The sequence below is a fragment of the Furipterus horrens genome, unplaced genomic scaffold, assembly GCF_987537825.1.
Source record: "Furipterus horrens unplaced genomic scaffold, mFurHor1.1.pri manual_scaffold_2, whole genome shotgun sequence".
NCBI lineage: Eukaryota > Metazoa > Chordata > Mammalia > Chiroptera > Furipteridae > Furipterus > Furipterus horrens.
Genome location: NW_028327172.1, coordinates 115,842,624 through 115,914,712, shown reverse-complemented (window position 1 = coordinate 115,914,712; position 72,089 = coordinate 115,842,624). Strand labels below are relative to the sequence as shown.

General features: G+C 36.4%; 1 protein-coding gene and 1 pseudogene across 1 annotated transcript; one reads left to right on the top strand and one right to left on the bottom strand.

Moving 5' to 3' along the window:
• The first annotated feature begins 16,080 nt into the window (after window positions 1-16,080).
• On the top strand, window positions 16,081-58,260 carry EIF4E (eukaryotic translation initiation factor 4E). Its single transcript, XM_090267956.1, has 7 exons — window positions 16,081-16,127; window positions 39,517-39,626; window positions 46,167-46,262; window positions 51,208-51,271; window positions 52,378-52,491; window positions 54,033-54,172; window positions 57,993-58,260. Exons 1-7 carry the CDS (start codon window positions 16,110-16,112, stop codon window positions 58,105-58,107), a joined length of 657 nt encoding a protein of 218 aa, XP_090124082.1. The 5' UTR covers window positions 16,081-16,109; the 3' UTR covers window positions 58,108-58,260.
• Window positions 28,118-28,918, bottom strand: LOC150019328 (RRP15-like protein pseudogene; annotated as a pseudogene).
• Window positions 58,261-72,089: the final 13,829 nt, after the last annotated feature.

The window sequence follows — 72,089 nt, the reverse complement described above, 5'->3', positions numbered from 1 at the left end:
CTCCATTAACAATTGAGAAAAAAATGTGGAAATCACAACTTAAGTTGACAGGTGTGTCACACTGCAACTTAATATTTTTCACTCTTTGATTTACATATTCAGCTTAATACATGTACTCAGGGTTTTATGAAAAATTATGCCATTTTCCAATTTATTCACAATTATAATTTAATCATAACTTCTCCAGGTCAATTCAAATGCTGGTATTTTTTTTCCAAATTGATTTGAGGGAGGGAGAGAGACAAAGACAGAGACAGAGAGAAGCATTGATGTGAGAGAGAAACATCAATTGATTGTTTCCTGTACATGCCCCAACCAGGGATCAAATCTGCAACCTAGGTATGTGCCCTGGCTGAGAATTGAACCTGCAAACTTTTGGCATATAGGATGATGCTCCAACCAACTGAGCCACCCAGCTATGGCAAATGCTGGTACACCTTTTTAAGATATTTCTTTAAAATGTACTAAAGGTAGAAATAGAGTTGTTCTTCCACACCTATATCTCAAATTACAACTATTCAAAATTTTAAACTGTTATCTATGTTTACTGATTTTTGTTGGTTGTGTTTCCTGGGAAGTAGACTCTGACTCACAGCTTGGGGCAATGAGCTGTTCATAAAGGGGAATCTCAGTGGCTTACCAGTGTTGACACTATACTTCTTATGCTGCTCAGATCCATCTCACATACGTTCTGGAGCATACTACAACAGCTGATGCTTCTTCATCTCCCTCATCCACTACCCACTCTAGCCCCCACCTCCCCAACCCCTGCTTCAGAGAGCACATTTGCTGGTCTTGGTAGTTTGCGCATGGTGTGATCCAGGTCTTTATCCTAGGGGACTGATTCTCAGGATGCTGTGTTCTTCTTTGACCAGCATTTCTGTATTTGTTCATTTGCCATCAGAATTGGGCAATGAAGTACCAGAGGCACCCGACTGGATCTCCTGGGCACCAAGCTTATCCTCCTCGCACCTACAAATCAACAGCATCTATCTCTTCCTGCTCGTCAAGGTCACTTACCTCCGACAGGATATGACTACTCTTTTTGTTTGCTAATTTGGAGTTTGCCAATGGCAGTAGCTGGATCAATCTTGGTAAGTAAAGTTCATCTTTTTGATCCATGTACAGCCTCCCACTCCCTGGCACTGTGGATATTCAGTTCATGTACCCATTGTGCAAGTGCTGAGGTAGCCGATGACAGAAGCTCGCTAATATCAAATGGCCAAGTCATTTCATTTTCTTGGTTATTTAGTGTTTCTTCCATGGTGGATGCCCTCTAGTGGACATTGATATATGACATAAAAATCCTAATACTTTATGTTGACTTTTGTATGTTTGTCCACATTCTCTATCCCAGATGTACTTGACTCTAATTTTCTAATACTTCTTCTTTCAGACCTCTGTCCAGATGACCAAGCCACTCACCACTGCCATTAGTTTATATGTGTTATAACCCTGGGCACTTATGTTTCAACACAAAGTAGGGGACACAGTGCACATGTACCCATTGGGAAGAATTTTGCTCATTAGTGTTTTTTAAGGCCATAGTCCTGTGGAACTGTAATGACACTTCTATTTTCAGCTTGCAACCACATACTGAGTTGACCCAGCTATGATTCAAGCTTGAGCTTTTCCTCCAACAGCTGATCATGAGGAATTTCCCATACAACCATAGGGCAAGTTGAAGAGGTGCTGATGCAACTTGTTTGTGCCCTCTGTTCCTGCTTATGCTGGATCCCAGATGAAGTACTTTCATCTCATCATGAATTATTGCTAGTCTGTGTAATATTGTGGAATAGGTTTGATAGAACCCAACTCATTGGGGATCGTTGCAACCATATGGTCACATGGTATCCCATGGTCAAGTATTTTCCTTATACCAAGGTTTACTAGCAGATCACAAATTGTTTTTCAAAAGGAGTAAAATTCTCTGCTGTAAATGGCATGGCCTTACTCTAGAACCACAGAGGCCGTCATTGTGAATGTGCCACTGGTGCTTACCAAAAATTTCACATGTCATTTCCCACCATTGATACCTCTAACATTATAGGTCTTATGGGTTATCATCCAAGGGAAGGGCTATTTGCACCACAATCTGGTCCTGCTTCAAAGCCCTTTAACCTCTGGGCTCTACTCAAAGCTAGCATCCTTTTTTTAATCACTTGATCCCAGGTGGAAAATATGCTGCCTCCGAAGCCTAAAGAGTATTTGATGTTGTCTCCATTTCCAGTGTGAGAGGTATGAGATGCAATAATTGGTTCTTAGTTTGGGTGGTATATCCTGGCATGCCCTTAACCATTGGACCCTCCCAAATTCTATAGACATGGCAGGCTCCTGAATCTAAGTAGGGCTTATCTTCCACCCTCTGGTGCACGAATGTCCCACCAAAGTCTCCAATGTGCTAGCCCATTTTTGTTCCTCTAGTTTGATTAGAATGATGTCATTGATATAGTGGGTCAATGTGACATTGTGAAGGATATTCAGACATTGAAAACCTCATTGGATTATGATAGAAATATATAATATACTGTATTATAATATGGACCAAGGGCAAAATTACACAGGGGAACAATTTTTAAGATAATTCCTGTTGAGTTCTATTTTTCAGCTGTTTTAGACTTAAATAGGCATGCTGTTTTCAAAACTGCAGTTAGTTTTCTTCTATCATGTCAAGTTTTTTTCTCTACAGCTTATCTTAATGCGACCACTCTGGGCTGGATCAAACCTGGATTGAGGGAAGCACTAGTGCTCTCCTATTGGTTGAGAGCAAACCTCCTTTGAGTGGGGAAGGGTGGAGGTTGACCTTTGAGACCAGCAACAGGTTCATATGTGTCTGGGCTATTCAGTTACACAGGAGACAGTGTGGTGAGAGGTTGTGTGCCGCTCTATATAGTAAATCATACTCTGAAGTGTGGTCTGAGTTCTTGTCTGTATACAAGGAGTTAGCAGAATTTGTTTTTATTTACACACGTACTTATTTCCTTTCCTTCAGATCATGTCTGCCTCTGCTATTTCTCATCATAAGTGCCTAAACAACCCTGATTTGTTTTGTTATATCTGTGGCTGTTTCTCCATTCCCAGTCAAAGGACAAACATCAGCGCTTTTGTCAGGCAAGCCTATTTTGCACATTTTAAAGTAAAACTTGATGATCAAGGTAAGTGTTGGGCCCCTCACAAGGTGTGCAAGCAGTGTACTGAGGGTTTACGGATGTGGACGAAGGGAACACATGATAAATTGCCATTTGGTATACCTAAGGTTTGGCAAGAGCCCAGAGATCATTCAAGTGATTGCTACTTTTGTATAGTGAAAACGTGAGGCTATAACAAGAAAAATAAATGTAAAATTTATCCTAGTCTACCATCAGCTATACACCCAGTGCCTGATTCAGCTGAAATCCCAGTGCCAGTTTTCACTGAACTACCCTCTTTTGAAAAACATGAGTCTGGTGAAGAACTAAGTGACAGCAACGATGAAAATTTTGAAATTGAAGATGACTCAGTTTATAAGGGATTTGATCAGCATGAGTTGAATGATTTGGCACGAGATTTGGGACTATCCAAAAAGGCTTCAGAACTCCTAGCATCAAGACTGTGTGAGAAAAACTTGCTTGAAATAGGAGCGAAGGCATCCTACTTTCAATCAAGAGAAAGTGCATTTCTGCAGTACTTTTGAAGTGATGGTGGCTTTGTGTATTGCCATAACATACATCGTTTAATGGAGGAATCAGGAATTTCAATCTAGAATGCAACTGAATGGTGACTGTTCATTGATAGCTCAAAGGGGAGCTTGAAGTGCATCCTCCTCCACAATGGCAATTTATTTGGTGCAGTCCCAATTAGCCATTCAGTTTGTTTTCGTGAAGCATATGAAGACATAAGGAGAGTCATTGATCTGTTGCAATACCACAAGCACAATTGGATCATCTGTGTTGACCTTAAAATGGTCTGCTTCCTTCCTGGTCAGCAATGCAGATACACCAAGTATCCCTGTTTTCTGTGTATGTGGGATTGCAGAGCTCTTGAGAAGCATTGGGTGGAGTTGAATTGGCCTTCAAGATCTGACCTCAAACCTGGTGATCCAAACATTCTCCACGAGCCACTTGTTGACAGAAAGAACATTATATTCCCACCTCTGCACATAAAACTGTGTCTCATCCTGGCTGGTGTAGCTCAGTGGATTGAGTACTGGCCTGTGAGCCAAAGTGTCACTGGTTCGATCCCAGTCAGGGCACATGTCTGGGTTGCAGGCCAGGTTCCCCATTGGGGTATGCAAGAGGCAACCACACATTCATGTTTCCTATTTCTTTCTCCCTTCCCCTCTTCCTAAAAATAAATAAAAATTTTTTAAAAACCCAAAAATATGTTCCCCAAAATTATTTAAAAACAACAACAACAACAAAAAACGGGTCTTATGAAGCAACTTGTTAAAGCTTTGCCAACTGAAGACTATTTCAAGTATCTCATTTTGGCATTTCCTAGCCTGTCATTTGAAAGATAAAATACCTTCATATGTATATTTGGTAGAACTTTACTACTTGTACACAATTTGACTTACAGTAACAATATATAGCCTTTAGATGAATAAAATAACTCCAAATAAACGGTATATTCAAGTAATTTTTTCTTTATTTTCCTTTGTATGTACATCTTGTATGATTATTTTGACAAAGGAAGGGTATCCTGTACCTTAAAAATTTGATGTGATAGAAAAACTGGGGACATTTTTGGATTCAGATGCCAAAAGTTAGTCAAAAACAAGTGTCATATCTAACTCAACGGAAATTGTTTCCCCAGTGTTATAAATGTATACTACCCTGTCCATGCAAATATATTCTAACCCCCATTTTGGATGGGAATAGAAAAGAAATTTCACTAAATTAAAGAATATATACCATGTACTGAGCCCCGTCAATATGCTATAGCAAAGATACTATGTCTGATACAGCAACAGCAGTTAGGGCTTCCACTTGGTTGGGTTTCAAATGTCTAATGTCATTTTGAGGGATGTAGCCAGTTTTTGCATGGGCCAGCCTTGTAAATTAAATCAAAATATGATGGGGACCACCATTCCTGCACCTTTTGAGTTTTAGAACCAATACTATTATTATCCTTCCCAGAAATATATTGCTTTTGCCTTATTGTCTTAACTGGGGGCGGGGGACAGTTTCAGAGGTTTTCACTTGACCTTTCCCAGTATGGTAGCTCTTCTTCCAAGGGCCAAGGGCCCAACTACTGAGTATGTCTATTCTTGATATACATTTGGTGAACAGTAAAATCACCATGTGGGCTAGTGGGTACACTGAATTCACTGTGAGGCAGGCCCTGACCTGGATTCCATTTATTACCTGAACACCATATCTCCTCATTCTGAGAGGGGAGCCAGGATGATGGCTCAGGGCTCCGTGTATTAATGTAAAGCCATATCTGAGTTCAACAATATTAGAAATGTTTGGGTGTTCCCTTTTCTGAAGCGTACAATTATCCAAATAAGTGACCATTTATCAATTCGGGGAAGGACTGATGAAATAATTTCCCCATTACTGTTTATGGTTCCGTTCTCCTGGGCACCCACCTCCTTCAGTCAACAGATTTTGGGTCTGAAAACTGGTGCAGGTCCAGAAGTTGAGCATAAGATTGTGATGTCTTATTGGTACATCTTTAGCCTCTTTTATTATCCACCATTGAGGTACAAATTGAATAGGAGTGCCCTTGTTGGATGCCTGTTTATTTTGTACCTGAAAACTCCATGTCCCATTAACTATTTCCATAATTCTGGGAGTTCCCACTGGCTGGAATATTCTGAAGCCATCAATGTTATCAATAGTGATATGATGCACTAGGAAGGACACAATATTACTTATGTAGTATTTCTGCCCAAAATGTGCATATCCAAGTGTTTAACAACATAACAAGGTCACAGTAACCTTATCAACACTGAATTTTAAACTGACACAAGAAAGGAATCAGATAAACCAAATTAAAGGATATTCTTCAAAATAACTGTCCTCAGAGTGTCAACATCTCAAAAGACAAGGAAAAACAGAGGAATTGTTCCAAATTAAAAGAAATTGAAGAGACATGACAACTAATGAAATGCATGATCTTGAATTGGAAATTTATATAATTATTGGAACAATTGGAAACATTTGAATATTATGATATTTTGAATCAATATTACATTTCCTGATTCATTAACTGTATTACGACTCTAAATGTCTTTATACTTAAGAGGAACACGCTGAAGTATTTAGAGGTCATTATGTCCGCAACTTGCTCTCAAATGTCTGCATAATGAAAGACTGAGAAAGACAAGGCAACATGTTTCTTGTATTGTAGGAGGATTTGTGGGAGTTACTATAGCAACTATTCTGTAAGTTTGATACATTTTTCAAAACAAAATGTTTAAAAATTGTAACCCAGTCTATAAGTCCAAAAATATTTGCAATAAGATATGTGAAAATATGCAGAATTCAAAATTTAATGTGCCCTATAATTATAAAAGCACAAAATGTCGGCATGTCGATATATTAGGGTAGTAGGAGAGATCTATAAGAAAAAAACACAATTTTCTTTTTTTTAAGTTTTTGAGTTTTTTTTAAACTTTTTATTTTATTGTTTTTCTATTACAGTTGACCCGCTTTTTCCCCCATTGCTCCCCCACCACCCAGCCCACCCCTTCTACCAGAGTCAATCCTCACCTCATTGTACATGTCCATAGGTTATTTATACCCACACATTTTTTTTAAAATAAATTGTTTTTCTATTACAGTTGTCCCATTTTTTCCCCCACTGCTCCCCCTAACCCAGCCCACCCCTTCTCCCAGTCATTCCCCACCCTTATGTCTATGTCCATGGGTTACTTACACTAGTTTCTTTACTAAAACCTTCCCTTACTTACTCCTCTTCTCCCTCCCCCACCAATAACTGTTATTCTGTTCCTTGTTCAATTTTGTACATTTGTTTGTGTTGTTCATTAGTCTCCTGTATCAGGTGATATCATACGCCTGGCTTATTTCGCTAAGCATAATTCTCTCTAGTTCCATCCATGTTGTCGCAAATGGCAGGAGTTTCTTCTTTCTTTCTGCTGCATAGTATTCCACTGCCCACACATTTTCTTTAATGTCTATAATATTGTGTTTAAAATGAAACAATTGTATAAGATTATGTACATTAAATTTTGCCAAAGGGAAGAAAATACATTAATGATAAGAACAGTAATTTTTAAAATTTCAATTGTGATCCAAGTTTCCTTAACCATTTTGAAAAACAAATATTTAGTTGAGATTCAAACCAATTTAAGCTGTTGTCACATTCCCGAAGTAAAATCTTATACTAACATCCAGTTTCAGGTTAAAAAGCAAAATAATTATAAAACAAATCCACTTCTGGGTATAAGCGTTTAAGTTTTTTTTTTTTAAAGAACAGTACCAGGCTTTTAAGTAATTTTGTCTTTTATCAGATATCTGATGTAATCACAGAAAACAACAACATATTTCTAAGTTTCTTTATACCTTTATATGTTAGGCAGGTTCAGAATATGATATGAATTTCCTATATTTAATGTTCCATTTTTTCAGCTTTAAAAAAATAACAGTGGTATAGTTGACATACAATGTAATGTTTCTTTTTAAGATAAACAAACAAAAGTAATTAGCTAAAATATTTAAAAGCTTTCACTCAAATGTTTTCAGTCAAGCACTGTTGATTGCTCTGCTTGTCAAGTATTAATTACATTTAGCTAATGTTTTTGTAATTTACAGAATAATAATTACCATTTGGGTTTTCAATTTTAACCAGTGCTTGTATTTTCCTATGTATCTGAAGAATCTTTTGAAGTGTAAAAATTAAGCTATAGTAAAGAGATAAGATCATGTTTACTTATTTTGCTATCTTATTTATTGTAAAACAAAATATTTATCACATTTAACTCTAATCTGAATAAATTCTCTCAGCCTTGGTGCCATTTCCATAAATTGCCTGACAAACTTGGTTTCACTTGACTTGGGGTGGTGAACACACAATACAACATACAGATGATGCATTATAGAATTGTACACCTGAAACGTATATAATTTTATTAACCAATGTCATGCCAATAGGTTCAATTTAAATAAATAAATAAACTGTTGGTTTCATAAAATCTGCCCAGAATGGTACTCTGTCATTTCTCAGACATCAGTTTTTACCAGCTAAATACTCCAGTCACTAATATACATATGTGGATCAAAACCTTTCCCCTTCTTAAGAGCTGAATATCTCTAATCTAAGGTACAGATATGATGGGTTAGGAACCTTGTTTACTAACTTTCCATTTCATAGCTCTGAATGCTGTTGATTAATTTATACTAAATGCATCCATAGAGCTGGCAAAAGTTCTCCCTAAATGGCAAGTCTTTAATAGAGATTTGTCCTTTTTTTCAAAAGATAAAAATGGCTCTCTTGAAGTATTATTACTATTATTTTATCATTTATAAAACAACAATCATGGTTTTCCACTAGATAATTGAAATATATAATATCATATCTGAGAATTTTTAGTAACATCCCATGTTTTTAAGCAATGTCCTGAATGAAGACTGGTATCTCCCAAACTCTAGAATCAAAACGAGAAGTTAGAGGCAGGTAAACAAAAAATTCCTAATTCACATGTCTCAAAAGATGCAGTTGGAGTAGCAGAAAAGCACATGGCAAGTCCTGGAAAACGCTGATTAGCCACCTAGATATTTCCTCTAGATTGGCATTTCCTCAGGGCATCATAACAATCCCAGAACAGAGAGAAAATCCAGTCCACAGGGGTAGCTTTCCCTTACTCAAGCTTCTAAAACATAATTATAACAAACTAAAAAAAAAAAGATTAGTATCATTAAAAAAATAGATTGTGAGCATGTAACTATTGTAGTCCAGATATTCATGTTTCCATATCAGCCCTACATATAATCCAATACAGGAAGATAATTATCATATGGTTGCTTCGTGAACTGAGAATCAAAACAACGTGTATGTTGTGTGGTTGATGTCAAACCATTCCCAATGAAGGTCAATGGACGAAAGATCTGTATTTTTGCACCAGGGCACCCTGTCCCCTGATCTATACTAGAGATAGGTCCTCAAATACTGTAATTCTAAATTCCTCTTTTTATTGGTGGCAAGCAGGTCAACCCCTACCCATTAACAAATTTCTTTCTTCAGACAAATTCAACGCAAGCACTCATCCACGTGTGTAGCAGTAAAAATCCAGTTGTGTCTCCCTGAAGTTCCATCCAAATCTCTGAATTTTGGGTGTTTCTAATCTTGTGAGTTATTTCTAAAGACTATTTATCAGAAGAAAAGGTTCCAGCCAAGATGATGGAGGTGTAGGTAGACATGCTTCGCCTCCTTGCACAACCATAAGAATTGCAACTACCTCAAAACAAAACAAAAACAACCAGAACTGCCAGAAAACTGAACTATATGTAAGTCCAACGAACTAAGATTTAAAGAAGTAATGCTCATCCAGATGAGTAGCAGGGGGAGAGATGAGGAGTCGGGGCAGAGAAGACGCAATGTGTTGGAGGTGAGGTGTTAACAGTAGTGGCAAGGCAGTGGTTGCAGCCAGCCAGCAGAACAAATGGTCACACATTATAAAAGCCAGAAGGGACACCTGGGGAGCGACCCCAGCCCTAGTCCATACTGTGTAGCTCATGGTTCCAGTGCTGGAAAATAAAGCCTCATTGTTTTTGACTGTGAAAACCAGAGGGGACTGGGACAGTGGAAGAAACTGCCTGTCTCTCAGGAGGGTTCATTTAGAGGGCCCCCACGACCCTAGAATGTACGTAAACCTACCCTCTCTGGGAACCATCGCCAGGGCAACAGCTAGAGGGGCACCAGTTGCATACAGGAAGTAGGGGAAGTGACTGGAAATGGAGGGAGTGCTGAGCAAGTGGCATTGTTTCCTCTCTGACCCATCCCCCACATACAGTGCTGGTGAAACTGGTTGCCCCACACTGACAAATACCTAAGTCTCTGCCCCTTATAATGTAACAGGTGTGGCACCTCTACCTAATACACAGAGGCAAGCACAGGAAGGCTGTCAAGTTGAGGAGACACAAAAGTATGGCCCAAAAGAGGGAGCAGATCAAGGCTCCAGAGGGAGAACTAAGGAGGAGAGAGCCAGCCTAACAGACTCAGAGTTCAAAACACTGGTAATAACAATGCTCAGAAAAATGACTGAGTATGGCAAACACATAAGGGAAGATATAAAGGCTACACTAAGTGAAATGAAGAAAAATCCACACTAAACCAATAATGAAGTGGAGGAAGCCAGGGTTCAAATCAACAATTTGGAACAAAAGGAAGAAATAAACATTCAAGCAGAACAGAAAGAAGAAACAAGAATGCAAAAAAACAAGAAGAGGCTTAGGAACCTCTGAGGCGACTTTAAATGTACCAACATCTGAATTATAAGGGTGCCAGAAGGAGAAAAGGAAGAGCAAGAAATAGAAAACTTATTTGAAAAAATAATGAAAGAAAACTTTCCTAATTTGGTGAAGAATATAGACATATAAGTTCAGCAAGTACAGAGTCCCAAACAAGCTTGACCCAAGGAGGATGACACCAAAACACATCATAATTAAAATGCCAAAGGTTAAAAGATAGAGAGAATCTTAAAAACAGCAACAGAACAGAAGAGACTTACCTACAAAGGAGTTCCCATAAGACTGTTGGCTGATTTCTCCAAAGAAACCTTGCAGGCAAGAAGGGACTGGCAAAAAGCATTCAAAATGATGAAAAGCAAGAACCGACAATCAATATTACTCTATCCAGCAAACTTGTCATTTAGAATGTAAGGGCAGATAAAGTGCTTCCCAGACAAGGTAAAGCTAAAGGAGTTCATCATCACCAAGCTCTTATTATATGAAATGTTAAAGGGACACATTTAAGAAAAAGAAGATCAAAACAATGAACATTAAAATGATAACAAACTCACAACTATCAACAACTGAATCTAAAAAAACAAAAACAAATTAAACAAACAACCAGAACAGGAACAGGATCATAGGTATGGGGACCATTTGGAGAGTTATTAGTGGGGAGGCGGGGAAGGAAGGGGGAGAATGGGGGAAAAGGTGCAGGGATCAAGAAGCATAACTCATAGGTACAAAATAGACAGGGGGACATTAAGGATAGTAAAGGAAATGGAGAAGCCAAAGAAGTTATATGCACGACCAATGGATATGAACCAAGGTGGGGGGTGGGATTGCTGGAGGGAAGGGTGGTACCGGGAGGAAGGGGGCAAATGGGAAAAAAATTGGGACAACTGTAATAGCATAATCAATAAAATATACTTAACAGAGTATTTATCTTGTCCCATGTTTCAATTTTTTCCTAATTTCAATTTTTAAAGGTAAATTAAGTTCATTGTGGAAAGTACTTTATTATTGACCCTGCAGACCACTTACATGAATTTTTCACATACTCTTTGTAGAACACTTTTTTTCTCATTATTTCAGACAACACTCTTTCTGGTTAGGCAGTCCAATACAATCTAGTCAATATTATATAGTGTTAAGAACCCTGAAGACAAATAAAACAAAACAAAAACACCAAGGGAAAAAAAAAAAACCAGAATAAGAGCCCTGAAGACAGAACTGTCTTCTTGAAAGTGTTTTAACCTGTTTCCTTATCTATCTCAGAATGTTGCTTTGAAGATAAAATGAGGTATTATCAATGCATGTGAGCTGATTAACATGGTCCCTTGCACATAGTAATTTCCTATTGCTTACAGTGTTAGTCCTGAGGCTAGACTTTTGTGTAGTTTTTAAAATTATATTTTGATTTTTCCCAAATACTTGTTAGCAATCTACAAATCTTCAAGAAGCTAATATTTTCCTAGTGGAGACAACCAACAATTAATTAAATAATGTTTAGTATAATATTGGGTTTAGAGCTAGGGTTATGAAGTGGTCCCAAGGAAAATAAGCAGGGCAGTGCAATAAAGAGTAATGGGGCATACTAATTTAGATAGGGTGGTCAAGGAAGGTTTCTCTCAAGAGATGGCATTGGAAGACTGGAATGAAAGGACGGAAGGAATTATGTGACTGGCTCATTCTTTGGGTGAATGAGTGCTTGTTAGATGCACCCTTTTCCTTCCTAGTCACATGTCTTTGTGACTAAGACATGTGACTCTGAACTATTTATATGTCTATGACAGGATGTCAAACAGATCTTACAGTCCTAGAAGGAACTCTCTGGGCTTCACATGTCCTTTAAATAGCCTTCAGCAATTACACATTTCCCACTTCTAACTTAGTACTTCTTGAATGGCTTGTCAGTTCTGTAAATGAACTTAGTATTAGAAGTTCTTTGAAGAGAAAGGCATTTCAAAAAATCTATCAGAGGAAAGCAGCTGTGGTACGAATTTTGGAGTCAAGATAATTGGTTTTGAATTCCAGCTCACCACCTACTGTGTGGACTTGCATATATCCCCTCACTTGACTGAGTCTGTTTCTTTATCTATAAAATGGGGATGACAATGTTTAATTCACATAATTGTTATCAAGATCAAATGAAGTAACTGACATGAAAAATACTTGGTATGTTATAGGAAATCAGTAAATGTTAGTTTACTTTGAAAGCTTGGCATATACTTAAGGATATGGCCTGGGGTTAGGTCCTTGCTTAAAAGAATTCTTAAGCATATTACATTATACTACAAAGTAGAAATAAGAAATTTATGTCCTAATGTTATGTCATTGGAATTATACTTAACATTGAGTAATTACTAGGTACAAGAATTATTCTAAGTATGTTACATGGGTTAACTCATGTATTTCACACACTATATAAGTACTGTTATTATGCCCATCTAATTCATGACAAAAGCAGGACATAAAGAGACTGCTTATGGTCACACAGTAAGTGGGAGAGTTGGGATTATAACCAAGATAACTTAACATCAGAGTTCATGTTCTTAAATACGTACTACTAAATTATACAATTGTCATTTTAAATTATCCTGTTAGAAGCCATCATCTTGGGTCTTTCCTATAAATATCACTGTAGCTAGTAACAATAAAAACAGAAATAGAGCATGAAGTGTATGTAAGCAAGTTTGAAAAGAGAGTGAACAAAGTAAAAGAAACAATAGCCATGTTAGTGTGAATTAGAAGTTGCTTTACATTATATCTAAAGTTAATGTCCAACATAGCAATATTAAAGATCATTTATTATGCAATTTTATATCCTCTGTCTCAAAATCTACTCACTTAAAGAAAAATGACTGCTTAGTACTAGTCAGAGACTAAGAAAGGCATCTATCTAATCTAAATAGAATGTCTAAAATTCTGAGGCTTTTTTTTTTAAATTGTAGATAGTGCAGCAGTAATCTATATTTTTAGCAGTAATATTTTCGAGGGATTGATCACAGCAGATATAATCAATATGACATAGTTGAACAATGTCTAGAACACAATGACTTTGCTTATCTAGAAAGTGTAAATAAAATTCCAATAACAAAGAAGTAAATATTGAATATAAGAGCAACTTGTGTTATATCAAATTAAAGTCTTCTACCATGAGTAAAATCTATAAAGACTGATAACATACCAGTTTGAATATATTATGTAGAGTACATAATACATGAGAACGAATTATTCAAGTCTAATAAATAAGTTACTATATTATGCTGAGCTGTAAGTTGCTATGTATTAAACTTAGATCAAATAGAATAGTATTTTAATATCATATACTTCATTTCGTATATCTTCTTATTACTCTCTTTTCCTTAAGTGTAAGCACAAATATGGTAGTAAGGTAACAAATGTAATTTTTTTGCAGAATAATAGAGGAAAAAGTACAAAATTTCTGCTTTGTGGATTTCAGACTGGCAAAACAAAACTACATACACACATAGATAAAAAAATCTAATCTCAAATCTTTGACATGGTAGAATCTAATGGCAATAGACATATGAATGTGCCATAAAACACAGACAACAAAATCTATACAAAAAGGAGAGAAATGAAGTTATAAAGAATAGAAACATATATAAGTATTGTAAGAGTGTGAGGATGATTGACAGAAGCGGGAAGTTTTTAGATCAAGGGAAAAGTTAATAAAATAAAAGTTATCATTAAAAAAAGGTTGTAAGAAACAGAATCCATATAGGTACTGAAATCTCCTTAATACTTTGCTCATTATCTAGCATGAAAATGGTATATCTGTGGTATCTCCTCAAAGTAGATAGCCAGATACTACTTTTAACCAAGAAAGAAACCACTGAGATCAATTGTAATTAGTTTGGATAGTTTAAGTAACTAATAGTTACTAGTTGTTATAGGTAGCTCTGTAAGAAAAAATCCATTTATCAGTTAATTTTTAAGAATTCCATCTACTTTAAACCTACTACAGCCAAGCAGAGTAAATTAAAGCTTTAATAACCTGACCTTCAGATTAAGTCAAAACATATGACCAGGCAATGGTTTTGAGTTCTTATGCAGCCTCAATTATGTGTTAGTCAACTCAAGCAACCATTATTTACTCAATAATAGGTATGACACAGCTCTGGACATTAGTAACACTATAAGCAGGCAGTCAGAGGAGCCTGCTTACACTGACGTTTGGAGCTAACATTCCTAAGAAGCATGGAAAATAGTAATATAATGTCTTTCTTATTAGAATCTTATAGTGGTGCTCTACTAGATCTATTTGTTGTATTAATAACTAGAAAGTAGAGAATAAGTCTTGTGATCTTAAAGGAAAAGGAAATATAGGATACCAGTGTGGATATAAATTACAAATTGACAATGAATGTTGTGAATATAACAATATTTTCCTGAAGATTAAAGCTTCTACTGAGGGTAGCTAGTTATAAAGAAAAAAAAAAATTGTCTTGAAACATTAAAATTGGACCTGTGTAGTTGATCGTGAAACAGAGTAAACTAAAGAAAGCTTGAATGCATTGTTTAAAAAAAAAAAAAACAGCAGAGGAAGTAGCTGATCCTTAGGAAGGCATGCGGTTGCTTATTATGAAGCATTTATAGAGTCTGATGCATTTTCAAAGCCAGTTTACAATTATTACCACAGCACACCCTTGTGAGGTAAATGTATTAGCAGCTGTGGTTCATAAATGAAAAAGCTGAGGCACTGAATGATTCAGTCACTTGCCTCAGGAGAATGACTCAACGTCGAGTCATAGTTGACCCAGCCTAATGCCTCCTGACGACCAGTCCAGGGCTTAGTCAGCGGAGCCCCGCGCGGCTTCCCTGGCTGGCACCTGGACTTAGGCTATTTCTGTTCACATTATAAAGCAGAATAGTGAACAGAGAGAACAGAACTTACAAATAATTTTTACTTCCACTCAAGATTTAGACCAGACGTCTTAGTCTCAGGATTTGGGACAGGAAAAGCTGTTGGGTGCACGCCCCATCTCCCAGCCGGTGGCAAGTGGGGACCGTGGGCGGTTCCACAGCCCGCTCTCGCAGTGATGGCGAGTGACCACTAGCGTTAGCGGAGCCGGGGGACGAGAGAGGGTTGATTGCTTAAACAACGACTCTCCATCGCTGCCGCCTTTTTTTGAAACTAAGAGAAAATGGTGGGAAGTCAAAAGAAAATTAAATAAACACACCGGCAACTAGTCCTAGGTCCTCAACTAAACAAATGAAGCTTTATAGTGTGTGCTGAGCCTACAGTTCCTAACCTTCCCGGCAAGATCGGCGGACACGGCAACGAAGGGCGCAGTAGGCATGCCTGGTAATAAGTGCGACAGCAGCCATCCAGGCGGTAGAACAGAACACTGAAAACCACCCACGAGCACGTGGGTGTCCGCCGGGCAGAGAACCGCGAACCTTACCCACAGACCACGTGACCAATCCTTCTTTAAAAAAATTACTTTGCCCTTAAAAAAAAAAAAAAAAAAAGAAGTGGGAGAGTGCAGGAGAGTTAGCGCGCGAGAGAGACTCCACTTCCCAGAAATCTCTCCTTAACCTCGGCAGCCGCAGTCTTGCGCAGGCGCCGCCAAGGCCAAACGGACACGTCAGTCACGTGGACATTAATTGGCCAACCCGGTTTGAATCCCATTTTTTTCTCCCCCCCCCCCTTCAGGAGCGGTTGTGCGAGCAGATCGATCTAAGATGGCGACTGTGGAACCGGTGAGTATTGCCTTTGGCCCCCACCCCCACCGGTCCCCGCGCTCCGTCTCCCTTCGGACTGCGGGACCCCGCGGGACGGCGTTCCCTGAGTGCACGTTAGCCCTTGCCACCCCCTCCCCCTCTTCTTGGGCCTGATCTCCCGGTGGGCAAGTTGGGGCGCCCCGGAGGCTGGCCCCGGCGGCGTGTAGCGCACACGTTTTGGTGGGGGCCCGAGAGCTGGGATAGAGGAGGGGATGAGGGGCGGTGGGGCGCCTCCTGCCGAGCTGCGAGGTAGCCCACATGGGTGGTTGTTGATCTGGGCCTTGGGATCGCTGTGTGGGGATTGTCTTAGGGATAGGAGGGTGCGGGGCTGGTTCCGAGCGGGCGCCGGGAGCCCCAGGGAGGGTGGGCGACGTGCCGCCCTGCAGTGAGGTGGAGGAGGGAGCCCCGAGGTTGCTTTTCCCTCTTTCCTCCCTCCAGCTCAGGGGCTCGGGTGCGGGGCGCGCGCGGGTCTTCCTTAGTCTGGTGGGCCTGAGAGCCGGTGGGCTGGCGTTGCCGGAGGGTGGGTTGGGCGGGAGTGGTGCCGCGGCACGCGCGGAGAGCATCGACCTCGCCGAGGGGAGCCGACAGGGGCTAGCGCATGTTACTCCGGCGCGCCCGAGAGTTGCCGGGTTTGGCGGCAGGGGAGGCGAGAAAGGTTTGGGGTGGGGAGGAGAACCCCGTGTCATGCGGTAAAGATCTCTTGAGTAGTATGAAGGGGGCTGGTGGTAAGAAGGGGAATCACTTTGTTCTCGCCCCTCCATGCTTGAGACTGGGCTGTCATGGAGGAGGGAAGGGGGAGGAGCGAGGCCTACTGCTCGCTGCTGCGGGTCTGGTTGCCGGCCGGACCTGCTGCATTTCACACACGCCTGTCTTCCATTCATTCATCCGTTCCGCGCACTGCGCACGCCTCAGAGAATGCGAATGGGGCTAGATCCTGTTCTTGAGAGTTTTTATCGTCTAAAACATTTCTAAGACACACTTTATTTGGAAATAGGAACTCAACTTTTAGAATTAATTTCCATTTATTTTCTCCGTCTATTCTGCAGGCTTTCCTCTCAAATTAGCCACCATTTTAAACTTAGTTGAAGCTAGCTGATCCCAGAACAGAAAGTTTTTAGTTACCAGCCAAAGGAGAGGGTATCTTTGTCCTAGTTCGGGTTTGCCGACACTGGCTCACTGAAACTTCTAGGCTTTTGTTGCCGTTTTAGGAATGTCACATCTAAGCGATATTGTTTTAGAGGCATAATGAAATTTATTAACAACCAGAAAACCTTTGATACTCTAGAACCAGTTCTAGACCTGGTCTGCCAAATATTTTTGTGTATCTTTAATGGTAGTTTGTGATTTTGGTAATGGCCTACCAATTTGCTTTGTCTTTTTAAAGACTTTATTAAGTATTTCAGAAACTAGTCATGGAAAGGCCTGTAGAATAAAATAAAGGACTTTAAAATAAAATTACATTAATGTAAACTATTCTTACCTTGTTGCCAGAATTTAAGGCAACTTTTCTGCTTATTGTTCTTTTATTAGTATCAGTTTTCATTTATGTTCCTGGAAGTAAGGTTGACTGCACAAATGTCTTTAAGTTGCTGATAAAATTAACTGACTTTGGGACATTAATGTTACATAGGTAAAGACTTAGGGTAAGTATGTAAAATTTTAACACCCTTTTAATGGTTTCTGGTGTTCACTTTTGACTGGTTCTGCTATCCTACCCACAATACCAGTGTCGTTAAAAAATATTAAAGCCGGTAATAGGGGCAAGGCTGGAATCTCCAAACAGTAATGTATTACATGAAGTTTCAGTAGCATTTAGATCTTTAGATTTTGCAAAGTGGAACAGTTTTGTTTCAACAGCACAGAACTACAGTGTTGAAGGATTTTTGAGTCAGTAAATATAGACGCTGATGTGTTTAGGACATTGTACCAACAAAGTTATGTAAGATGTGATTTGTACCTTGTTTAATGTAAACGTTTAGTGAGCTTAATTTCAGTCAATAATACAGTGTAGTATTACAGTACTGTCCTAGGATGATTTGGATCCTGCGTTTGAATTTGGAGACTAGGGAACCTAAAAACCTGAAGTGGGGAAGGTAGAAAGCCAGGTGGAAACTATAGACGTTTGAGGATGTATATAAAATAGTATCGGAACGTTCATTTTAGTGAAAATGCAGATTTTTAGTTCTTTTAATGCACCCCTGTCCCGAGGTTATTTAGACTTCTTGACAACTTTAAATAGTGGGTTTTTTTTTAAAGCAGCTGATTGGTATTGGTTGCAATTGTGATATCCCCACTGAAGCCTACAAAAACCATGTTTGTTCATTGCTTTTTCAGCTTGCTTGTGAGTTTTCTTACTGCTTTCTACTGGGCATAATAAGCACTTAAAGAGCCATGGTTTTTTCCTGCTCTCCAATCATAGGCATTTGGGGACTTTTTTATCTATGTAAATTACATAAAATATCAGTCATTTCAGTTTGATATTAAGTGTGATTTTTCTTGTGTGTATGAGTTCAGTTATGTTAAATTTGTTGAGAATCTTGATAGAACAAATTAAAGGAAACATTTTCCCTCTTTACAGGTAATATGACAAAATTGTGAACACTGAGGTAAAAATACTCTCCTGTTATTCTGTTGGCATTTGAATTGTAGCTGGGTCAAAATCAGACTTAATATTAGTTGGTGAAGATGGCAAGGCAGTTTCCCCAGCCATCTTGTCTCCAGCGGGTCATGTTTCTTTGTAGCTTTATCTTCATTCTGTATTCTTTATTATTGGGCTGGGTTTTTTTGTTGTTGTTGTCATTGTTTTGTTTTTTAACTTGTTCTTTTCAAGGTAAGATACTAACCTTTTTTTAAAAGTTAAACTTAAGGTGTGTAACTTGTTTTTTACCCTGTGTCTCTTGAATTTTTTTAACTATATTCATTTCAGAAGTAGAATCAATTTGGACAGTCAGTTCATCTGTTTCCTTTTTTGTTCTTTAGAAACATGATTTGTATTGCAAAGAGTTTATTTATTAAAAGTAAATAAGTCTTAAATGCATATTAACACATATATAATTCAGTTTTTTGTTGTTGTTGTTAACTAGAGACTACTGATTTTCAAGCAGACCTTGCAAATTAATATGTATGTTCTTGCTTTAATGAAAGAACCCAGTGTATCAGAATTCATTCATAAAGGAACTAAATGGTTTTGGTGTTTATATTCCAAGTTTCACTTCGTTGTGTACTTTGAATTACTAGTGTGCATAATCTTTTGACATAGAGAAATTCCAGTTAGAAATAGACACATTTTACACCCAGAGAAATTCAGTTTAAAAATAGACACAGTGTAACACCAATTGAAGAGAATAACGTAAAGTCTATTATGTAAACTTAATCCAATTTGGATAGAAAATTTTAGGCAAATTTAAAAAAATAAAATACTCTTTATATATTGTTAAGAATATAGAAGTACCAACAATCCTGGACATCACAAGGAACCTCTGAAATAGTTCTAGAAATGGTAATTTCTACTTTTCCTTCCTTGCTGCTAGAAATCTTCTGACTCTGGTACCTGTGACTTGCTCTATCTTTGTCATAGAGACTATTCTGAGAAGTGTAAGCAAATGTGGTTTATATTCTAATTTTAATATCTGTGTGATCTTGAAGACTGAAAATTCTAAGTCTGACTGAAAATTGGAGATAAGATATCTCAGTGATTTTGATGTTCTAATGCAGTATTCTGGGATGACAGTGTCAGTTATGAAGAGCTAGATAAAGTTTATACTCCATGAATGTGTTGCATGCAGGTGTATACATGTGTACATAGTATGTGCACGTTTTTCTTTCTTAGGTAGGAAATTCACATAACTGCTTTTTGATTATCAATACTTGGCCATTAGCAAGAAATGCAAAGCTTATGATCCATAAACCTCAGATACTCTTCCCACTCCTAATCTACCATAAAAATCACTAGTGTTTCTTCAAAAGTTCCTATTTGTGTCTGGAAAAAAAGGATCACTTTTGTCTCTTACATACTGAAAAGTCACCTCTAGAACCTGAGAATAGTCAGAAAAATAAGGTTTTTTTTTCCCAGTTGGAATTTTTGATACATTATTCCAGAGAAACAGTGGGAAGCTGTACTTTAGTCACATTGTGTTGACTATATTTATGTGGAATTATGATCCATCTAACCAGCATTGGATTTCCAGCAACTGACTTAATGAAAATAACCCTTTAAAACAATCTGTTACATCTATTTGTTAATGCAGGCAGATCTTTATTTCTTATTAATAAATATAGCACTTGCTGTATGTCAGGCACCACACTAAATGCTTTACGTGTATTTATTTAATCCTTATAAGCAGCTATGAAGTAGGTATTATTATTCTTACATCATATATGAGGAAAGCAAGAGGCAGAGAGGTTAAGTAACTTTATGGGACTAACTTGTCCAAGGTCACACAACTGGTAAGTGGTGGGATGGAGTTCAGACTAAAGCAGCTAAGTTCCACAGGACGTGTTCTTAACCATGACACTCTTTCCAATAGGCATGTAAAGTGCTTTCCTTGTGCGACTTGGGAAGATTAATTTGATAAACTTAACTAGATATTTTGCTATAGCTACAAGAGAAAATGTGTGGACATTAGTTTTCATGCTACTACTATAATGTTTGATAACTAAAGTTACAGAATCATAAGGAAATAGCACCTTGGTGTCTGCTTCTGAGGACTAAACAAGTAGTTACACTACTCGTATTTAGTAACTGATCTAGAACTTTATGGGTAGATTTCTCAAGAAAGTGAGCGGTCATTTCCCATCTCCACTTTCTCATTTGATTTTTGGACCATGTCAATTCAAATGATTTGCCAAATAAAGTCATTTTGCTAGTGAAAACAGTAGTACATTTTTTAAAATTTGAGATTATGAAAAACTGAATTGTTTCCAGAAGGGAGTAAGTAAGAAGACCACAAGATTTCTCTGAAACTCATGGTTTTACAGTACTCTTTAAGGCTAAAACATACTTTTGCATGTTTTTAGTTGTATACTTTAAACTTGGTACTCCAAAATGCCATATGGAAATTAGTTGTAATCTTTTAAGTGTTTATTAACTACAGGAAGAAAATTTGAAATTTTCACACATCTTTCTTGTAGTTCTCTTCCTAATCCTCTTAGTATTTTAGGATAAATATTTTTTGTAGGTGAGAATTTCATATTTCAAATGATTTTTAAAAAACATTTTTTATCAAGGCCACATAGTTCTAAGTAAGAGAGCTAGAATTCAAAACTAGGTCCTGGCCTCAAGCTTTATTATTATTCTGTTCTAAAAAGAAACAAATTCAGCCCAAACTAAAAACGTTTGATTCTTTATCTTCAGTAAAACTCCCACCTTAAGGATAAAAAATCAGTGCATACGTCATCATTATACACAAAGAAATTAAATATAAAATCATACCTAAAATGATGTACTAGATGATTTATGGGCATTGGCATTGTGGGGAGAGGAGTGATACTTTTTTTTCATTTGAACTTGTAAATTTTTTTTTTTAAATAATGCTTAAAATTATAAAATCTCCTGAATTTTGGTTTACAGTTTATGGTATTTGGCTCTTATTTATTTTTTGTTACTTTTTTCTTGTATTAGTAATACATGCTTATGGTGTAAAATTTAAATGTATCTCTTTAGCAATCTGGTGAAGCCTATGGCCCCATTTTCAGAATAATGTTTTAAAATGCATTAAATAACACTTAGGATTACAAAGGAATTCAGGTATATTTAAGTGTACAGTAAGGATTAAGTGAGTTAACATGAAACATTAGGACACAGGCTAAGTTTTATCTTATTGTGAAAAATTTATCCCTCTTCTTCAGCCACCTATTTCTCTCTGCAGAGCATCTTTTTTTGAGGATTCTTCTAGAAAAGAGCTGTTCAAGATAACTGACTGTGATGATGGGAATGCTCTATATATGTGCCATCCAACATGGCAGACACTAGCTGCATATGGCTGTTGAGCGCTTGAAATGTGACTAGTCCAACCAAGGAAATGAATTTTTAACTTTAATTAATGTTAATTTAATTTTAATTACTTGAAATTTAATTCCGTATGTAGCCAGTGGCTACAAAATTGGACAATATAGCTCTAGAATCTAGAAATATTCTGGTATATACAAATATATGCATATCGTATTTGGCTTAATTTTGTACAACTGAATATGACCAATTGGTTTGATAAGTCTTTTTAATATTTGGTCTTGTATGGAATTATAATTGTCCTTTTATTTCTATTTAAAAAATGTGTAAATAGGCAGTATTTTACACTGTTCAAGTCTCAATTTTCAAATGAGAATTGGCAATAAATTTCTGAAAAGGAAGAGAAAGGGGGCAATGGGTAACTTGCTCTACTACAATGAGAAGAAATATTCCTGAACAAAGGTGCTTTTAAAAATGTGGTATTGGTGCATGTGCGGAGTAACAGATCACTGGAACAGACTGAGCAGTTCAGAAATAGACTCAAATATATTTGGGCTTCAGTATAGTTTTGTTATAAAAAATTTAATTTGCAAAATAAAAGAATATAGTGAAATTTCCTCAACTGAGCCCATCCAGGTGGATCACCTCTAGAGGTAACTAGCATTGTCATTTTTTATCTTTCTGTAGAGATTTGTATATATACAAGCAAATATGTGTATTCTTTTTAAAAATGGTAACCAACTAGATACACTATTCTGGCACATGTTTTTTTGCCTAATATGTTGCTTAGAGCATTGTATATTAAAGTTTTCACTTTTTTACTTATGGATATGTATAATATTACATAGTTTGGTCTTGAAAATAATTATTTTTATATTGACGGATGTTTAGGTTATTTCAGTGCTCTTTCCAATAACCTTTTTATCTATCATTCCATGCTTGAGACAGTAAATCTATAAGGTAAATATTCTGGTAGCAAAATTGAAAATTTAAAAACTACTTCTGTCACTGTAGTTGGATATCAGACTACCTTTTTATTTTAGAGCTCCTTTCAAATTGAAATGTTTATATGTAGAAAAATGTATATGCATAAGTGTTCATATTTCTTTGCTCCTTCATCCTGACTTTTGTGTTAATCAGTCCCTTGAATTTTTAAATAGTACATACAGTACAATTATCTTCTGAGTATGTCTCTTTTAGTTATGTGTTTTAGTTTTGAAAAACTAAAAACTTAGGTATGTAAGGAAAGGATAGTATTGCTACTGTTAGCTGGAGTTCCCAAAAGAAGATAAACTGAACACCTTTTCTAGTTATAGTTTGGCTTTAGCTTTCTGGAATTTCTACTATAGCCCCTCTTGGGGAACCAGTGGGTAAGCTCACGAATGTGTATTCTAAGAAACATAGGACTCTGATGGGGCTGTGGTGTGGGCCAGGTAAAGAACCTTCAGTTAGGATAGTTTGTGGTAGTGGGCTGCTTTGTATATCTTGTTTTAAGAGTTAGGTTAAAGCTAGGTGTAAAATTCTTAGCTGTTCCAGGAAGCGGGGCTGCAAGGAGAGAAAGGGAGCTTCTATAACACATGATAAAAGTTTGGGCCAGACAACAAATTTTTTTTGTTTGTTTTTTTAAGGGTAGAATAATAGGCATCTTTGTCATAACAGCCTTATCAAATGAATGTAGCTTGAATCACATTGCTCCAGTCTGTACCTCTGCTCTCTATATCTGATGCACACCTGTCTTTCTTGGATCTCCTTTTACTATGCTCCTGATTTACTGCGCATCTAACTTCAGTGTTGTACCTTTCCACTATCTGTGTCCATTTTCTTTCTCTTGGTTTCTTGTTCACTTTGGTGGATCACATCTCCAGTAGTTTTATCAGAATAATTAACATGAGAGTTAAAGATTTTTGAGACCTTGCATTTTAAGCAGTGTATATCTGTAGTTGACCTGGGTGTAGTAGAATTCTCTTCTTCAGAATTTGAAGTCATTGTTCTATGGCCATTTTCTGTTGTGGCTGTTGATAAGTAAGAAATTGTTCTGATGGCTGTTTTTATTTTTGTTTTTTAATGTGACCATTCCCCCGCCCACTCCCCAGAAATTTGTATACTCTTTCCTTGTCCCCATTTCACAGTGACATGCTTTAGTACAAGTATTTTTATCCATTGTGCTAAGTACTAATTGGAATTTTTCAATATGGCAATTGTTCATATTCATCACTTCTGACATTATTACTTTCCTCTTTTTCTCTGGGAAACAGTCATTCAGGTAGTGAGTGGGTCTCATAAACTGGATCTCTGACTTTTTCTAAATTAAAGCTTGCTCTCATTTTCCATCACTTTTTGCTTCATTTTCTGGGAAATTTCATTTATTTTTAAGCCTTTTCTGCCTGGTAATTTTAATTTTCAGATGTCTCCTCCCTCCCTCCTTTCCCACCTCTCTCTTGTCTTCTGAATGTTCACTTTTATAGCTACGTGTAATTGTTGTATGTATACAAAATCTTAACTTATTCTGTTGATGATATATATAGGTACATATTTTAGAAGGCGTTTTCTTTCTGCTACCTGTTTCCTCCACGTTGCTTATTTTTGTTTTATTTTTGAATCCATATGGCAGCAAACACAGTGACATGGAGTAGGGAGAGGAGTTGAGGGATCCAGTTATTTCACAAACAGCTCTCATAGAATTCTCTTTTAATTACCCCATTTCTTCCTTCATTACCCCTTTCTAAAGATGCTGCCTGTTTCTCAGATTTTAAGGATGTAACTGCCATTCATCAGTTACCACTTGTCCTTCATCTACATTCTAGCTTTTTTTTCTCTGCTCTCCCCATATTTGTGGGCTTAAAAAATCTCTTTACTATAGTTGTAGTGGAATTTTGAGAGGGAACAAAATTGGAATCACTCAGTTTTTAAACATCAGAGTACCTGTCATGTGCCAGGTGCTCTTAAGTGCTTAACCTAGTTCTCTCTGGAACTTAGAGTTGCTGAATTACTGAATAGGAAAGAAATAACACTTATCATGACATTTTAGAAGTAACTTAATGTTGCATTCTGATTATAGAATACAGTGTTAACACTTTTTCTACAACTGGGCAAAAAGTGCCAGGAATGGCAAAATTATATTTTTCTTCTTTTTTTCTAATTTTAATTATATTTTATTGCTTATGCTAATACAGTCATGCCAGTTTTCTTCCCCCCTTTGACCCTTCCCAACCTGCACCCCCCGCTCCCTCCAGCAATCCCAAAATCATTGTTCATGCCCATGGGTCATATGTATAGGTTCTTTGGCTACTCCATTTGCTATATTGTACTTTATAGTCCCATGGCTATTTTGTAACTACTTATTGGTACTTCTTAATCCCCTCACCTCTTTATCCATTTCCCCACATCCCCCTCCCATCTGGCAACCATCAAAACCCTCTCTGGATCCATAATTCTGTCTCTTTTCTTCCTGTTTGCTTAGTTTACTTTGTAGATTCAGTTAGAGAGAGATAATGTATTTATTGCCGTTATATTGTTTATAATTTTGATCTTCTTTTTCTCAGATAAGTCACTTTAACATTTCATGTAATAATGGTTTGGTGATGATGAACTACTTTTTTCTTTCTTGTTATCTGCCCTTCGATTCTAAATGATAGCCTTGCTCAGAGGGAGAGAGTCTGAATAAGTCCATGTGTTGGTTCCTTAAGCAGAATTGCTTGGGACTCTAGCAGTTTCTTGGTTTTTGCAGCCAGATGTTATGGGGACTTCTTAGCACTGGAAGCCTGGGCTGGGGGGCCTGGTGTGAGGCTGGGACTCCTCGCACCTGAGATGTCCCTCCCGAATTTTTATCCATCACCCATTGATGTAGGACCAGCCTGTTCCGCATCTCTTCCCCTCCTACCAGTCTTCATGGATGTGGTTTCTTTAATTCCATAGTTGTCAGACTTCCATTCAACTAGATTTCTGATGGTTCTGAGTGATGGTTGTTTTATATTTTAGTTGTAATTTTGATGTGGTTATTTGAGGAGGCGAGCCTTGTTTACCTATGCCACCATCTTGACTGGAAGTCACCCAGGAAGGGTAAATTTAGCAAGCAATTTGCAGCATTCATGTATCCAAGTGCAAGTGCCTTCATGTGTCCAGGAATTATACTCATATCTAACAAGTAATTTGCAGGATTCATAAATAAAAGCTGTACAATTCTACCGAGGAATACATTGGAGGACTTTAATACATGAAGAATATTAATTTGCTTTTGAAAAAGATTTTATTATTGGAAGGATTTTTTTTTCTGGATTACCTAAATTCAGTACAGATTGAATCAAAATGCCAAAATCTTTGCAGGTGAATGGGGAACTATGCTTTATGCTGGATTCCACAAACTGGCCTTAGGGCTACTTTTGTGTAAAGGCTGTCAAACAAAAGAATACGTTACAGAAAGATCAGAAGCCTAAAATATTTATTCTGGCCCTTTATAGAAAAAGTTTGCAAGCCCCTACTTTATAAAATCATTGTGAAGTTTATTTGAAAGCATAAGTAAATGAGAATTGGTAGTAAATTTCTGCAAAGGAAGAGCAAAGGGGCAATGGGGAACTTACTCTACAATGAGAAAAAACATTTCTGAACGAAAGTAACTTAAAAATATGATGATGGTGCATGGGGACTGACAGATCACTGGAACAGACTGAGAAGTCCAGAAATGGACTCAAAGTATATATTTGGGCTTCAGTATACTTTTCTTATAACAAATCTGAAACATTTAGATTGGTATGAGGAAAATAAAAATTATCAGTCATTTCAACATCTTGGTGTCCTGACTTTGGTTAACCTGTTTGTCAGTTTTTCTTTCTCACTGTATCCCTGTTTGTGCCTTTTTCTTTTCCTTTTAAATATTTTATTTTTCGAATGAGGTTTAGGTTCACTATAAAATTGAGAGGAAGGTGCGGAGTGTGCTTTCCTGTATTCCTACTGCTCAACACTGCACAGCCTCCCCACTATCAATATCCCACACCAAAGTGGTACATTCGTTAACACCAGGTGAACCTACCTTGACACATTATCATCACCCCAAGTCAATAGTTTACATTAGGATTCACTTTTGTACATATTGTGAATTTGGACAAGTGTATAATGGCATGCATTTATCATTATAGTATCATATACACAGAGTAGTTTCACTGCCTGAAATTCCTCTGTTCTCTGCCGATTCATCCTTCCTAACCTCTGGCAACCACTAATCTTTTTACTGTCTTCATAGTTTTCCCTTTCCAGAATGTCATATAGTTGGAATCATAGAGTATATAGCCTTTTCAGATTGACTTCTTTCATTTTCATTTTCATTGTCTTCTTATGCATTTAAGGGTCCTCTTTGTCTTTTTTTATTTTTTAAGATTTTATTTATTTTTAGGAGACGAGAAGGAGGAAGAAAGAGCGAAATGTCAGTGTACTAGAGAAACAGTGTATGCTCCCAAACAGGGACCCTGGCATGTGCACTGGCCAGGAATCGAACTGGTTACCTTTTGGTTTGAAGGAGGATGCGCAACCCACTGAGCCACACCAGTCAGGGCCTCTATGTCTTTTCACAGCGTTATAGTTCTTTTTTCTTTTTTCTTTTTTTAAATTAAGATTTTACTTATTTTTAGAGAGAGGGGAAGGGAGGGAGGGAGAGAAATGTCATTGTGTGGGTTCCTCTTGCATGCCCCAAACTGGGGACGTGGCCCACAACCTAGGCATGTGCCTGGACTGGGAATTGAACCGGTGACCCTTCGGTTCACAGGCCGCACTCAGTCCACTGAGCCACAACACCGAGGGCCGAGTAGTATTCTGTTGTGTATATATGCCACATCTTTTTTATCCGATCATTTGTTGAAGGACATTTCACTTATTTCTGTGTCTTGGGCTGTCATGAATAATACTGCAGTGAACATAGGGGTGCATGTATCTTTGTGAATAAATGTTTTAAAATTTTTTGGGTAGATACCCAGAAGAGGGTTTGCTGGGTCATATGGTCACTCTATTCTTAATTTTTTGTGGAGCCTCCATACTATTTTTCATAGCACCTGTAGCACTTTACATTCTCACCAGCAGTGAATGTGGGCCCTCTTCTTTCACTTGTCTGTTTGGCTTTTGAGTTCTTTTCAGTCGTATTTTTCTTGTTTGTACTTGAATCCATGCCTCTCAGAACACCGATGAAATCTTTCTTGAAAACAGTTGATAATCAACTTAGCATGCTTTCTAAGAGAGCTGCCAATTTCTTTAACCTTTTTATCAGTGTTCTTTTGATGCTTCTGAATAGCATTAAATAATTGTACAACACCCCTCATTGCAATTCTCTGAAGATTCCTCTGTTTTGCTTTGACAACATCTGCCTTGACTCTGCATATCATTTCCCATTCTTAACAAACTGTTTTCTTTTTTTCTAGTCTCTCTTGCTTTAATGTTTCTTTCCCTTTCCAGCTCTTTATTTTTGACCAAAACAGTAGGTTTACTTTTAGGAGTTTTTTTGTTAAGGATTTTAGCCATGGCATCTGCCCAGCCCACATTAGTTCCAGCACTAGCTTCTGCAGCATTTTTATTGTTATAGTGTTCAGCTTCATCTTCATTATCAGCTTCTGTTTCTTAGTCATCAGAAGGAAAGTGACCCTTTTCCAATTCACACCTTCCTGTAGAACCTCCAGTGTTGGCAGTGTCTCTATCCTTATCTTCCGGGTTCCATACTGCAGTCCCTGGCTATGATTTTCATCTTCTTTTTTAGTGAATCCCTCACACCCCCGCCCCATTCCACACTCTCACTGAATCCTGAAGGGCCAGGGCCATATTTCCACACTGAAAGCATCCCCTTCATAGTTATTTTTAAATATGAGTCTTCTGGAAGCCTTTGGTTTAAGTAGCATTGACATTTAAATATTTTGTTTCCTTTGTTAATCATTCTAGAGCTGCACACATTTATTTCTTATGTCTATTATCACATTTTCCTTTCTGAATTTGAAATTTTGTCCCAAGGTACATAGATTTGTAGAATAATATGGTTGATATGTATTAGTACTACCTTAAGAATTAGTTTATTTTAAATTACAAGATGCTTACAAGTCTTTCTAGTTAAGAGTTGAGGATATGTGCATTCAAGTTGTAAAGTTGTACTGTATTCTGCAAGATCAGAAATTCAAGTGTGGCTTGTAGGGATTTTTTAAATGTACTAGTAAAATTCAGTTAAGGTTAGCTTGCTGTATGCCTAGAAGTGTCAATTTTTAGCTACAGTACAACAAACTTTTCTTTTTAGTTTATTGATTTCAGAGAGAGGTAGCAAAGCATTGGTTTTGTTGTTCCACTTATTTATGCATTCATTGGTTGCTTCTTATATGTGCCCTGACCTGGGATCAAACCCACAACCTTGGCATATTGGGGTGACGCTCTAACCAATTGAGTTACCTGGGTAGGACCTGAACAGCAAACTTAATAAACTATTCATGCAAGAATCTAGTGCTAGTCATTTATTTCAGTCAGTTAATTAGGTTACTGTTATCTAGTAGATTGAATATCTGCATATTAAATTTTGCAATATTTTTAGACACAACCCAATTTGTACAAAAAAGTCACGGTCCCTCCTTTCCATATCTCAGCTTATCGTTTTTTTTATTTTTTGTTGTTGTTTAGGTGTTATTTTATAGTGGTTGAAAAATAATTAAAGAATACTGTCTTTACAATAAAAATTGATACATGGGATCTCAGAGTCCTTTGCATGGAAAATATTTCTCCATATGAGCAGTCCTTTAAACTTTTTTGCTAAATTTCCATATGCTGTTTTTCTACTTCAATTTTTCAATTTAGGGCACAAACGCCACCATTTTAATACTTTTTTACAGACTAGAAACAAGACGTGCAAAATCCACAGGCACACTTTCCTGATGAGGTGTCGGATTAGCTGGTATTTGTTTACTATGGACATATATTTGAAAACTAAAAACCAACACAGTTGATTAATTGGAGTAATATTCAGTGTTCACAGCAAGTTTTTTATTTCTTTGAAGGCAGGTGATTAGACTCTTGGTCTTGTACTAGTTAGTTAATTGTACTAATTTACATATGGGAGGGTGCGGGAGCTGGGGAGGAATGCATCCTTTGCTAAAAAGACCTAGGGACTGAATGCTTGGAAATTGAAAGAGTAAAGTATTGTGAAGTTTGTTTACCTATCTTGTATTAAATGATTTTTTCCTCAGTTAGTTATTTGTATTCATAAAAGGCTTTTATTTTATGCTTACATGTATTTCTAAGACATTTGTTCTTACTTTGCTTACCCTTCTGCTCATTATTTTATATCTTTAATGTATATAGTGCCTTCAGTTTACTGAAATGTTGGGTCAGTAACTACACCTGTCTTTTTTGCAACATATACATTTATATTAAGACCACAATGGTCTTTCCAATTTAACTAAAAAATTAATGAAGTAAAGAAGGGGGAATATAAGAAAGTGTAACTGGAAATGGGTTACCAATAATACTGTTATCCCTTATTTGGTGGCGTGACGTTGGACTTGCCCAAAATTATACCTCTGTGAATGGCTGAGCTGGGATTTCAACCTTGGTACTAAAGACTATGTGACCTAAACCAGGGTTCTTATACTCTGAGTATGTCATCTAAACCAATGCTTCCTTTACTCTGGTAGAAAACTAGTTTATTTTTTAACTATTTCCAATCTAATGTTTTTGTAAAATGACAAAAATAGGATAAAAATGAAGAAATGCATAGAAAATATGTGATATTAATTTCAACAAACATGAAAGTACTGTCAGATAGTTAGAGAGTTTTCTAAATGCTTACTTTCCATTTCTGTACTTAACCTGGGTGTAGACTATAACCAGCAGAAGTCTGTGCACCACACTTTGAGGCAGGGCTTCAAACCTTTATTAGTGTCAGGAGAACAATTTATTTTTGCATATTTTACATTGAGGCTTAGGCAATGTACTGATTTTTGGAAAAAAATCCTGGAAGTTCTTAGAAAATACATTTGTTCAGTAACATAGGACATAAATTGGGTGTCCTGAAGGGAAGGCTCATTATTTCTGGAAGAGATAGTTTGTGTATTTGGGTTGAGGGTGGAAGAGACATTGAATGTTCACAACCATGGAAAAAAAACACTGGTTTTGGAATTTAAGCACTGTAAATTTGAATATGGTGAAAAGGAAGAATCTGAGCTTCAGTAAGATTTTTTTTAAAAAACAACACAGAAATGATCCTAGATTTGCTAACTATCGAGCTTTATGATATTAGGATTATTCCACAAGGTTAATATTATGTCTGATAGATGTGTTGATTTTTGCAGAATGTAAAAACACTACCTGAGATTCTTTGCAACTAATTGTGAAACTTGTCCCACCCTTGTTCAGCATTTTTCTTCCCCTTCAGCTGTCTTCTGTTGCTAAGATGGCTGCTGAACCCCAAGACCATTAAATTATAGTGCTGTACATTTTTTATTTGAATCTCATAAACTGAACAAATCTAAAACCAGGTTTATTTAATGTTTTGCATTTAAACTGGTTGTCTTTTCAGTTTCCTTGTCTTAGTATTTAATCACTTTGACCTATCAGCTAATGGCTTCCATTGCTCACAGGATGAAAGATACACTTCTAGCCTGACCGTTGAGGACTTTTACAATCTCACTCCAACCTACCATTGTAGCTCTGTCTTGTTTCAAGAACCTTCTCTTTTAGTCTCACTGGTGCCTTACCATCTAGATAAACACTGTATGATCTCATGGCTTTATCCATTGAAATGTGTATACAGTAGTTTTTCAAGTGCAGATTATCTTTTGAGTCAAAAATGTCTTTGATTACTTTGAAAGTAGTCATATCTGATAAATTAGCATTTCTTGGTTTTGTCTGGATTTTTTAAACCTAAGAATATTGGCAAAACATGGATATTTCAATGAAAATTTGCTTATGTGCGAGGCCACCAAGTGGAGAGAATAGGTAGAGAATTACTGTGGGATTTACAAGTGAAGAATTTGGTTTTCCACTGAATGTAAATTTAAAACTATTTTACTGTCTGCTCTGTAGAAAGTAACCACAAAAAATGACAAGTTTGTAAAATATGTTTAGTTCCCAAGATCATATGCTAATCTTATTTCCTTCTTTCGTAGTCTTACATAATTGAAAAATACCTGATTGAATCAATTTTAGACATATCCCATGAAAACACTTATTCTGGGGGTTTCAGGGAGAATGTTATGAAGTTTGATGATACAAATTATCACACAGCGCATTTGTATCTTTTTAATGGTGATCCTGTTTTTGGTATCTGAGTAGTTTATAGCCTTACAAAGAATTTTAAGAGGAGATACAATTTCAAAATACTTTAATTTTATTGTCATTTAATTTGTATTTAAGGTACTTAGCAAATTAAGACAAATAATGAAAAATTTAGAAATTTATTATAGTTAATTGAGGTTTATGCTTACTTGAGGAGTGACCGGAAAGCATTTTTGTTACAGTTCTTTTAAAAATAAAATATTTCTTTGTTCTAATTTGGCCGGTGACTTATAAAACATGTTTTGATCAAAGAATTTAATACATATGGGTATTGTTCTGGAAAACATTTCTCATTGTATATGTTGCCATAGATTCAAAAGGTGTAGGAATTGGACTTTCTCTTCAGAATGGGCCACGCCCATATAATTAGCTTGAAAGTTTTAGATCACATATCTTTTGTTTTATCTAACTTGAAAATAAGAAAGAGAAAAGGCTTCTTGATTATTTAAATTAAAGAGGTTCTATAGTGACAAAATAATTAGTTAAATAAATGAACAGAAAATGATTTTATAATGAGGCAGGTCTCAATCATCAGTCTCAAACAGATTGTTTTCCCTGTGCAGTAATTTACAATGTAACTGTGAAATCAAGAAACTTACAGGGTGAATGGTTGATAGTAAGCCTTTTAGTTTAAATTTCTGCTGATAAAAAAATGGGTTGTTGAGCTCTGGCCACGTAGCTCAGTTTGTTGGAGCTTCAGTCCAGTATGCCAAGGATGCAGGTTAGATCTCCTAACGGCACATACAAGAAGCAACCAGTGAATGCATAAATAAGTGGAACACCAAATCAATGTTTCTGTCTTTCCCTCTCTCTCTCTTTCTTCCCCTCTCCCCACGGCCACCCCCTTCCTCTCTCTAAAATCAATAAAAACAAAAACAAAAAAAAGGATTGTTGAAATAAGTAGGTCTGGTCATTGCAAAATATGACCTCAAAGAAAATTTGTACTGAGAAAAAATACCCTTTATGTAGTTTTTAATTTAAATTTTTTCATAAGTAATTTCTGTCATGATTTCTAAATTTTATTAGATTTGGTCTGGGCTGTGTGAATGAGTATTTTCAAGGTAGTTGTTTTTTATTCTGTCTTGGAAACAGTTGTCTATTAAAACATTTTTGCTTTAATAAGAGGGTTTGAGAAATTTGTGTAGTTTAAAAGTTTGAACATAAGTCTGTTAAACTGTAGAAAGTAACATAAGAGGCCTAAAGAGAAATATCAATGCTATACTTGCATTTAAAAAAGATTTCAAATAACTGAAAAGATAGTTTTCTGTGGTTAATAAACATTTCCAAAGTGTTTTAGATCATTCATCCTAAAATGTAGCATATTTATATATTAAAAGTGAAGACTGAAAGATTTAAAATGTAGTTATCTTATTGATGCATACATCCACACATTTATTTAAAGATGAATAGCTATTATAGGAAAAATTCAAAATTATATATTCTTAGTAAAACAGCAATTAAAATAGGACCTTTAATTTAAAAGAACACTTTTTTAATTCTAGGACCTGGATGTTTTCTTTTTCCTGAACTTATTACCTGTTTTTAGTTCCTGTGTGTCCAGAAACTTCTAATATATCTTAGTCTTCCATCATTCTCCTAATTTTGAAAAGTTGAGTAACAGAAAAGAAGGGTGCTATTTTGGGCTCCGTGAACCTTGGAATTATCTCATGCTGTAACTCATGTTTTCATAAATGGTGTGAAATTATGGCATCTAGTGAGATTTTGAACTTAGGAGTAAATTTTTTCTTACTTGTCTTTTAGTAAGAGAAGTCATAGTACTTCTTACCTTTGGAAGGAAGAGTAGCTTTTAATCACACACCCAGTGTTGTAAATCTATATATAGTCCAACCCCTTGGCAGATCCATCATTACTATTTTAAACTCCACAAAACATCATTATTGCTCCTTTATACTGTTAATAGTCTTTTATATATTTACCCTTTCCAGTGTTTTTCATTTTGTACTTCCATGCTCCCATCTGGAATTTTTTTCCCCAGCCTGAAGACTTTCCTTTAGTGTTCCTGTTTCTTTGGACCTCCAGTGTGGTGGGTGTTTCAGGGGTCTGTTTGTGTGACTCTGTATTTCTCCATTTCTGAAGGATATTTTTTTCCTAGGTGTCAAATTCTAGGTTGACAGTTTTTTACAGCCCTAATATGTCATTCTGTTGTCTTATGGCTTTCATAGTTTCTGTTGAGAAGTTAGTTGTTATTCTTACCGTTCCTGTGAAAGTAATTAGTACGTGTTCTTTTTTTCACCCTCCTGACTGCTTTCTTTAAAGAAAAAGATTGTATTTCTTTTTAGAGAGAAGGAGAGGGACAGAGACATCAATGTCCAAGAGAGACATCTGTTGGTTGCCTCTTTCCCGTTTCCAACTGTGGACCTGGCCCACTACCCAGGCCTACGTGCTCTGACTGGGAGTGGAACTGGCGATCTTTCGGTTTGTGGGACAACACCCAACCCACCAAGCCACACCAGGAGGGCTCCTGACAGCTTTTAATACTATCTCTTTATCTTTAGTTTTTGGTAGTTTGAATCTTGTGTGCCCAAGTGTAGTTTTATTTGTATTTATACTACTTGGAGTACCCTGAGCTTTTCTGAATCTGTGACTTGAGATTCTGGTGATATTTGGTAGATTTGGGTTATATCTTCCTATATTGTTTCTGTCTCATTCTCTTGCCTCTTGTCCTTCAACATTTTAACTCTCTTCCACTTGTTCCTTACCCTCTACTCTTCCCCTGCTGTGTGTTTGAATATTTTCTGTTTGGCTTGTCTTTGACTTCACCAACCTTACATTCAGCTGAGTTCAGTCTGTTGTTTCTCATTCAATGAGCTCTTAATTTTAGACATCATAGTTGGCAGTTCCATAATATCTATTTGGTTCTTCGTTTTTGTATCTATATGAGTTGATGGTTGTTAACTAAAATTATTGTAATAATTTTACAATATATGTAAGTCAAATCATTATGCTGTATACCTTAAGCTTATACAGTGCTGTATGTCAATTATATCTCAAAAACTAGATAAAAAATAGAGAAGCTATCAACAACAAAAAGAAAATTGAGGAATAGTGTGGCTCTTAGACACTGTGATAACCTTAACACCAATAAATGTTTTACTTCTCAATAAAAGAAAAAAATATTAAAATACTTTAAAAAAAATCACTTTCCCTAATCTTCTACTTTACCATAGTAATCATAGTTATTTAATCTTTGTCTGCCATCTCCATTATCTGGGTTATGTCTGAGTGTACCTTCATGGACAATTTAATGTCTTGATCATTGGTTTCTTTAAAATATTTTTTTGCATTAATGGAGAGCTTCCAGCCAAGATGGAGGCATAGGTAGACAGCCTTTACTTCCCCACATAACCATAAGGATAAAAACTACCTTAAAGTAAAAAGCAACCAGAACTGCCAGAAAAACAGACTGAATGGAAGTCCAACAACCAAGGATTTAAGAAGAAATATACATCCAGATGGTTAGGAGGGGCGGAGCTGGGGAGCCAGGGCGGAGAGGACTTGGTGTAGCGCAGGTGAGGTGGCGATAACAAGGCAGCAGCTTCGGCTGGAGAAATTAGCATTCCTGCGTTCGAGGGACACCTGGGGAGCAAACCCAGCCCCGGGCCAGACCACCTAGCTCACAGTTCCGGTGCCTCATAGTTTCTGGCTGTGAAAACCAGTGGCAGTTGGGGTGGTGGAAGAAACTCCTTGTTTCAGGAGAGTTCGTTTACAGGACCTCCATGGTCCTAAATGTTCGCAAACCCAACCATTCTGGGAACCGTCACCAGGGCAACAGCTCGGGTTGTCAGTCGCATTCCGTAAGTGAGGGAAGTGACTGGAAATGGGGTGAGTGCTGAGCAAGGGGCATTGTTTCCTTTCTGACCTCTCCCCTACATAACAGCACCGGTGAAACTGGTTGTCCCACACTGACAGATACCTAAGGCTCCATCCCTTATAATGTAAGAGGTGTGGCAGCTCTACCTAAGACACAGGAAGGCTGTCAAAGTGAGGAGACAAAGAAGTATGGTTCAGATGAAAGAACAGATCAAAACTCCAGGAAGAGAACTAAGCAAAAAGTAGGTAGCCAGCCTATCAGATGCAGATTTCAAAACGGTGGTGATCAGGATGCCCAGAGAACTCATTGATTATGGCCACAAAATAAAGGAGAAAGTGAAGGTAATATAAAGTGAAATAAAGAAAAATATACAGGGAAACAATAGTGACAGCAAGGAAGCTGGGATTCAGATCAACAATGTGGAACAAAAGGAAGAAACTATAGAAAAACGAGGAGAGTTTAAGACGACTCTGGGACATCTTCAGAAGTGTCACCATCTGAACCATAGGGGTGCCAAAAGGAGAAGAGGAAGAATAAGAAATTGACAACTTATTTGAAAAAATAATGAAAGAAAACTCCTATTTTGGCAAAGGAGTAGACATACAAGTCCAGGAAGCACAGAGTCCCAAGCAAGTTGGACCCAAAGAGGACCACACCAACACATCATAATAAAAATGCCAAAGGTTAAAGATAAAGAAAGAATCTTAAAAGTAGCAGGAGAAAAGCAAAGAGTTACCACAAAGGAGTTGCCATAAGGCTATCAGCCGATTTCTCAAAAGAAACTTTGCAGGCAAGAATTCAAAGTGATGAAAAGCAAGGACCTACATACAAGGAAGATTACTCTATCCAGCAAAGCTATAATTTAGAATGGAAGTGCAGATAAAGTACTTCCCAGACAAGGTAGAGCTAAAGGAGTTCATCATCACAAGCCCTTGTTATATGAAATATTAAAGAGACACATTTAAGAAAAAGATCAAAACTGTGAACATTAAAATGACAACATACAATTATTAACAACTGTATCTAAAAATTAAAAACAAAAACTAAGCAAACACCTAGAACAGGATCAGAATCATATTAGTGGGGAGTGGGAGGGGGAAGAATGTTGGGAAAGGTACAGGAATCAAGAATTATAATTGGTAGGTACAAAATAGATAGAGGAATGTTAAGAAATGTAAAGGAAATGGAGAATCTAAAGAACTTGGATGCATGACCCATAGACATGGACTGATGGGGGGGGGTGTTGCTGGAGGGAAGGGGGTTACTGGGTGGAAGGCATAAAGGGGGAAAAATTAGGACAACTGGAATAGCATAATTAATATACCTTAAAACAAATAAAAAAAATTTTTTTGGTATATCTAGTACTGTTTGATTGTTTGCTAGGTATTGTAGGTAAAATTCATTGAGGCTCTAGATTATGCTTTCTCTAAAAAGCTTAGAGTTTGGTTCTTGTAGGCAGCTAATTTAGGTAGATTACCTTGGTCCTGTCAGGAATTGCTTTTAGGATTTGTTATGCCAAATTGTTTCACCTGATTCCTAGGGCATGGTCTTTCTAGAAGTTCATCTGAAAGTTGAGGATTTCCACCCACCCACTCTGGCTACATCTGAACTCAGTCTTCTTAATCCGGTTCAGCCGATAATGTCTTGGCTCAGGTGTTCTTTGCTAAGCCCCTCAGAGTTGCACTCTGAGCATCCTAGTTTAGGAATCAACCAAGGACCTGAGAGGGATTTTAAGATAGATTTATGAGGCTCAGTTATCTTCAGCTCAGTTTTACTCTGCTCCCCAAACCCACCAGCCTTATTGGTCCCCAACTCTTCCCTATTTTCTCTTCATTGATACTGTCTTTATCTGGAGACTATCATTAATTTAATCAAGTGGGCAAGGAATGGCATTTGGTAATTATCACCTGTGTGAAACTTAAATTGACTGTGATAAGGAAATACTGGTAAAAACCTTTGGTGATTTTAAGGCATTGACTACTCTGTAAATTTTAGGGCCTTAACTACTCTGTGTAAACATTTAAATTTTTTCAGTTAAGTAATCAAGCCAGTAAGTTCCAATTGGGGGATAGCACTGTGATCATCGGCAATACAATTGTGAGCAAAATTAAGACAGCCCCTGCTATGAGTGACTAGGATAGTAGACGGTAGTTCCTGGACATGTCATCTTGATAAGAAAAATGTATTTTGTGAAATAAGTGCTTATCACCTATCTGCTCTGAGATCTTTTAGATCATCTCTGAATTACATAGTCTTGTCAATGTGAACCTATATCTATTGTTTTGCTGCTTCCTTTTAAATACGATACCCAAACTCTTCTTGTAGCACCCTTCCCCTTTTTGGTATCAGCGTCTAGTGACTGTCTTTGGCCCTATGTTCTGTTGACACTGGTTTATGATAGCGCTACATGGAGCTATGTGGAAAACACCCGTTATCCCCAGGCTCCTTTCTTTTCTGACGTTAGATTACAGTATTAATTATATCTAACTAGAAAAAGATTTTAGTTTTAAGCCAGTGTCCAGCTTTTTTGCATAGAGCCACTTGAAAATGATGGAAATTGCTGAACTTCTAAGTTACTATATCGTAAGAGTATGACATGAAGGCAAGGCAAGAACCTTCATGTGTAGTATTGGCTTGATCACTTTATGAAACTTTTTGGTTATGTAATATAGTTATACTCTCCACACTTAAGTGGTATTTTTCCCCTTCCCCACTTTCATATATGTACAGTGCTTTAATATAATGGTTGTCAGAAAGGTAGCTGGTTTTCCCAGCTTTGTTGCATGGTCTGTAATAATCCTTTTGATAGTGGAAGATAACTATAGTATTGTCAGGTTTTTTGATATGAGAAACCTTTTTGTCTTAATGAAGATATGCTAGAATGAAGAGTCTGGAGCTTTTCGAAGAGGTTCATGTGTGGTCTCTTTTATATGAAATGTTTTTGTAATTTCTTCTTTATTTTTTACTTTATCTTCGCCTGCCGGAACACATGCTTATTGATTTTAGAGAAAGGGGAAGGGAGGGAGAGAAACATCGATGCGAGAGACAGACATTTATCGGTTGCATTTTGTATACACCCCGACCAGGTGACCAAACTCGCAATCCAGGCATGTGCCCTGACCAAGAATGGAACAAGCAGCATTTCAGTTTACTGGATCATGCTCAACCACCCGAGCCACACTGGCCAGGGCTGAAATTTCTTCTTTAAAGGATTATACTGGCACTGTTGGTTCAAGTAGATTTAGAGTATTGCTGTCTAAAATGTGTTAAGAATTTTTAAATAATGTTTTACTATTTTTCACTAGGAAACCACCCCTACTCCTCCTAATCCCCCGTCTACAGAAGAAGAGAAAACAGAATCTAACCAGGAGGTTGCCAATCCAGAACACTATATTAAACATCCTTTACAGAACAGGTAATTTTGCGTACACATAGCTTTTTGAATTAGGCATCAAGGTAAATGGTGAATAGGACAGATTTGGAGGGAAAGGTTACTAGATAAGACTAGTTTTAGATATGTCACTTTGAGGGTTCTATTTTCACTTGGATGACCCGTGTCCAGTAAGCATTTTTATGTATGAATCTTGAGCTCAGAAAGAGCTGGTTGAGAGATTGGTTTGAAATTCATCAGTCATTGGTGATGGTAATTGAAACCACAGTAGTAAATAAGTTTTTTTAAGAAGTGAGCTTGACTCAGGACAGGAGCTTTGATATCAGCAAATAGGGGTTTGTTTTTGTTTTCGTTTTGATGGTGAGTGCCATGGAGGGTATAGACATAGAAACTATAAAAATTATATATAGAAAAGTCAAATAATCATTGAATAATTTTAAAAGTCTCAAAGTGACAATTGCATTGAAACATAAAGAGTGTTTGCTAATGTAGGAGGAGAAAGTTTAGTTGAGTGTAGTTGATGGAAAAAGGTAGTAATAGTTTGAGAGTGAATAGAGTAGGCAAGAATAGACAGTTTGAAGTTGGCTATGAGGGAGAAAACAGAACTAGGGAATTTGGAGTCTAGAGGTTGGTTGGTTTGTATTTAAGACAAGTTAGGAGACATTAAGGTGAATTAAAGTTTCATAGTCAATGTATGTTTTTCCCAACTCTGCTCTAACTCTACCCCATATGTTTATGTTTTTACTGTCTGTCTGGTTTATATAATGAAAATGAACACATATTTACTGAGAGTTTGATGGTGGGAACAAAATGGCATCATGTAAACATTGTAAGAATCTGGAGGAAAGTAAATTGGAATTGACTTCTGAAGATTTTTAAGTATTTCAGTTTCTTTTTTTCCCCCTCACTTTTACTTTATTTATTTTAAAAATCCCATAAGCCTGGCTATAATTTAATTTCATTCGTCTAAAAAATATATTTTCCTTTCATGGTCTCACTTTTTTATCATTTCATTATCATGGGAGACCTACCGAAATAATAGTCCAAACATGTTCTATATATGTCATTTTTCATTGGAGATCTGTAGTTTAGCATATCCTTCAGTGAGGAACATATCCATTCTTTAGACAATGGGGATTGTCAGCTAGTGAGTGAGCCATCAAATCAATAGTCCATAAAGGGTAAAATCCTTCCTTAGGAAAGCACTGTACCAAAGGTATTAAGTGGAAATACTAATTAGCAGGAATTTTATACACTTCAACCTCATAGTAGTACCAAAACCCTTAAAAGTATTTTTTCATCTTTTCATTGGTATCTTTAAAAAGCTAGGCTCTCTGTGCCTTCTAGTGTATGTTCTTAGTGTTGCTATTACTGTGGGAAGGAGTTATCAAGGCATATATCCCTCACAGCTTCAAAGAAATCTACGAAAAGATTTCTGAAAAGCAGCCTCATCGGTACACAATCTTACTAAATCCTAAATGAAGTTGTTGAGGATTTCAATTTCTCTATAAATTCTACTTCTTGTTTAAAATGATAAATATCACTTGAAAAAATGTTCTAAGATGCTATATGGTTCAGATTTTGGTAGTTTTCTCATTTATTTTTATAAATATTGCAGAATTTATTTTGCTTTCTTAAACTCTAATAATTATGATTAAATCGGAATAGTACAATTATATAAAGTAAAAGTTTTCTGCTTTTCTCAGATAGTTTCTTTCCCTTTTTACTTTTCTCCACTTCCTGAAGTAGTCAGTGTTAAATTTAGTTGATATTCTTCTAAAACTTACCATTGTTCAAGTGTATACTTTTTATACAGGTGACCATACATTTTTGTGTTTTTATCAGGTTTGCATTAATGGGTATATAGATTTTTTTCTATTTACAAATAGTGCTATATGCATACATCCTTATATATTTTTGTACACTTGTGTGAATATATTTTTAGGGTAAAATTTCAGATTTTCTAGGTAAAAGACTACCTTTTAACAACCTTTATATACTGCCAGATTATTCTCCTTTACCAGCTTAGACTAACGGTTTTAGAGTTCCTCTTCTTTGCATCCCTGCCAGCCATCAGTCTTTGTAATTATTGCCAATAAGATTGTCTTGTTTTAATTTGAGAAAACACTTATTTTTAAATCTGTGGTTTTTTTTTCATTGAAGTTTCAAAACATTTTCATGTTGTATTGATCATTTGTGTTTAGTTCTTTTGGGTTATTTTTCATTTTCAAGCATTGTATATTAGGGATGCTAAATTCATCCAAGAGGAGGGGGATGAGGTTGAAAATGACTTATTCAAATCATCTGGCTTTTAACATCATCTATGGCATTATATTTTTTAGATGTTTTTGATTTTTGTGGAGTCAGATATCACCCTTCTTTCATGGCTTCTGGGTTTTATGTCAGTCTTAGGAAAACCCACATAATTATTTTAATAGAGCATAGTAGTCTCATGCATGAATGTATTATATTTTATTTAAATCAGCAATTCTTGACCTTTTTAGTCATATGACTTTAACACTTGAAAATTATTAAGGACTCCACAGAGCTTTGGTTATGATTTTTATGTATTCCTCTTACTATATTAGAAAATGTACCTGAGAAAATGTAGAACTATATGTTTATTTAAAAACTTATTATGTTAATTTTTTATGAAAAATATTATTCAAAATAAAATATAGTGGGAAGAATAGCAGTTTGGCATTTTTGTAGATATTTTCAAGTCCCTGACTTAGAAGTTAGCTAGATTTTCATAGCTGTTTCTGTATTCAGACTGTGGAGATAAAGACATAAATTGTTTCAGACAAAGTTTAAGAAAATATGACCTCATACATGTAGGCATTTGGGAAAGGGAGAATTTTTATTTTAAATCTTCGAGGACCTTGAGGATATGTTTATTGCTTTGAGAGAGAGAGAAACATTGATCAATTGCCTCCTGTATACACCCTGACCAGGGTTTGAACCCATAACCTTTTGGTATATGGGACAACGCTCCAGTCTACAAGCCAATCAGCCCACCCAGCCAGGGCAGAGAGGAGAATTTTTAATAGCGTTTTATAAAGTAACTATGAATATTCTCTTTTGATACTAGGTTTCTTGCAGTATGGAATCTGAAACTATATCCAAGAACTTTCTGTACTTTGTTACATTAAAATCCATTGGTCTGTCTTATATTTGGAGTGGATTTTTTACCCATACATGATTTTGCAACACACTGGTCATTTGGAAAGTATTGGTTTTAATGAATTATGCAATCTTCCAGATATTGACACTTTTTATTATATAGTATCAAAACAATAGCATATCACTACTAAACTCATCAGAAATGTCTTTTTTACATTTTAGTAAGTTGTCAAGCTCACAGTGGCACACACAGGCTTTCCAAAATTCTGATTTTTTCCTGAAAGCTCAAATTTTAACTGACAGTCTAACTCTGCTCGTTTTTCAGGAAAAAAAAAAAAAACCATGGTTTATCAGACATTCTTTCAAGTTTAAGATGGTGTTCCATGAAAAAGCGGCTAGTTCATGTCACAATTTATTTGCCTAAGAATTGTATTTTGGTATGCCGTAGATGTGGTTTTTCTTTTTGTACAGAATATGAAAAGGACATGTACACAGATTGAAATTTAATGAAGCCAATAATTTTTACTGCTTCATCAATGGTATTCTTAACTGAAACTGACTGTTGTTACTGTGAAAATTGGTGGTAATAAAAGATACAGTGTCTACTAGTACAGTTTGGTACCACTGTATTATTCTTGCTAAGGCACCAGCTGATTTACCCGCCAATGCTTTTACACCATTAGTGTAAATGTCAACACAATGAAAAATAAAGTAATGCCTTCGCATTACTTACGAAAATACCTTTTACGCATCAGAGCTTCTGAAAGTGTTTTGGAGTCTCCTATAGGTCAGCAAACCACACTGCTGATTTAAAAATTTCCTTGTTGAGTCCTGGCTGGGTTGCTCAGTTGGTTGGAGCATTGTCCCATACACCAAAAAGGCTGTGGGTTCAGTTTCTGGTCAGGGCACATACCTAGGTAGGTTGCAGGTTTGATCCTCGGTCAGAGCATGTATGGGAGGCAGCTGATTGATGTTTCTCTCTCACATAAATGTTTCTTTCTCTCTCTTTCTCTCTCTATATAGATAGATAGATAGATATTTATATCTATCTATATATCTTTTTATATATATATATATATATATATATGTATCTCTGGTCCCTGGCTGGTTTGGCTCAGTGGATTGAGCGTCGGACTGCGAGCTAAGTGTCGCTGGTTCGATCTTCCAGTCAGGGCACATCAGAGAAGGAAAACTCTGACTCCAAAAAACCTCCGCTGCCTTGCGGCATACCTCTTCAGGGGAAAGGCTAAGGGAGTAAACCCCGACAGAAAATCCGGAGCCGGAGTCCCTAAGGCGGTTCGACGTTGTAGTCAACACCGGCAACTCCTGCGGCGCACCTGAAGCCAAGCTGTATTGACTCCGTCTTTCCCTTGGATCCTTCAGCTGCGAAGAGAGGGGGGGTCTGCTGCATGGGCAACAGCAGACCCTCCATATCACCCTGCCCAGGCTCTGTAGCTTCAGCTTCACTGGAGAGGACACTCCAGCGTCATCGCAAGATGTCGATTCAACACGGGAGGAGACAGATACCGTGTCACTCTTGAGTCGGACTGCACAGCCATTCTCGGCGGTGCAGATAGACTCTTAAGAAGCTACACCATCGTCTCTCGAGACGGACAGCTGCCGACGACGACGATATATGTATCTCTCCCTCCCTTCTCCCCCCCCCCCTTTCTCTCAGATCAATAAACAGATCCTAGGGGGAGGGTTTTAAAAAAATAAAATAAAAATTCCTTGTTGATAATAAGCATTTAAGGCTTTTCCAAACTTTCCAAAATTAAGAACATTTGACTGAACTATTTTTATTATTGTTTCTTAAATTGAGGTGTAATTGACATATGACATTAATATATCACTTTCAGGTATACAAAATAGTGATTTAGTATTTTGTACAGTAAGTCTAGCTGGCATCTGCCACCATACAGTCACAAAATTTTTTTCTTGAGATCTACTCTCTTAGCAACTTTCAAATACGCAATACAGTATTATTAACTATAGTCCCATGCTGTATATCAAATCTCAATTGTTTATTTTATAATTGGAATTTTGTACCTTTTGACCACCTTCATCCTTAGTATTTTGGGGGATAAATACCTAGAAGTAGAATTGCTAGATCATATGATAATTCTATTTTTAACTTTTGAGAAAAGACTAAATTAATTTTAGAAATCCAGAGTACAGTACTTGAATGATATGTGTGTGTGTGATAGATTTTCTACCTTTGCTTATTGTGTTTTTGATAGTCAGTTGGCAAATACAAATTATCAAGTAGATAAAATATATCTTATTTTTATGTCTGAGATTATTAAGCATTAGTCATAGAGTTAATGAAATACCTCCATTTGGAAACCCTGTTGGACATTTTATCAGTGAGAAAATTTTTGAGTATAAAAGTTCAGTGAATATAATTCTAAAGATGAATTATCTTGGGATGATAACATTTAAGCTTTAATGTAACATGAGTTTATCTTCAAAGTATTGTAGTAAAACCTTTTTTAACAAGTATATACAGATATATAGAAGCCGGTATACATTATTGCAGAACGTATCTGGTAGCATTACTAATAAGTCCCTTTATTACTTTCCCATTTGTGTGTTTTTGAGTAAACGGAGTCATATTTAATAACTTTCCCTCTTTTTAGCACTCCCATTTCTTCCTCTTGGCATATACCCTATTGTTTCTTTGAAAACACTCCTTCTCTGCTCCCCACTTTTCTTTCAGTTACATGTCTCTGTTTTTCTTGAATAATTATGCTTGATTTTCATAGCACTTAGCATACTTTAATACTCTTGAGAAATTTTTGTGAACTCCCCTGAGGGATGAACCTTAGTGGGCCTCTGTGTATAACAGAGAAGTTGTTATGTATTAGGCACAAAATGCATACCTTTTAAATGGAAAAACAACAACAGCAAAACAGAGAAAGCTACTCATTATTTGCCACTGTAATAACTACAATTTAAAATTAATTTTGGTAAAATACACATACCATAAAATTTACCATCTTTTAAATGTACAGTTCAGTAATGTTAAGTGCATCCACGCCGTTGTGCACTGAAACTCTTCATTTTGCAAAGCTAAAACTACCCCATTAAACAACAGTCCCCCATTTTCCTTCCCTTAGGCCCCTGGCAACCACCTTTCTTTCTGTCTCTGTGAATTTGACTACTCTAGGTACCTCATATAAATGGAATAGTACACTGTTTGTGTGTTTTTGACTTTTATTTTACCTAACATAATGTCCTCATGGTTTATCCATGTTGTAGCAAGGGTCAGAATTTCCTTCCTTTTTAAGGCTAATAATTATATTGTATGTTTTTACCACATTTTGTTATTCATATATCAGTGCACACTTGCGTTGCTTCCTTTTTTGGCTATTTTGAATAATGCTGCAATGAACATGGCTGTAAAACTGCCTTTTTTTGACACTGGCTTTTTATTTTTAGATGGGCACTCTGGTTTTTTAAAAATGATAAAAGCAAAACTTGGCAAGCAAACCTTCGGCTGATATCTGAGTTTGATACTGTTGAAGACTTTTGGGCGTAAGTAACTCATTCATTTCAGGATGTTTGTTAATAAGTATGTAATTTTTAATTTGTCACATTTACAAAGTGAATTTTAAAGTGAAAAGTTAATAAATATTCATCTGTTGAACTACCGTCTTATTAGTCCATTTCCTCACAACTATTTGAATTGGTGACTATTCCTATCAGTTTTAGAAAGCTTTAGTCTTGGATCTTTTAACCCTGCACGTTCTTTATTCCTGAGCGGTACTTTGCTTTATTACCCCTAGAACTTCCAAGAACTTGTTGGAACTTGTCCCCTTTCTTGGTTGCCTGGATACATTTGCCCCATACTTGGGCATTCCAGAGCTTCGTTACATCTTAATTCCTGCAAATTATTTTTAGTGTAACATCTGGGATTTCTTGTTATAAGAATTTTGAGATTTCAAAAGTTTAAGTGCTTAATATTCAGGGTTTGTCAAAGAATGACAGTATCTGTGAAGGTTGTTTATTAATTTTATTATACTTTGTGATCACCTTCAAATATAGTTGAAATTTTTGAGATTTTCTTTCAGATTTAGCAAAATTAAGAATGGGGGTCATAAGCCTGTGCAAGACTTCAAAATAAAATATAAAGTTGTAAAGTCTCTTTCCAGAAAATTTGGAATATTCTCTTTTAAAAATTTTTTTATTTATTTTCCTATTACAGTTGTCCCACTTTTTCCTCCATTGCTCCCCTGCACCCAGCCCACCCCTTCTCCCACAGTCAGTCCCCACCTTGTTGTACATGTCCCTGGGTTATTTATACTAGTTCCTTTACTAAACCCTTGGAATATTCTCTTAAGAGTATATCATACTTGAAAAATGTATAGGGAGAAAATATTTGAGAACATGAAAAATAAAATCTGTTAAAATCTTTTTTCTTTATTGTATTTTTTTCCATTACCATTTATCCCTCTTATTCCCCTCCCAAAACATTTTTAAGAGCTGTAAATTACCAACAATTATCTAAAACAATCTAATTTTTGGATCTCATATATACTGAATAATTGGTGCTACTCTGGTGGGGTTTATTTTGTTGTTGTTTTGTTTTTTAGTTTTTCAATTTTTTAAAAAATATGTTTTATTGATTATGCTGTTACAGTTGTCCCAATTTCTTTTCCCTCTGCTCCCCTCCACCCAGTGACCACCCTCCCTCCAGTTGTCCCCCTCTTTTAGTCCATGTCCATTGGTTGTGCATACAGTTCTTCTCAACATCTTCCTGTCTACTCCACTCCTCACACTGCTTCTTAATTCCTGTACCATCTCCCTCCCTCTCCCCCGTCCCCCTCCCTGCTGACCTCCCCCCAATATGTTCCCCATACCTATAGTTCTTTTTCCGCTCTCGTTGCCTACTTAAGTTTGCCTTTGTTTCGATTCCCTAGCTTCTGTTGTTGGTTCTTGTGATACAGTTTTCATTTTAATGTTCATAGTTTTGATCCTCTTTCTCCTAAACAAGTCCCTTTAACATTTCATATAACAGTGGTTTGGATCTGATGAACTCCTTCAATTTAACTTTGTCCTGGAAGCACTTTCTCTGCCCTTCTATCCTGAATGACAGTTTCACTGGATAGAGTATTTGTGGCTGTAGGTTTTTGATTTTCATTACTTTGAATATTTCTTGCCAGTCCCTTCTTGCCTGCAGGGTCTCCTTTGAGAAATCAGCTGACAGTCTAATTGGGACCCCTTTGTACATGATTCTTTTCTTCTCTCTTGCTGCTTTTAAGATTCTCTCTTTATCTTTAATTTTTGACATTTTGATTATAATGTGTCTTGGAGTGGTTCTCCCTGGGTCCAGCCTATCTGGAACTCTCTGTGCTTCCTGGACCTGTAAGTCTATTTCCTTCCCCAAGTTTGGGAAGTTCCACTTCATTATTTTTTCACATAATTTTTCAATTTCTAGTTCTTCTTCTTCGCCCTTTGGCAATCCTATAATCCAAATGTTCGGTCTCTTATAGCTGTCCCAGAGGTTTCTGATCCTCTCCTCACTTTCCTTACTTTTTGTTTCCTCTTTCTGCACTGGTTGACTGTTTGTTCCTTCCCTATGTTCCAATTTATTGATTTGATCTCTGGTTTTCATTTCTTCAACACTTGTATGTGTTTTTGTTCATTTCAGCAGAGCTAGCCTTTATTCCTTCCCCGTCGTGTTTAATATCCTTTGTTAATTCTGTAAGCTGCCTTATGACTATAGCTCTGAACTGAGCCTCAGAAAGTTTTTCTATTTGTTCATCGGTTAATTCCTTTATTTGGTTAGCTTCATGACTGGTATTTCAATCATTATTCCTGTCATTTTGACCATTTTCATTTATCTTTCCTTCTTGAACGGGGCTGTCACACCTCCCATGTTGTCGGGTGCAGCGCCCTGAGCACTCTTCACAACCTGGTGACCTTTTTCATCACATTGTGGTGCTTTGTGTCGGGGCGGGGTTCCAAGATGGATTCCTGCCGCTACTCTCTGCTGAGAGACCGAGAGCCTCATCCTCCATCCCCATGCCCTCTGGGCCTCATAGTCCGAGGCAATGGGGGTCTGCCTTTCCCAGCGTTGGAATCTCGAGCTGCCGGGTCTCGACTGCAGCTAGAACTGCTCCCCTGGCGTTTCTTGCAGTCCCGCCGCTGTCCTCGCTGCTGCCGCTGACAGCACAGCCCGACCTCTCCACCCCAGTTTTGCCCCTCCTACCCATCCGGACGAGCACCACTGGTTTATAACTTCATACATTGGACTTCCATGTAGTTTTATTTTCTGGAATTTCTGGTTATTTTTGGTTTTGAGGTAGTTGTATTTCTTCTTAGTTGTGGAGGCAGACAGAGCGTGTCAGTCTAAGCCTCCATCTTGGCTGGAAGAGGCTATTCTGGTGTTTCAATGTAGCTCCCTGAATATGTTCTCCCACACAGAAGAAAGATTATAGTCAGCAAATTCATACATGTATACTTTCTCCAGGGCAGAAACAATATTCTTCTGTATATTTCTAGTGCTTTGCCCAGCATAGGCATTTAGTATGTGTTTGAATCACCGAAAAGAAAGAACATTGAATAATTAGAGAAAACTATAAATTGTGAGCTAGCTCACTTTATTGAAAGCATTGAATTTTTTTGAAAGTAATAGAAGTACATTTAAGCCCCCAATAATTCACAGGTCCAGTTGTCTAGTTTAACTGGTTATTCTGTTTATCCCTTCATCAGAATATCTTTTTCTTCTTTAAATGGATTTAGTAAAGAGTACTCTAAAACAGCGGTCCCCCACCTTTTTGGCACTGGGACCAATTTTATGGAAGATGGGAAAGGTGGGCGGAGCCCAAGTTCCCCTACTTCACTTGCAGAGGGGCACAGCAGGCCACAGAGGAGCTTAGGTGAGCTCTGCTCACAGCCTGTTCCTAACAGGCAACATACTGGCACTGGTCCGGGGCCTGTGGGTTGGGGATCCCTGCTCTAAAACATAGTTTCCACTTTGTGGAGGAAGAGGAGGAGTAACTCTTGAACCATTTCTTCCACTGAATCAAATTTGCTAGTTTGTTTGGCTTTCACCAGTATACATAATGTGTTTCAGATTAGAGCATAGCACCACACTTTACTTACGTGTAAGCAATGTCATTGCATAGTAGATTTTTCTACCACAATTTAGAGATATGAAGGAATTCTTCAGCTTTCTGTAAATATCTGAGTCACTTCTTTATCTCTTTTTTCCTAGCAAATTTAGTGGTAAACAACCATTGAGTCCTTTCGGATTTATCTAATTTGTGTTAGGATTCTGTTTAAATGTGCCGTTACAAATTCTCGTTATAAACTTATTACTAAGAAAGAAAACCTTTTCTACCTTTAATGCCATTGAAGAAGGTCACTTCTACACTATCCATTGATTTTATAAGAATTGTCGCTGATTTTACAGTAAACTGATAGTATCTAGGCCTCTTTTGTTGTCTAGTGGAAGCTGTCAGTAATTATGTAGTTCAGAAAGAGTGATCGTTAGGTACAGTGACTCAAGAAACCATATGTCGTCTTAATCTGTTTCATCCACATTGGATTTGAGTGTTATCCTGTGGCATGTTATCCAAAGGGTGCCAAACTCTTTCTGAAAACTGTGCTTGAAATATTCCTCAAGTGGGTTAAAATTGCATGAATAGAACCTGACAAAGGATAAATAACATCATCCATGGTCTATTGACATAGCTAATATCATGATTTCTGCATCGTGTATTAGAGACAGGCAAAACATTTTTACTCTGTTACCAATTTTGTAACAATTTTGCTATAAAAGACTTCAGGAGATCAGATGATTTTGCCTTCTACCTTCAAGCTAGTGGATATCTAAGTCGTCTAAAATGTTACTCTGTAACATTGATATATGGGAAATAGTTTAGAAATAGAGATTCCAAGGTCTACCCAATATGAAGGGTTAAAAATCACAAGGTGCAGGGCTGGAAATTGTGTTTTTGTGTTTTAAAGCTCTCCAAATGATTATTATGCTCACTAATAAAAGTGATGGTGTTTGGAAACCATTGGTCTGTTCACTCTTGGATACCTTCAAGGATAATAATGTTAGCTTATTTCAGTCATACAGTGCCGATGGTCAGAAAGTTATCTTGCTTTCTTTCCTTGATTTGTCTTTTTGTGTGTGTAAAACTGCTCATTAGCCTTGTAATATTTTTCATTTACTTAAAGCGGCCTCTCTGCTCTCTTCCCAGTTTCTTATATATACATGTGTATGCATTGAGTTAACTAATACTCAAATTTGTTAGAATAAAATTATTAAAAATATTTTTTAAGTCATCAGATGTTGATTCTTGAACTAACCATTATTAAGATCTGTTTGATCCATTTCAGAAATTGAATCCATAGAGAAAAACGTGAACATAAACTTTTATCTTATTAGATTTTCTAAATGTTATGTAAGCACCTAAACTCTGCATTACATATTCTATGTGTATAATTGTCCTTTTCTTTTACCTAGTCTATACAACCATATCCAGTTGTCTAGTAATTTAATGCCTGGCTGTGACTACTCACTTTTTAAGGTATGCTTAATTGGTGATTTCATATATATATATATATATATATATATATATATATTTTTTTTTTTTTTTTTTTTTTTTAAGATTGGACCAGTCAGGTATTCATTAAGAAATCTTGCCACAAACTTAGTAATGGGAAATACGCTGTTGACTGAAGAAAAATTAAATTAGCTTTACTAGGCTGAGCATAAATATATTTAGCTCTGTTTTAGTATCAATAAATGAAATTAAATGAAAGTCTTACTCTATGGGCACATACTGTGATTGATTTCGAAGGGAGCTTTGATCATCAAATCCAGTCTCTATATATTTGAGTAGATTGAAGTTCAGAGTTTGTCAGGAATTTTTTTTTTTTTTCACTGTGTGGTTGCCTCTTACTTGTGCCCCCAACTGGGGACCTGACGTGCAACCTAGTAATGTGCCCTGACTGGGAATCGAACCAGCGACACTTGACTCGCAGGCCGATGCTCAATCCACTGAGCCACAGCAGCCAGGGCTAGGAATTTTTTTTTTTAATTATAGTTTACATTGAGTATTATTTTGTATTGTTTTCAGGTGTACAACATAGTGGTTAGACAACCACATACTTTACAAAATGGTCCTCCCTTCCACCTTCCCCACCCTTTCAAGTACCCACCTGGCACTATACACAGTTATTACAATGTTATATTTCCTATGCTGTACTTTACATCCATGTGTGTCACAAATTCTTAACATGGGGTACCTGGGTCCTGATATATTTTTAAATGGGTTTTGTTAGATATTAGGGGATGGGGCATTTTTAATTCTCTGAAATTGCATATGTGTGTAAAATTTTGCATATAATTTCTAGGTATAGAAGTGTATGTAGCTTTGAGAAGCTGTATTATTCAGAATGTTTGAGAACCTCCAAGTTAAATAAAACCCAATGTTTGATAGCTGATAAGTCCTTAAGTCAGCACTCTAATTTTGCAACCCCATGCCTCTGGCTGTATGCCTTTTTTTCCACTACATCAGTAAGAGTTTTATGGGGAATTAAATAAAGAGTTGACAGGGCATTCCTTGCCGTTTCTAGTGATGATCTCTTAAATAACAATATTAACTAATATTGTTGTCTTCTAACATTGTAGGATGGTATCAAGCCTATGTGGGAAGATGAGAAAAACAAACGAGGAGGACGATGGCTAATAACATTAAGCAAACAGCAGAGACGAAGTGACCTCGATCGCTTTTGGCTAGAGACAGTAAGGTTTTAAAATTTTTTAAATTTTGGAGTACTAAAACTAATTTATATTATAGTTTACATCAGTTAATTCATCAGAGGAGATAAGGATGCCTACTCCAGAAACTGTAAGCCAGCAATTAATTTTGTTCTATCCTTTGAGTCCTGTATATTGTACATACCGTGAAACCCCTACCACATTACAAATCAGGTATAAAGTGATTGGCAATTGATTCTAACCTTCCTCAACAAGCTCATTCTGATCATTCTGTTAATTTCAAAATTATAGGACCTTACATTTTGTATAATGTAAGTTTTTGCAAGCCTCTTAAGGTGTTGTTTTGTACAGTAAACGTTTTGGATCAGTGAAGCAAACAATAAAATTGTAGCTTATTAGCATATAGCTTATTTGTTGTGCTATATAACCTGGAACTTTCTGCTTGTACATATTAAATATGAGGTAATAGGCATTTTCTACAGTGAGAGGTTCTAAATCCCAAGCTTTCAGTTTTTTATTTCCTTAGCACTTGGCACAGTGTCTGCTTTATAGTTTGTACTTAAGTGAAGCAATTAATACCCATTTGGGTGACTGATTTTTTTTTTTTTTTTTTTTTAAAGAAGAGACTTATTTTGCTTTTGGGGGAGATTATTAGTAAATACTATTTTAGAATTCTACATTAAAAAGTTGTGAGTTTTGCAAGATAACAGACATTCTAGAGATACATGGTGGTGATGGTTGCATATCATTGTGAATATACTTAATGCCACTGAACTGTACAAAAATGGTTAAAATGGTAAATTTTATATTAATGTATATTTACTGCAATTAGACACTGGAAACTGTTCATGAAAAATAACAAAAAGCGGAGATGATTACTAAGCAGAATAGCAGATGAATATTAATAAAATAACTCACCTTTTATACCTGACATCGTTTGTACAGTTAGCTGAAAAAGTTAAAAGAACTGTCAATGTTCTTGATAATAACCAAAGGAGCAAGTGAATATTTTAGAAGTTAGAACAATGAACTATATACATAAAAATAATATAGACATCCAAAAGGGCAACTCTTGATTTAAAAACTTAGTTTTGTATGTTCAGTAGTCCCTCTCTATATCGTGGTTCACTTATCGTGGCCTCACTGTATCGCAGAATTTTAAAAAATATTATATTTAATTATCGCAGATTTTTCACTACATTGCGGGATTTTGCGGTACTGTATATGTATGTTGTAAAAGTTACGTAGGTTTAAGAGTAGAATATGTTTAAGAACACAAGTAATGTTTATAAAAGTGTGGAAAAGGTTAATAAGGGAGTGGGAACGGTTTATAAGTGTGTGGGAAGGGTTTATAAAGCCTTAAAATATATATAGATACTAAAATAAATGTAAGGTTCCTACTTCGTGGATTTTCACCTATCGCGGGGGGGGGGGGGGTGGCGTCTGGAACGTAATACCCACAATAAGTGAGGGAATACTGTATACAATATATGAGAGACATTTGCAGTTGAATAAGCTGTTTATAATTTATTGGATGTAATTTGGGATTGGGTTTTGTTTTTAAGCTGCTGTGCCTTATTGGAGAATCTTTTGATGACTACAGTGATGATGTATGTGGAGCTGTTGTTAATGTTAGAGCTAAAGGTGATAAGATAGCAATATGGACTACTGAATGTGAAAACAGAGACGCTGTTACATATATAGGGTAAGTTTTACTATTTGTGTATTTCTTTTAAAGTATAATCAAATGCAGAGTACTTTTAAAAATTTTTTATTTGTTTGTTTATTTATTTATTTTTAGAGAGAGGGGAAAGGAGAAAGAGAGGGAGAGAAACATCATTGTGTGGTTGCCTCTCACGCCCCCAACTGGGGACCTGACATGCAACTTAGTTATGTGCCCTGACTGGGAATTGAACCAGCGACACTTGGTTTGCAGGCCAATGGCAGAGTACTTCTATTTGTAGCTTTAGAAATACTTGGATTTGTAGATCATTATTTTCCTTGTATTGTTTTCATGAACGCTTACCTATTTTGGGCATGTAGCATATTAATTTATCAGATGATAATATAAGTCCTTTTCTAGTTTAAAATTATAGTGCTAAGTGTATAATACTCATAATGTAGTATTTGTAAATATTGTATGTGTATTTGGTGCCTGTGTATACACTGTATATACTACATTTAAATTAGTAATACTTTTTTTGTGTGTGTGTTACTTTTAGTCCCTGGCTGGTTTGGCTCAGTGGATTGAGCGTCGGCCTGCGAGCTAAGTGTCGCTGGTTCGATCTTCCAGTCAGGGCACATCAGAGAAGGAAAACTCTGACTCCAAAAAACCTCCGCTGCCTTGCGGCATACCTCTTCAGGGGAAAGGCTAAGGGAGTAAACCCCGACAGAAAATCCGGAGCCGGAGTCCCTAAGGCGGTTTGACGTTGTAGTCAACACCGGCAACTCCTGCGGCGCACCTGAAGCCAAGCTGTATTGACTCCGTCTTTCCCTTGGGCCCTTCAGCTGCGAAGAGAGTGGGGGGTCTGCTGCATGGGCAACAGCAGACCCTCCATATCACCCTGCCCAGGCTCTGTAGCTTCAGCTTCACTGGAGAGGACACTCCAGCGTCATCGCAAGATGTCGATTCAACACGGGAGGAGACAGATACCGTGTCACTCCCGAGTCGGACTGCACAGCCATTCTCGGCGGTGCAGATAGACTCTTAAGAAGCTACACCATCGTCTCTCGAGACGGACGGCTGCCGACGACAACGACGTTACTTTTAAAATTTTTTCATTGTATTCCTTTCCATTGCCTTTTAGTCCCCTTACACTCCCTTTCCCCCACATTCACCATACTGTTGTCCATGTCCATGTGTCCTTTTTCCTTTTCCCTCAATCCCTACCCCCTTGTCTCCACTCCAACCCCCATATTTGCCATCCTGCTCTCTATCTATGAGTCTGTTTCTATTTTGCTTGTTAGTTCAGTTTGTTCATTAGATTCCACATATGAGTGAATCATATGGTATTTGTCTTTCTCTGACTCGCTTATTTCACTCAGCATAATGTCCTTCAGGTCCATCCATGCTGTCTCAAAGGGTGAAATTTTTTTTTTTTTATGGCCAAATAGTAATCTATTGTGTAAATGACCCATAGTTGTTTTATCCACTCATTTGCTGATGGACACTTGGGCTGCTTCCATATCTTGACGATTGTAAATAATGCTGCAATGCTTATGTTCTTTTGAGTTAGTGTTTTTGGTTTCTTCGGATAAATTCTCAAAATTAGTAAGATTTGATTTTAAATTTTGTGTTAAAATTAAGTACTGGTCATAGCTAATAAAACTTTATCCTTTGTGATTTTTCAAACATGAATTCTCCAATGAATCCCTTCTTAATTAAAAGATATGGGGATGTTCTAGGTTTTATTCTACAGGTTTCTGTAAGAGAAAGGGGTTGATTGTTGATTTGTCATATTTCTAATCTTTTCTGTGAGCATCAAAACATAATTGTGGGAATTTTATATTTCTTTGAAAACAAAGAAATTAACTATGAATTTGTTTCCTCAGAAAATTTTGTTTCAATATTAAAAGCTTTGAAATCTTTATTAAAATAACCATTTGACTTTTAGGGACAGTTTTTTTTTTCTTTTTTTTTTTAATTTTTATTTATCTATATTTAGAGAGAGGGGAAGGGAGAGAGAAAGAGAGGGAGAGAAACATCCCTGTGTGGTTGCCTCTCTCACGCCCCCACCTGGGGACCTGGCCTGCAACCTAGTCATGTGCCCTGACTGGGAACTGAACTGACTACCCTTTGGTTCGCAGGCCAGCACTCAATCCACTGAGCCGCACCAGCCAGGGCTTTTTTTCTTTTTTAAACCCATCCAAGTTGTGTGGCTCAGTACACTTGCTTTCTGGCATTTTTAATGGTTTAGTATAATTGAGGGAATACATTGTGTCATAAATATAAACCTGATGAATAAAGGTTATAATTTTAGTTATCATAAAATTGTTTTTAGATCAGGTACTGTGAAGATGAAGGCATCAAGGGAAGGTATCGAAATCTTCTGGAGGGTAGAGTATAAATAAAACTGTCGTAGTGGCATATTTGAGAATTTAGCTCTCTGACAATGTATATCCCTTTATTTTTATTTAATTTTGATGCTTATTTTTGAAATTTTTTTTTTTTTTTTTTTAGAATTAAGGATCTAGTTTCCTTGTCATCCTTTACTCTCATATCCATTTTCCTTATTAGTTGCAACCAAACAGCCTTATTTTTGTTCCTCAGCCTTCAGATGTGCTTCATTCTCTTGGCTTTATACTTTTGACCTCTTGACTTTTAAAAGGAAGATTTCTATAATTTCAAATGAAATTAACTCCTTATTATACAATACCACAGCCCCAATACTTATCCTCTTCGGCACTTAACACATTCTTAAAATAGTGTCACATCTTATTGAAGGTTAAGTTGTAGAGTTAGTATTTAAGGCAGAAATGAGACATGTTCTAAATTACCCAGAAAATGAGATAATTTGTCTTCAAAGTGTTTAATTTTTGTGTGTGTGCAGTCTTGTAATAGGTGTGCTAAATGTAATTGTGCAATAATATTCAGTATTTACTAGGGTTTATATGTAAAATATAGCATCTTATTATATTTTAAAAATTTTATTGTCAATATTTTTTTAATCCTCAACCAAGGATATGTTCATTGATTTTAGAGAGAGAGGAAGGGAGAGACAGAGAGAGCGAAACATGGATGTGAGAAACATCGATTGGTTGCCTCCTCTATGAGCCCTGACTGGGGATCAAACCTGCAACCTTTTGGTACAGAGGGCCATGGCTCAACCAACTGAGCCACTTGGCCAAGACTAATTGTAAAATTTTAATTTCGTTTTTTTTTTTATTCTCTCCTGAGGACATGCCCACTGATTTTTAGAGAGAGGGAAAGGGAGGGAGAGAGAGGGAGAGAAACATCGACATGAGAGAAAAACATGCATTTGGTTGCCCCTTGTACGCGTCCCAAACAGGGACCAAACCTACGATCTAGGTATGTGCTCTGACCAGGATATTGAACCAGGATATTCAATATATGGGACAACACTCCAACCAGCTGAGCCACACCGGACATGGCTAATTGTAACATTTTTAGATCCGAGAATTTAAATAGACATGTTCATGTAATTGATTTTATTTTTGATTTTAATTGTTGTGTTATAGCTCCACCATGTATATCTGTGATTATTTGTTTGTAAATAATCAAATACAAACACTGAGCCCAGGGGCTGCTCTTGCTTTGCTTATTATTGATTTATTAATAATTATCACAGTACCTGATACGTAGTAGACTCTCAAATATTGGTTAAGTCATTAACCAAGATAGTTGTGAAAATGAAGAACAAGTTTTGCTGAAAGGAAAAGGATATGCAATTTCCTTTTTCACTCAGTAGCCTAGATATTTTTTTAGTATAAAGAATAATAATACTGAATTTGGTGTGTGTATGGATAGACGTTAATGGCCATTTTTCTTCTTTTTCTTCTTTTAGGAGGGTATACAAGGAGAGGTTAGGACTTCCTCCAAAGATGACGATTGGTTATCAGTCCCATGCAGACACAGCTACTAAGAGCGGCTCCACTACTAAAAATAGGTTTGTTGTTTAAGAAGACACCTTCTGAGTATTCTCATAGGAGACTGCGTCAAGCAATCGAGATTTGGGAGCTGAACCAAAGCCTCTTCAAAAGCAGAGTGGACTGCATTTCAATTTGATTTCCATCTAAATGTTGCAAAGATATAAGAGAAGTCTCATTCGCCTTTGTGTTCATCTTTTTTTTTTTTTTTTTTTTTTTTCTTTTTTTAAGTTTTGGCTAGAGTGTCTGCTTACCCAATCAAAGAATTACAGTACACATCGTCCCTAGAATCCATAAATGTGTTTCTGGCCCACTCTGTAATAGCTTAGGAGAATTATCATTACAAACATTTTACCCATCCAAAAGTTGAAAAAGAACTTGCATTTCTATACCTTACAGGAAAAGAATTCTGTTTATGTTCCATTGTATGCGGGAGCATATTTTGCTGGTTTGAAAGAGTATGATGCATACAGTTTTCTAGCAATTTTCTTCTCTCTTTTTATTTTCTTTCCTTTTTTTTTTTTTTTTACAGCATTATCTTTGCTGTACTCTTGCTGATGGCTGCTAGATTTTAATTTATTTGTTTCCCTACTTGATAACATTAGTGATTCTGATTTTACTTCTTCATTTGTTTGCTTTTGTTTTTTTCCTCATGTAACATTGGTAAAGGATCCAAGAATATGACACAGAGGTGGAATAAACATTAATTTTGGGCATTCTTTGGTAATTTTTTGGTTTTTTTATAACTACAAAGCTTTGCTACAAATTTATGCATTTCATTCAAATCAGTGATCTATGTTTGTGTGATTTCCTAAACATAATTGTGGATTATAAAAAATGTAACATCATAATTACATTCCTAATTAGAATTAGTATGTCTGTTTTTGTATCTTTATGCTGTATTTTAACACCTTTGTATTACTTAGGTTATTTTGCTTTGGTTAAAAAATGGCTCAAGTAGAAAAGCAGTCCCATTCATATTAAGACAGTGTACAAAACTGTAAATAAAATGTGTACAGTGAATTGTCTTTTAGACAACTAGATTTGTCCTTTTATTTCTCCATCTCTATAGAAAGAATTTGTACTTCTTATTGCAAGCCAGTCTCTATTGTGTCTTCTCTTGTAGTGTCTTCCCCATGAACAGCGTAAGTTTGGAGCACCAGTTTGATTATTATGTTTATTACAATTTTTAATAAATTGAATAGGTAGAATCACATATGTGAAATTAAATCAATGTGGCTATCTTTGTTTTTTTATAAAGTAAGGCATAGTCCCTCAGTTTTAGGTAAATCATGTACTCCTAATATGTTATAAGAATTGTGATCTTGGTGCATCACCATTTGATTGGTAGGAATAGTAGTTGTAAAACTTGGTTGCTGTGTCAAAATGAGAGCATAGGGAAAGAGTACAGGTGGTGTGGGCATGTGCATTAAGAATTTTGTTAGTATTCCTGTCTAGGTAGAGTGGAATAAGACATTTATATTGGTATATTTGTCTAGTATGGTTTTTAAGTAAACTTAAATTAGATCTATTTTTTGTAGGTATTATTTGAAAGCAAATTTGAAAACATGTTACCTATGATATGTAATTACAGACTTTAGATGCAGTGAAATGAAATATGGCTATCAGAGAGAAAAGATTAAGCTGAACTATAGGTAGAATAAAAATCATTAGTTTAGAAGAAAATTTGTCTAAGTGAAAATGGAAAAGCTTGACAAAAATCCTATATAAAATAAAAATGCAATTAATAGTAATGATTTCATTGAAGAATTTTAAAATGGTGTAAAGGGTACTTATCACAGGCTTCCATCTGAGTACTCTCGATAACCACAGACAACTCTTGTTCATTGTTCTAGAAATACTGACTCTTGCGTTTATAATCTTAATTTACTGTACCTAATACCTGCTATTTAAGCTTAAGTGATTGGTTAAGGTGATTTGTTGTCTATTTATATGTGTAGTTGTGAGCACTTCAAGAGCTTGCTTAAAAGCACTGGTGGTGGTTGGTAATGGTGGTGGTGTGTTGTCAGAGGGTGGGACTGAAGTTAGTATATACCTATTAAGTATGAACACTCTGTTTCCTTAATTTTAAGATGCAGTCCATTTTAACAAGTGTTTGCCTTTAGGGGTGGAGGAAGAATAATAACTGTACAATTTACATTTTTTTAAACTCTGACTTACAGCATTTGATTATCCTATCATTGCTATTTTAGAGTCACAAAATCAGTTTTTAAGTGATTTTTTTTTTCCCCCCAGTGGCGAGTGATAAATAGTATGAGTCACTTTTGGCAAATGCCAATTAAAGTATTATAGTGATGTGCAACTTTTCTTAATTTAATTAGCAGCTTTTCTAAATATTAGAAATGAATATATTTTCATAATAGAGAATTAAAATAATCTTTAACAGATGAATAGTAAGTAGTTCATTGTAAGGCTGTGATATATTACATTTACCCAGTTTAATTGTTAATCTAAATTCTATAGGAGTTGAGGCATACTGTGTAAGAATTAAATAATTACAACACTTATATAGTACTATATGTCAGGCAGTATTCCAAGTACTTTACATGCACTTTAAGCTACACAATAATCCTTTGACATAGCTGCTGTTATTTCTGTTTTACATATTGAAGAAACAGAAGCATTGAGAATTTAAGTCCCTCCATAGCTTGTAAGTTATAAGTGTGAGTTTGAGTCTAGAAATTTGGTTCCAGAGACCCTGTAAATCACATTATGTTATCAGTAGTGTAAATCCTATCTGGCAGGCTATATGTAGTAAATTGTCAGTTTATAGGCCAGGTGTATAGGTTATTTCATCATACTTCCTTTTGTATTGAAATTTGCATTGGATTGAGAATCTCCCTGGCTCACTCTGATAGCAGTCCATTAAACTAATCACTTGGGGGCGTTTTGAGAACAGGGAATTTATAGGTTAAATGAATATTTTCATATATAATTTTATGTGTCTATATCCTATTCTAAGATAAATGACCAAATAAAATTTTCATGTTGATAGCAATTGAGATTCTTAAATGTTAAAGATTGCATTTAAAAAGGATAATTTTAGCCCTGGTCAGGTGGTTTTCATTTGGCTGGAGTATCCTATGCACCAAAAGGTGGGTTGGAGCCCCACGTGGGTGATCTCTCTCTCTCTCTCTCTCTCTCTCTCTCTCTCCCCCCCCCCTCAAATAAATAAATATATCCTTGGGTGAGGGTTATTTTTTAAAAGGATAGTTTTAACTTACTGAAACATTTACGAAGTTTCATGTCTTAAAATTAAAACAAATTAATGACAAGTCTACTTTTTGTCTGTTAATGGATTGTCTTTATTGTTGTGTAGGGGAAGAAAACAACTGAATTTTTTCAGACTTAGAACCTCTAGATAAATGCAAGATTTTAGTTGAGATTGACATTAAAAAACAAAACTAACGCAGTGCTATCCAGCATCTCAGACTAATTCAGAAATTGAAAGTGTTTAGAAACTTCTATAGCTGTTCAGTATTGCTGTGATATTAAAAGTATGTGATTGTTTTTCTAGTAATTTTTTAAAATATATTTACAAAAGTATGTTTCTGACAATGCAGTTTGTTTGAGAAACACTACTCTTAAGTGGTTTTCCTCAATAGCCGAAGCCAGCTCATTTGCCCATTAGTCTCTAAAGCCACTTGGGTTTGTTATCTCTCCCCATTTCCTCACAACTAATGGACTTAGTGTCAAAATTTCAGTCCTAATCTGCAGCATCTTTCAATAATATTCTGTGGTGTCCTGCTTACTATTAATTGGAAAGTAGATGTTAGGCTGCCTTCCTAGTGTCTTTAGTTTAGATTTGAAGATTCATTCTTCTGACTTCCACTGCTGGAAGCAAAAGAAATCATGAGCAACCAATCAGGTATTGTATTTGTATTCTGTGTTTCCTAAACACATCTTTATATTGTTGTAACCAGTTTACTTTTGTTTATAAGGGTATTATTTTCTTGCTTTATTTTTGCTTTTAGCCTTTGGGCTCAGTTTTGCGTGAATGGTCTGTGCATGATGGCCTGACATTTAGTTTTGGTATAGCGTACTCTATACCTGCAGCATAATGTTTGTCCCAGCTTGCCCCTGCTTTGCTGTGTTTCCTTGTGTCAGCGTTGACCTATTCTTACTCTTCTGGGTCTCACATACTGCAGTGACCTGCACTTCTAGTATAAGGAATTTGTGATTGCGCCAGAATAATATTTAAGGGAATCTTAAGTTCTTCAAATACTTTTTCTCCTTTTAGGAAATGACTGTTTACCTCCTCGTGTATTTTTTTAAACTGCTGCTATTTATAAGGGTTCTGTCTTTAAATGTTTATATCTTTCATCTCTACTATTAGGTTATCTATCCTGTCACTGTTGGTGACAGTGACTTCCAAATCTCTGTCTTTAACCATGACCTTCCTCTTGTGCTTCAGATCCATGTTTCTCTGCCTGTTGGATCTCGTATGTCAGGGGTCAGCAAACTAACTCATAGGCCATATTTAGCTTGCATTTTGTTTTATAAATAAAGTTTAGTTAAATACGGCCTCGTCGTTTACATATGTCAGTGGCTGTTTTTGTGCTGCAGTGGCAGAGTTGGGTTGATTGTGACAGAGACTGGCCTGCAAAACCTAAGATATTTACTACCTGGCCCTTTATAGGTAAGAAATGTTTGCTGACCCTTTTCTAAATGTTTTATAGTGATGGTATTGATAAAAACCAAATATCCTTTTTTCATTTTCTTTCACTTCCAGCAAACCCCATTTAACCTGATGGCTTTATCAGTAGAGTCAGCTAAGTGTGGTTTTGCATTATTTACTTCTCACCCACTTAGTGTCTCTGTGTTCACTGCAGTTTCTCCTGATTGCCCATTAGTTTCTGGGTTCTTCGGCTAAAAGACATTCCAACCGACCTCCCAAGTTTTCGCCCATCTCCTCAAATGCTCATTGTTTATCTGCAAATTAAGACGTCTGCTCTTTAGAAAGCAGCCAAGGTAACTAGGGTTCTCAAACTGGAAAAAACTGGAACTTCATGTACTTGTTATCAAAGTGATACTTGGTATTTTAAATTACAAAAACAATCGCAAAGTGATTTCTGACTCATCCAACAAAGCTTGTTCTTACTCTGTAGGACTGACTGTCTTACTAGTGTATATCCCCTATTACCTAATTAGCGCGTGGTATGCATTTGTTTACTCCTTGCATTATTACAGAAAGCAAAAATATGAACACAGGTGGAAAATACGACATCAAAAGTAAGGGTAGCACGCAAAATGCATTCTATAAAGCTCGTCCTAGAGACCAAATGAAAGGGAGAAGTGAGTAATTCAGTGATGTTAATAATGCTTGGGCAACTGCCATTTATGGGACACAATTTTTGGTATGTTATCTAAAGGTCAAAGGAAGACTGTATCCAGTAGATATTCCACAGTAAGATTAAAGGGAAAAACAGCCACCTGCTCCAGAGAAGCATACACATGCTTTGAACTTCAGACAGTCTGAGTTCAAATTCTAGTTCTATTAATGTCTAAACTTAGTCAAATTAAAGTTGTCATTGTACGCTGATGAAGTGATGTAAATTACAGTTCTGTAAATGTAATTGGATGGGGCACTCGACCACTCTGAAACCCAAGTTTGTAATCCAACCCAATATACACACTCTCAGGGTGTAATGTAATGATTTTTTAAAAAATTTTATGTGTTTGTTTATTTTTAGTGAGAGAGAGGAAAGGAGAAAGGGAGAGAAACATCACTGTGGTTGCCTTTCACTTGCCCCCAACTGGGAACCTGACGTGCAGCCTGGTCATGTGCCCTGACTGGGAATCGAACCAGCGACACTTGGTTCGCAGGCCGACGCTGAATCCACTGAGCCACAGCAGCCAGGGATGTGATTCTTAATGTAATTTATTTATTTATATTTAGGGGGAGGGGAAGGGAAGGAGAATGGGAGAGAAATATCAGTTGGTTGCCTCCAGCATGCCTTCAACCAGGGACCTGGCCAGCAACCCAGGCACAGACCCTGACTGGGAATCAAACCCACAGCGTTTTGGTTCTCAGGCCAGGAGTCAATGCATTAAGGCACAACAGCTAGGGCAAATAATAGTTTTTGATGAAGTGAAGTTATGTGTTATCCCTGCAGGTTGGCTATGTATATCAAATAGTATGTACTTTTTGGGAATTCTGTTCTGAAGCCACTCCATGGGCTCCTTAGGCTAACTGTTCTTGTGTTCCTAAAATATGGGCCTGTGATTAGGGGCATGGTAATTGCTACATAAATCCTTTAAGTCTGTTCTTTAGTCTCTCAGACACAGCACCCCATATGTAAAAGCAAATGTATCATTGTACACTCTCAATGTCCTGAAATACAATTAATGGAAAATATAACTTTCTTATCCACTTTAAGAAAAATTAATAAACTTTCTAACTAGAGAATAATAGAGATGATAATAGGATACTAAGAGAGGGGAAACCAGAAGGAAGTAGTTTTTAGTAATTACTGTAGCCCAAGTGTAACTACATAATGAAGTATAACAATTGAATCTAGCTGGTATCACACTGAATGTAACAGCTCAAGTTGAAGCCATTAAGTTACTCTGAAATGGTGGACATAGTAAAGTTCTGGACAGAAAATATCTTTTCTCAATTTTCATGTAAAATTCAGAGTATATTAAATGTTTGCAAAAATTACTTGGTGTTAAGATAATGTTAGATAATACAGTTAGACTTAGAATTTCAATACTATAAACAGGTTTTACATGAGCGTCAGGATATTTGAACATCTTTGGGATCCAGCCCTTGGGAACATAGATCTCTTAATGCCACTGGTGGTGTGCCCATTGAGAACCAGTTCTTTAGATTGATTTTGTCTTTTGAGTTTAGATTGGTTTTTAGACTTCTGGGCAAGTGACTGAAGATGTAGTTATGTGTGTAATCATATGCATTAGGAGCAGAGTTTAAGGTTGCCATTATGGGTGTGTGTGTGTGTTTGTGAAAGTTGAGCTTGATAAAGACATGGACCTGAGTGGGATGTCATCATATCTGCAGAGATGGGTCTAGGTTCTACTGAATGAGTTCTAAAGCACAAAAAGCATTTTTCAAAATATTCTTACTACAAACTACAATAAAAAATACTCTTTAGCCCTGGCTGGTGTGGCTTAGTGGATTGAGCGCCAGCCTTCAAGCCAAAAGGTCACTGGTTTGATTCTCATTCAGGGCACATGCCTGGGTTGTGGACCAGGTCCCCAGTTGGGGCAGTGCAAGAAGCAACCAATTGAAGTATCTCTTGCAGACGGCTGTTTCTCTCCCTCTCTCCCTCCCTTCCCCTCTCTCTAAAAGTAAATAAAACCTTAAGAAACAAAAGAAATACTCAAATTGTGGCTTAGTTTATGTATTATATACCTAAACAAGTTTCACAAAGGTGTGCTCAACTTTACCATAGGCAATGCTTTCTGAAACTTTCCTGTGCTAGTCTTTTTTAAATTTAATTTTATTTTTTTAATTCCGGTCTCCATCTTCATCTAGTCAACTAGTCATGGTCTGCATTTTGAAAAATACCCTAAAAAATATCCCTGGTAAAGTGAGCCTATTAAAATTATAAAGAGGTTTATACCAGTTGGTCACATTAGTCATAAAAATGTCATTTTTAAGCCCCAATTGTTTGTTTATACTTAGTTATTTTAACTTTCAATTATCCTCTTACACAAATATAAAATAACTTCCTAGATAACTTAACGAGTTATCTTACCACATGGCACTGTTAAATCAGTTAAGTAGTTAAGACATTGCCAAAAGTACAATATTACTGGTTTTAGATAAGTGCTCTGTGAGATGTCTTTTTGGGAGAGAGGCAGTAATTACATTGCAGGGCTGCTTGCTTTTTTAAGGCCTCAATTCAAGACAATAAACCCAGGTCATTTGTAACAATATGAATACTTAACCCTTGTATTGCAAAAGAGCCTATATATTCATCTTAGCCAAGTGTTTCAATTCACTAAGTTACAATTTTAAAAGGTAGAGGGATTATACACATTAATTTTTTTATTCCATTGGAATTCTGCTCTATTAAAGATATTTCTTATTACTCAACCTCCCACAAGTATTAAAGAGCAGACTCATAGTCTTTCAACAAATATTTATTGAATGCCTATTATGTGCTAGCCGTTGCTAAGCGTGAATAGACTGGAGAACAAAATAAACATGGTTCCACCCTCATGAACACTATAATCTGTAAGTTTATATAGTTAAGTGTGAAAATACATTTATTAAATGCTTACTATATGCCAGACTAATTAACTAATGAGAAAGCAGCGAAAATCTCACTTAATGAAGCTTTTAAAAAAATATGTTGTAGATATGTTCATCTTTCCCCTTGTATTCCTAAGTTTTTGCCTTACACAAGTCAACAGTTATTTGATGTTAAAAAAAAAATGACTATTTTCATTGTGAATTGCATGCTTTATCATACAGAGAAATTGCTGGTATTACTCATTGCAGTAGATACACCTGCCCTGAATCCGTTCTCTCCAGGAACTACTGCTTCTTCCTATTCCCTGAAGTGCATGTGGCTTTAGTGTAGGTTAGGATCTTAAATAAAATAGATAAGTTTCACTCCAGACCAGTAATTAGTTACTTTTGTGTGAACTCTGGATAAGTTTTTTTTTAAACTTTTGTTTTGACATAATTTCAAAGATAAAGAAAAGTTATAAGAGTGATACAAAGAATTTCTATATACTCTTCACCCAGATTCATCAAATGTTAGCATTTTACCATATTTACTTTATTCTGTCCAAATCATTTTTCTGAACCAGTTAAGAATAAGCTGACATTCTCCTTTGCCTCAAATATTTCAGTGTTTCCTAAAATAGTATATAGTTCCTCAAAGCAAGGATATTCTCTTACATAACTATAATACAATGATCAAAGTCAGGAAATTAGCATGACTCCAATAGTATAGTTTATAGATCTGATTCAGATTTTATCAATTCCCAATAATTTCCAAGATAGCAAATGAAAATCTGTGTTACATTCAGTTGTCATATCCTGTTAATCTCTCTTAATTGGTCACAGGTCCTCAGTCCTTTCTTTTAAATCAGGAACAAGATCCACATGATTCTTTGATGTAGTTTACTTTTGAGTACAAAAATAATTCCCAGCCCTGGGTAGTTTGACTCAGTTGGTTTGAGTGCAGTCCTGTAACTGAAAGGATGTGGGTTTGATTCCTGGTCAGGGCATATACCGAAGTTGAGAGTTAAATCCCCGTTCATGTGTGTACAGGAGGCAACCAATCGATGCTTCTCACATTGATGTTTCTCCCTTCCTCTCCCTTGCTCTCTCCCTCTCTAAAAGCAATGGAAAAAAAAAAAAAAATGTCCTTGGGTGAGGATAAAAAAAAGATATGAAAAAAGGATGTCCCATGCATATCTTGACCTCTTGTACTTTCTTTACTTCGGCTCTGAAGTGTGTGATTTTTCCAAGGAGCACTGATTTCTTTGGTGCAGAATAGAATTTAGTAACCAAGATCTGGACAGTTGGTTTATTCATTGCTATCAGGGTGTCTTGCTTATAAGGTGTCACAGCAGAGAGCTAGGACATGGAAGCATGTATACACACCTACACATCTCTAATTCTACATTTTTTTAAGGTTTATAGGTTAATTTTAAAAATAATTATACATATATAGCTTAAATCTGAGTTGACACTGATATCTCTAAATCCAACTTGAACTTCACAAGGGTTTTTGTGTTCTCGCTTTTTATGTGTATTAATTCTTTTGTATGTACAGTGGGAAAGCAGAGTATCAACATTGACTTGCTTGTTCAATTCTAGAATAAACAAAATAGTTTCATAATTGCTAGCCTATGCCTTTGCAAATTAAAAACCTAAGAATTCAAGATATGTTTAGAGTTTATTTTATCTTTAGATTTAGGGCATTTGATTTAAATGCTGTGTTCAAAACAAGTTCTCCATTCCACCCATCCCTTCCTTTGATGTAGCTTTTATCATTTGAAATGACATTTTGTTCATTTGTTTCCTTTTGTATGTCCTTTTAGGCCCCCCTGCCCCCATCATTTCCTATTTTTCTCCTCCCTTCCCCTTTTTTCCTCTTTTCCTCTCCCACCTTTTCTTCCCTTCCCTTTTCCTTTTCCTTTTCCTTTCTTCTTCCCTTTTGAGTTCTCCCTTCTCTCTTTCATCCTCCCACTTATTCCCTTTCTTCTTCCTTGCATATGTAAAACATTAACATGGTTCCAAAAGTCAGTATGGTTTATAAAGTTGTACTGAGAAAAATGACACTCTCCTCCCCCCCAATTCCTTCTGGTCTTTCTACCCCATTCCTACCCACTCCTGTAAATAAGCAAACTCATGCATCTTGTGAGTTATCCTTTCCTTCATTTCCTTTTGCGTAAAGGAATAGAAACATGTATATTTTACTTCCTCTTTTTTCTTGTGCAAAGCATAGCATACAACAAATATCTTTGGCACTTCGTTTATTTCACCTGACAATGTAGTCTGAAACTTGTTCCAAATCAATTCAGAGATCTTATCCTTACAGCTACAGAATACTCCTCCATTGCTTGACCCATAGTTGTATCAACCACTCTCCTCTGCATGACCATATGCATTCCAATATGTGCAATTACAAACACTGCTGCAATTAATCATGTTGTGCAGTTAAATTTTCATGTATCTTCAGATTAAACAACTAGAAGTGGGATCGTATCATTAAAAGGTAAGTGTATATAGTTTTATTAATCCATTACGGTTTGCATCAGTGTGCATTGTTGCATGCAGTGTATAAGAGTGCTTGTTACCTCATGGCCTCATCAACAGAGTATGTTGTTAATATTTTAATATTTGCCAATGGAAAAAGGAGAAATGCTATTTTAGTATAGTTACAATATTCTCTTATTTTGAGTGATGTCAAATATATTTTAAGGACTAGGTGTGTTATTTGTGTGTGTGTACACACACATGTTTTTTTAAACCGTGTCTTGCCCTGGCTGGTGTGCCTCAGTGGATGGAGCTCTGACCTGTGAACCAAAGGGTCGCCAGTTTGATTCCCAGTCAGGGCACATGCCTGGGTTGCAGGCCAGGTCCCCAGTTAGGGGTGCATGAGAGGCAACCACACATTGATGTTTCTCTCCCTCTCTCCCTTCTTTCCCCTCTTTCTAAAAATAAATGAATTTTGTCTTTTACCCATTTTATTTTCAAGTTGTTCCATTCTGGTATTTTTCATAGCTCATCGGGTAGTCACCAAGTAATCACATGTGCAGTGAGGTTTGAACATTGCTACTCTATTTATATAAAACGTAATTTGGCCACATCTTGAGGGTCTGTCCATGGTGTCTGTGTGCTTGTGCATGCACATGTGCATACCCCAGAGTCGAGGAGAATGTGTAGTCTGGTGTTTTAGTCTCCTGGTTCCAGTTGTTCCTGAAGACCATATATTTTCCCATGCTTCCTGACTTTTCATTTCATAATTTTGCATTCTGTGAGCAAATAAATCCCTCCCCCCAACTTTTTCTCTTAGATTAGTTGGATTTCAGTGGATAAGAGAATTGCCTGAAGAAAATAATCATTTTATTCTTGTTTTACTATAATTTTCATATTCTGTGAAGGAGTATTCTTCATTGGTCAGTTTTGCTGTTTTTCATTTTATTTCTGATAGTAACTTTGACGTGTTCATTTAAAATTATTTAGTGAATTTTAATGTAAGTGTATTTTTCTGGCATTTCTCACATTTTCTTGTGGTGGGCCTTCTTGATACCATTAAGCTGTCTACTCCTTTTTGCCTGTGACAGCCTTCACTTTAGTTCTTACACTGGTTATTGTAAAGAAGGATCTCCATTTAGGGTTCTGGTGTATTTCTGCTAGCGCTCTCTGAGATCTGCCACAACTGAGTGGTTTCTTGATTTCTTCTATAAGGTCTCAGATGCAGAACTTATCTATGTTTTGATGTCTTATGAATTATACTTTTTCTGTGTTTCAGTGAGAAAGGTCATAAGGTTTTCCTCGTTCCTATATTCTTGTTGCTTTTGTACAGCTTCCAGGAAGAGAAAAGTAAAGATGCTGATTTGCATAGCTACTTCACATCAGAAGTCCTTATTCTTCTTCATTGTTATTTCATTATGAGTAGGAGAAGAAAGGGAGATAACTTTATCCTCAGTCTATTATTTTCAATTGGAAACCAGATTTTGGTCATTTTAAATTTTTTCTGAGATCATCTGTCTTTAATGCAGAAGATAAATTTATTGTTATTGTTTTTGTCTTGGGTAATAGTCATCTTTTAGTTTTTTATTTTTAATGCTTTATTGTTACTTTTTTCAGTATTTTGCTTTTGTGTTTCTAGAATGTGTATTTTATTTTTTATTCTTGCAGCGTATATTCTTAAACTTGTGTTTTGTTCTTTCTCAGTGTTGACCATTCCATGACATGTAATATTTTTAGCCCCTCCTGTTTAAGAAAGTGCTTCAATTCTTCCAATTCTCAGTCTTTTTTTAAAGGGCTAGATTAATTTTAATACTTTTTTTAATGATGTCTATTTTCTCACTGAGTAGAAGTTTTGACAATTTGCAGTTTTATAATCACATTTACAGCATTTAAATTCATCTCTATTTTTTCATATTTACTGCCTGAACCTGAACTCATTTTTCTAAAAATAATCAAATCAGCTTTATTATTTTGATCTGACTATATAAATGATATTTGCTGATTAAAAATGAAAGCAATTTATAAAAGCATGAGGACTGCTGTCAATATTTTGATGATCAAATTTCCATGAATTCATAATATGCAGCTAAACATAGAGCTAGTCAATATGTTGGGCTGCAGTTGACCCAAATATTTGACTAAAAGTAATGTCAACAATAGAGGTTTATTAATTAAATGTATGACATAATAAGAAGACTACATGTTGACAGTTACAGGACTTAGAGCAGCTTAGTAAAGTCAGGGCTTTGGACTGGCTTCTCTTGATTTCCTTGGTTTTCCTGTTACACTTTACAAGATGGCTCTCACAGTTCCTGCCATAACTCCCTCTGATGATTATGTTCAAAAGCAGGAGCAAAGAACAGCTGGTTCTCCTGTTTCTCTTCAAGAAGAAAAGAAATAATTCCTAGGAGACCCTAGCAAATTTTTACATTGGTCAGGTTACATGGTCTCGTTTCAACTGCAAGGGCAGCTGGGAAAGAGGACTTCTGGCATTTTTGGCTTCTGTATGGAGAGAGAGAATTTGATATCAAGAAAGAATGACAGGGAATGGCTGTTAGACATCCTGTGTATCTGGCACATGTATACTTGTGTGTTTTTTGGTATGGACATTTCTCAAAAGACTTTCCCTTAACCATACTGAGACCCCACATAACCATTATTAAAAGTCTGGTACCTCACCTTTTACTCTGCTTGTATGTGCACACATGTATAGAGTGGAGATTTTGTCATTGTTTTTAGAAAATGGGCTCACATTATGTACATTTATCTGAATTTTGCCTTTCTTGCTCTCCTAAGTCAACAGGGACAGATCTAATTTCAGTTATTTTAAAGCTTGTGTGATCTGTGCTGTATATGTACCACATTTTATTCAACCATATCCTTATTGATGAGCATTCATTCCTGTTTCTAGGGGTTTTTTTCCCCTCTTCTAGCATTGCCATTATAGACATCCTTCTTATGCATGTATCCTTATATTTGGAGCTTTATTTAGCTTATGGGGCTGGGTTAAAGAGAATATTGTCATGTGCATAATTTTACATAATTCAAACATGCTGTTATAAATACACAATCCCTGCAAGTGTGGAAGAGTTCTATTTTATTAGTACCACTACCAATGGTAGGTGTTTGCTCATTGTATGTTTGTTCAGTCAACAAATATTTATTGAGTGTCTCTGCCATGTGTGTTATATTATTTCATGCCCAAGAGTGAAAAAGTTTCTGCCCTCATGGAGCTTGGAGTCTACTGAGGGACACAGGCAATGAACAAATACAATGCAATAAAACTAATACAATTTAATAAAATAAACAT

Excerpts from the sequence above, each read along its gene's own strand:
- EIF4E (XM_090267956.1), top strand. Across the intron at positions 46,263-51,207 it reads ACTGTTGAAGACTTTTGGGC|TCTATACAACCATATCCAGT; the intron begins GTAAGTAACTCA and ends TCTTTTACCTAG. Across the intron at positions 51,272-52,377 it reads GTGACTACTCACTTTTTAAG|GATGGTATCAAGCCTATGTG; the intron begins GTATGCTTAATT and ends CTAACATTGTAG.